Source organism: Zingiber officinale, chromosome 4A (assembly GCF_018446385.1).
Source record: "Zingiber officinale cultivar Zhangliang chromosome 4A, Zo_v1.1, whole genome shotgun sequence".
Lineage (NCBI taxonomy): Eukaryota > Viridiplantae > Streptophyta > Magnoliopsida > Zingiberales > Zingiberaceae > Zingiber > Zingiber officinale.
In genome coordinates this window covers 146,444,429-146,516,517 of record NC_055992.1, presented here as the reverse complement: position 1 = coordinate 146,516,517, position 72,089 = coordinate 146,444,429, and the positions used below count along the sequence as shown (strand labels likewise).

The following is a 72,089-nucleotide window of genomic DNA, read 5'->3' as shown; positions in this document are numbered from 1 at the left end:
CATTATATGATGAAGGAAATGCAGAGCGGCGATTGACTGAGCTGAAACTCATCAGTGAAACCCGAGAGAAGACAGCAGCCAGACTGGAGGCCTACAGACAAAGAATGAGACAAAATTATAACAAAAGAGTAATTCCTCGATTCTTTAGGGAAGGAGATCTGGTCTGAAAGCAGGTTAAGCCTGTGGGAGACGTGGCTAAGTTAGCACCACAGTGGGATGAGCCTTACAAAGTCATCAAGAAATTGTCATCCGGAGCTTATTATTTACAGGATAACCAGGGCAAGAAGTTAGATCGGCCTTGGAGTGCTAACTACCTGCGACCTTACCGAGTTTAGAGAATCATATAAAGAAGAAGAGGTCGGGCGGTCACGTGTTTGACAGACCGGGGTAACAGGCCGGGGCTGAAAGTAGACCAGAGTGCAGTAAGAGGATATGTTAGAGCAGAAATTGTATATCATAATATTTCTTTTGACAGACTAAGAAATTTTAGCAAAGCAAACCTCAAAGTGCAAATGGATGTGTAACAAGAAAAGTAATAAAGTACTTCACAGGAAATCGTTAAGTCACATTATGTACAGACAATCAGGGATGATCATTTGAAAGGAGCAAAGATATCATCCGGAATCTCTTTAAGGATCCGGTCATGATCTAAAAACTCAGCAGGAGGAGCTGATTTTAGTAGCCCTGTTCATAAAGTTGTCGCAGAGCCCCAACCACACCATAGATGACAGATGTGGAGAAACGTTGTCCTGCTTGTGTATAAAACTCTGGAGAACACAGGTACAGGTCGCGGCTCTGTTTGCAGCGATCATTCTCACCTTCCTTATAAACAGTCAAGGTTGTGGATACTCCTTCTGCAGTAGCCCGGGCCTGAGCCAGTTTAGTCTGGGCGGCCAGAAGTTCTGTCGCTTGAGATGCTAATTGGGTCGCCTGGGATTTTAATCTCTTGTCCTGCTCTTGTGCAAGGGTTTCTACGAAATACAGTTTTTGGGTTAATTGGTCAATGGCTCGCTGATGCACCAAAGCTTGTTGCTCCGAGCGCTGCTGGTGTATAATGTCAATCTGGCTTTTTTCTTCTTGAAGGCCTTTGAGCTTGTGGTTAGTCTACGCCAGGGATACTTCCAGATGGGTCTTCCTTCTGGTCAGGTCCTTTATTTCAGCTCTCAGGGCATAACTAGCCTGCGCAGGATCATTTAACTGCAGCTCCAATTCTGCTACCATGTCTCGCAACACCTTGCTCTGGTAATGAGTGGCATGAAAGGATTGATTTATTATCAGGGACTCTACACAAGCCTGGGACATAAAGGAAATATCTGATAAGAGCGAGGAGGATAATAGTTGCTGGGATCATCGAAGCTTACCTTGATATACAGCTCTGAGAATCTATCCATTTGGGCAGGTGGCGACAAGAGTTCCATCTGCTGCATACTTTCTTCCCATAAAGTGGCCAAACGACCTTTCATCGTGAGGAAGTTGGTGGGAACATCTTGCCGTGACCGTAACCCAGCCTCAGAAGGGGCAGTGGTCCGGTAATGGTGATGAGTAGGTGGTGGTGGCTGTGAAGGTCCAGCAGCTGAGCCGAAAGGAAGTGAAGGGGGCACATGAGAAGGCTCTGGAGGTGAGGTAGCTGGTGAAGGGCGATGTGAGGGGCCAGCTTCCGTACTCGGATGCTGTCGCGAGGTGGAAGGTTGAGCTAGCGGAGGCTCGGTCGGAGCCTTGGGCGGATCCGGAGGAGCATCCGCCTGGCTCGGGATAGGAGTAGTGGTTGCAACAGGAGGCGGAGGACGGGTTGCAACCGGAGGCGAAGGAGGAGAAACAGCGGAAGAGCCCGAGTCTTGGCTAGGATGGGGGGCCCTGCGGCGAAGTCTCTGAGCCAAAGGCTGGTCATCCGAATCAGAATCTTCGGAAGGCAATCGAACCCTGTGCCGAGAAGTAGAGGGGGCATCACGACTCGAGCGGTCATTGGCAGAACGTGCCAGATGAGCCGCCTGAGAGGCTTCTCTGAAGGCAGGGCTGACATAGGTTACATTGGTTGATCTACGACCGCGGCCACAACCAGAGCCAGAAGTCGGTCGGGAAGGATTAGTGGGTTGAAGAGGCGTCGAGGCGGATGGTCGGGCTGTAGGTGAGGGTCGTGGATGAACAGGAGCGCCAGGCCGGGATGTAGACGAAATCCTGGGACGAGTAAAGGAGGGAGATCGGGCAGTAGACGAGGCTCTGCGGGGAAGACGAGGTCGGGGATTTGCAGTGGTAGCCATACCGGCATGGGTCGAAGTCGAGTAGGGGAGCGATCTCCTTTCTAAAATAACTTGACCTCGCCACATTATTTCCATATTACTTATAGGAAGAGGCTGAACCTCTGAGGCACGGGTCAAAACATCAGCTGTACAAGACAGAGTGTGGGGTCAGCTATAGTAGGTAAAACAAAATGCATAAAGTCATACAAGAACCAAAAGAGAAGCTTACCCAGGGAGTGAGGCGTTTCAATAGTAAGGTAGCTCAGATGAAAATAGGACAACAAATCCTTAGACAATAAGCGCGTTAAGTTCAGTTGTCATCTTGCTAAGCGAGATGAAGCTTCTATATAGGAGGTATCAAGATGAAAATCTCCTAGTTGCGGGGTCGGGGGAAGCGACGATTGCCATTGCAGGGGTCATTCTACCTCATGGGGAAATCGAATGAAGAAGAACTTGCTCCTCCAGTTCATTACAGAAGGCTGTAGGGGTGAGAAAAAACAATCCGAAGGCGTGGATGGAAGCGGAACGAGCCTTCTTCCTGTTGCCGAAGGGTGAAGAAGCAGTGGAACAAATGGGCAGACCAGGATAGCTCGCATACGTCGCAAAGTACTACAAATCCACAGAGGAGCCTTATAGAATTTGGCGTTAGTTGTCCCAGGGGAATTTTGAAGTGACGGCACACGTCAAAAAAGAAGGGGTGAAGAGGAAGACGAAGGTCGGCTATAAACTGTCCTTTAAAGAAGGTGCAATATCCATTGGGAGGAGCAAAAAATTGGTGCACTCCGGTGGGGATGATCACATGTGTGTTATCCGCAACTCCGTAAGTATATCACAGATCATCCCGGTCTAGTTCGTCGAAAGTGGACGAGCCAGGAAAATACGTCGCCGCCAGAGAGGACAGAAGAGAGGAGGATGTCATGTGAAAAGAAACAAAAGGAGAAGAAATCAAGCAAGACGCTACCGAACCAAAATAGAGGTTTAAGCGCAGCGATGGATTAAGGAGGGAAAAAGAAGAAGTCGAGGAAAAGGTGGCAGGTAGAAGTGAGGGGGAAGTATTTATAGCCGCTGGGCAGAGGGACAATTTAGTTAGTTATCATCTACCGATCTACAACAATTGGCAGGAGCAAAGAGGGCCGATGGATCTTCTTTGAAAATAACGCCCAAGGGTATATTTGGAAAAGTGTCGACACAAAGTACGAGGAGATAGGTTTCGGGAAAAGATGTGACAGTTATAAGTGTCTTATGAACTCTTAACCCTCGCTTTCCCGCTCTAGTCTTAACTCTCGCTCTCTCGCTCTGCTATTATCCTGTACTGGATTAAGTTGGAAAAAGCAGACCGGGGTGTGTGGCTAAGTCTGGCCGGTCAGCAGGGAAAGGAGAGTGAAATAGGTCAGGGTAAGGAAGTGAGCCCCGACCGGGGTCATTTAACACTTGAACCAGAAGGTTGAAGTACACCTCCATATCGCCACGGTCTATACCGGTTGGGAAACATACAAGGTCGCTACGGTCCATATCGGTCGGCAAACATACAAGGTAATAAGAAACTAACTAGCTAAGGGGAGTTCAAAAACTAGCAGTCACGTCATAGCATATCATAAAAGAGTTAAGGGGTCTTATATAATAACTAGTTCTGACATACGAGAATCATAGACAATATTTTAGTTACATAGACACATCAAAATTCAGCATACATTGCCACATCAGAGTTCATCATCAGTAGGAGATGAGGGGAGGAGAAAAAGGTTGTCGTCATCATTAAAGGAAGGATATGACCCGGCCGGAAGCTCATTCATCAGGCGAGCAGTGTCCAAGAAGTTTTCTGAAGGGGTGGAGCGAAGCAGATCCTGCTCAAACATTCGACGAGCCTCGCCGGTCGCGCCGCAGCATAGCATAAGGTTCATCAAACCTCCTATCTTCCTCAAAAAGAAAGGAGATGAGACGTAGGATAACCTATACGCTCTCAGACGATCAGCTTCTCCTGCCTGATAATTTGCCATCTCTGCCCGGGCCTTCTCAACATCGGCTTGGGCCAAAGCCAAATCTTTTTGACTCTGGGAAGCATTCTCCTGAGCCTTCAAAAGATCGGTCTGTAGTGATTTGATTGTAGTTTGGCTGGCCTCCCAGCGACTTTGGATGACCTTCTCCCGGTCGGCACTGGAAGCTAGCTGACCCTGAACATCTATTAAACTTTTCTGAAGAGTCTCTTGGGTTTCTTGCAGACTCTTCAGATCGGAGGATAGGGTGGTCAACCGGGCGTCATTCTCATCCAATTCAACCACTAGCGATCGACGTCGCTCCCCCTCAGAAGCTAGTTTGGACTCGTTGGTCTTCAGAGATGCCTCCAAGGTCCTTATCTTCTCAAAAGTCGTGTGGGAGATGTTCCGGGCAGACTCTGCAGACTCCCCAATTAACCGAAGATACCCTGCCAGATCACCGGGCGTGGGGTTGAGTGGATCGCGGGGAGTAAGCGGCAGTTCCAATTCCTGAAGACGAGCCTTCAACACTTCATTCTCCCTCTGCAAGTTGGCAGCGTATTGAATTGCACTGAGGCTGGCAGAACAAGCCTGCATTAAACACAGAAGGAAGGATTATAAGAGATTTCAGAAGAGGAGCCCTGATAAAAGAAAACTCATAGAAACTATCTGGCGAGAAGCTTGGTCCATCCCTTCCATCGGCAGATTGTTCCAAAATTTTCGGTTGCCTAACCGCCAGGACGCGGCTAACTCGCCCTGCAGCTGAACCAGGCCAACAGTGGGAGGAACCTCTTCTGCAGCTTCTTCGGCGGCATCGGGCTCGGTGGAGGAAGGCAGGCGCCAAGAGGTGGTGAAGGCATACTTTTTGGGGGTTCTCCCCTGGGATCGAGAAATGGAGGCCGAAGCAGCTATTGGAAGCGAGGCGGATAAAGTTGCATAACTTCCGGATTGGTCAATTACAGGAAAAGGGATCTGCTTGGGAGAGAAGCCCTGGGAAGTAAGAGAGGCATGCTCGAGAGATAGATCCCGACCGGGTGTCGGTGCGGATATTCGGGGCGACGGGATGGGAACCTCTAGTCCCAGAGCAATCTCCCGGTCAGGAGTAACAGCCTTGGCCTCTGGAGATTGAGAGGCTGCGGATGAACGATGTCCAGAAGGAAGAGGTGGAGGAGATGCCTGAACCGCAGGAATAACCCTCTTCCTTTTGCGCTGAAGCCGTAGTCGTTTAGCGGGAGGGGGAGAAGCAGCTCGCTCTTCCTCGGCCTGCTCTAATGTGGCCAGGTCTTCCATTGAGGCATCATCTAAAGGAAGAGGTTGGGCGGCTTCCGCCCAGGTTGACGCCGGTGGGGCAGACTGGGAGGCAGAAGGGGCAGACTGTGAGCCAGAAGGGGCAGATTGTGAGGAAGCAGCCAAGCCCTGTTTAAGCTCCAAGCTCAGAGCTTTCAAAACGGCGAGAGATTGTTATTTTATATTTGAAGAATAGGCCCAGAGCATAGCAACCTCTGCAAAGTAAAAGAAAGATACCTCAGTTAGCGAAGAATTGCAAGGAGGAAAACAGGGTCTTACCTAACGGAGCCCCTATCTCTGCCTGAACTGGGCTGAGCCCGAAAGAATACAAAAAGCCTTCCAACAGTAATATAGACAAGCGAACGCTCACGCCTTGAAGTTTTTCTGAAGCGACGTCGCAGGAAGACTGATGTTGGTGCACAGGAAGATTGGAAGTTATGTCAGAGCGCCATTGGGTCGGCTCGACCAAGGGGTCAGGTAATCTGATAAAGAAGAAACGAGATTTTCACCCTTTGTTGGAAGAGGACATGTTAGAAAAGAACTTATAACTAGGCCTAGCCTGTACCATGAATACCCCTGGTTCAGAGCGTTTGAAGGAATAAAAATGATGAAATAACTGAACGGTCAAGGGGATTTGATATATGCGACATAGAATGACGGTGCCACATACAACTCTGAAGAAGTTGGGAGCAAATTGAGAGGAGCAGATACCAAAGTATTGGCTCAGGGAGGAGATGAACGGATGTATAGAAAAACGAAGGCCTCCTAAAAGTTGGTCTTTGAAAACAGTCATGAAGCCTTCAGGAGGGGTTGCGAGATATTCGCTGGGTGTGGGGACTCGAAGTTCGTAATCCTCGCTAAGTCTCAGGTTAGATCGGATCATGGACAGGTCATGATCATCTATATCAGAACTGTAACAAGAATACCAAAAGGAAGCCTTACCATCTGTCATTATCGAAGTAAGGAAGGTTGAAGAAGAAGTCAGTCGAAAGGGGAAAGAGCACCAGGCGGGAAGAGTCGAGAAGGGGAAAGGTTAAGGCACCAGGGATAGCAAAACAGCCAGGCAACGAAGGCAGTTGAAATGCTCAAGGCGACGACGGTGGACTGCCTTTAGGGCTTATAAAGTGGGGTTTCCTATGAAATATTGAAAGATGAGTCGAGTATATTTTTGGGTAAATCGCCCAATGCCGTCCGATCATGGAACGACATACTCTTGTGGGGAGTCGTGTACAAAAAGGAGTTAAATCGACGGCATCATACGGCGTAAGCAATAAAGGCGTGGGACAGGTATCACCCTCCTAGGAAGCGTATTAATGATAGACGTGATAAGGAAATCATGAGAGAAAGCGGGCGTACGGAAGCATCTGACATGCGATTTTCTCTGGAAGCGGCGAAGAAAATTGGAGGGAAATAAATTTAAATGTTGCAAGGGTACACGACGTCATTTTCCTGAGGGAAGAGTAAGATTTTAATATTTTTTTATCTTAAAATACGTCTGATACTGTATATCTCTTGACTGCAGACAGGGTCAAAGCGACCCCTTTAAGCAATCCCTGGTCGGGAACTCACCCTTGGTCGGGAACTTACCCCCGGTTGGGAACTCACCTCCAGGTCGACAACATCTGTTCCCGAACGGGCTTTCCTAAAAAGTCCCGGCCGGTTGTCCCATACTCTCGCCCCAATGCGAGTTATAAATGAGCATGACTCTCACGCCCAACGACCTTCCCAGTCGGTTGTCCCAGACTCTCGCCCCAGTGCGAGTTATAAGTGAGCATGACTCTCACGCCCAACGACTTTCTTGGTCGGTTGTTCCAGACTCTCTCCCCAGTGCGAGTTATAAGTGAGCATGGTTCTCATGCCCAACGACCTTCTCGGTCGATTGTCCCAGACTCTCGCCCCAGTGCGAGTTATAAGTGAGCATGTCTCTCACACCCAACGACTTTCCCGGTCGATTGTCCCAGACTCTCGCCCCAGTGCGAGTTATAAGTGAGCATGACTCTCACGCCCAACGACCTTCCCGGTCGGTTGTCCCAGACTCTTGCCCCAGTGCGAGTTATAAGTGAGCATGACTCTCACGCCCAACAACCTTCCCGATCGGTTGTCCCAGACTCTCGCCCTAGTGCGAGTTATAAGTGAGCATGACTCTCATGCCCAACGACCTTCTCGGTCGGTTGTCCCAGACTCTCGCCCCAGTGCGAGTTATAAGTGAGCATGACTCTCACACCCAACGACCTTCCCGATCAGTTTGTCCCAGACTCTCGCCCCAGTGGGAGTTATAAGTGAGCATGACTCTCATGCCCAACGACTTTCCTAGTCAATTGTCCCAGACTCTCGCCCCGGTGCGAGTTATAAGTGTGCATGACTCTCACGCCCAACGACCTGCCCTGTCGGTTGTCCCAGACTCTCGCCTCAGTTCGAGTTATAAGTGAGCATGTCTCTCACGCCCAACGACCTTCCCGGTCGGTTGTCCCAGACTCTCGCCCCAGTGCGAGTTATAAGTGAGCATGACTCTCACGCCCAACAACCTTCCCGGTCGATTGTCCCATACTCTCGCTCCAGTGCGAGTTATAAGTGAGCATGACTCTCACGCCCAACAATCTTCCCGGTCGGTAGTCCCAGACTCTCGCCCCAGTGTGAGTTATTAGTGAGCATGACTCTCACGCCCAATAACCTTCCCGGTCGGTAGTCCCAGACTCTCACCCCAGTGCGGGTTATAAGTGAGCATGACTCTCACGCCCAACGACCTTCCCGGTCGGTTGCCCCAGACTCTCGTCCCAGTGCGAGTTATAAATGAGTATGACTCTCACGCCCAACGACCTTCTCGGTCGGTTGTCCCAGACTCTCGCCCCAGTGCGAGTTATAAGTGAGCATGACTCTCACGCCCAACGACCTTCCCGGTCGCTTGTCCCAGACTCTCGCCCCAGTGCGAGTTATAAGTGAGCATGACTCTCACGCCCAACGACTTTCCCGATCGGTTGTCCCAGATTCTCGTCGGAGTGCGAGTTATAAGTGAGCATGACTCTCACGCCCAACGACCTTCCCGGTCGGTTGTCCCAGATTCTCGCCCCAGTGCGAGTTATAAGTGAGCATGACTCTCACGCCCAACGACCTTCCCGGTCGGTTGTCCCAGATTCTCGCCCCGATGCGACTTATAAGTGAGCATGACTCTCACACCCAACGACCTTCCTGGTCGGTTGCCCCAGACTCTCGCCCTAGTGCGAGTTATAAGTGAGCATGACTCTCACGCCCAACGAGCTTCCCGGTCGGTGCAGTGATTTTCTCGATCAGCACTCCTTATATTCGCCGAAGCAAAATACAACAAGTCAAGTTCTCGTGCCTGACTGGTTAGTAAGCCATATTTCCAGGGATTCTGCTAAATATGAAATTTCGCAGGCACATTCTCAAGCGTCTCAGTTGCTCCCGCCGGGGGATCATATGTTATGAGGTAAGAGGAAGGTGGGGTAAGCAAGTAATCTTTATTATTTTTATTAGAAATATCAAGAAAAATGCAGGTGCTTTATAGAAATATATCAACACCAGAACCAAAGGACAGGGGGCTATATCCTGAACGAAATCCAAGAAGCATGTTTTATTTCACTAACAAGAGGAATATTTTTAAGGATTTACATTGCTACCAGATCCAGAGGCTTGATCCTTCCTGGCCAGATGAGCTTGAGCTCTAGTTAGATCTTCCTTGATAAGATCGATAGCGCGCTTCAGTCGCTCAATAGTCTCATCTTTGATCCGTCCTTCCTCTTTCAAGAGAGCCACCTCGTCCTCATGTTTCATCTTCAAATAAATAATATAGTGAACTTGACTCTGAAAGTGCGATTGAGCTTTCAGCTTGAGAGCAATTTCGGCCCGGGTTCTGGATTTGGAGGCCAGCCAGAGGTTTTCCATTTCATGAGCAAGGGGCGCTTGAAGATCTTTGCTCGCTGTCATCTCCAGCAAGGCTTCCTCTTTCTGAGCTAATAGTTCCGTCAGATGGGCGATTTGCCGAAGCAAAGAAGCAGGTTCGCTAGATTCTGTTGCAGGTTTCATGGAGGCTCAATGCTCTATTGACAAGGGAATAACTTGAGGAAAAGACGGGAAAGGTATATTTAGACCTTTTATAAGGAAGGAGAAGGTGAAGGGATTTCCTCGGAACTTGAGTTGACGCTTGGAAACCAGTACAGCATTTATAGGAGAAGTATAGGATAAGAGTAGGCTCGGAAATTGAAGAATCAATATACACACAGAATAATCCCGTTTATCTCCTAGGACGGCGAGAAAGTCTGAAGAAGATAGACGGGAAACAGGCCGGCAGAGGACACGAGAACCAGGTCAGGTAACAAAGGGACTTGGGTCTAGTCAGTCGAACTAGAGCCTCCTTCAACTAGACTTGAGGGGGAGACTTGTGATACGGTGCATGATGGTGGGGTCAGTAAGATGATGTGGTTAGGGGTCAAGACCACAGAAAAGTCAGAAGTCAAGCTCACATGGAGGTCAGAAGTCTAGCCCCGGTGGAGGTCAGAAATCAAGCTTACGTGGAGGTCAGAAGTCTAGCCTCTGTGGAGGTCAAAAGTCAAGCTTGCATATCTACGGTCAAAGTCTCAACTTACGGGGCAGTCGAAGGAGAGGATTGCAAGTTAAACCAGATCCAGCTTCGATAGCAATCAAGAACTGGGCTCACAGGCCAGGTATAGTGGATAACTGGGCTCACAGGCCAGGTATGGCTAAGGACTGAGCCCACAGGCCAGGCAAAGGCTAGGAAAGGAAGGCCTCTGGCGCAGAACAGGTCTGGCGTACAGGTCGGGACGTACAAGCCATGAATAACAGTAAACATATGCAGATCGGAATACAGACCTGGAGTGCAGGTCGGAACGTACAAGTCATGGATAATAGTGGACAGAAGCAGGTCGGGATACATGCCTAGCGTACAGGTCGTAACGTGCAAGCCATGGATAACGGAGGACAGCGGGTTGGAATATAGACCTGATGTGCAGGTCGGGATGTGTTAGTCATGGATAATAGTAAACAGATGCGGGTCGGAATACAGACCTGACGTGCAGGTCGGGACGTACAAGTCATGGATAACAGTAAACAGATGCGGATCGGAATACAGACCTGGCGTGCAGGTCGAGACGTACAAGCCATGGATAACAGTAAATAGATGCAAGTCCGAATACAGACCTGACGTGCAAGTCGGGACGTACAAGCCATGGATAACAGTAAACAGATGCGGATCTGAATACAGACCTGGCGTGCAGGTCGGGACGTACAAGCCATGGATAACAGTAAATAGATGCAGGTCGGAATACAGACCTGGTATGCAGGTCGGGACGTACAAGTCATGGATAATAGTAAACAGATGCGGGTCGGAATACAGACCTAGCGTGCAGGTCGGGACGTACAAGCCATGGATAACAGGAAACAGATGCGGGTCAGAATACAGACCTGACGTGCAAGTTGGGACGTACAAGCCATGGATAACAGTAAACAGATGCGGATCGAAATACAGACCTGGCGTGCAGGTCTGGACGTAGAAGTCGTGGATAACAGTAAACAGATATGGGTCGGAATACAGACCTGGCGTGCAGGTCGGAACGTACAAGCCATTGATAACAATAGACAGAAGCAGGTCAGGATACAGGCCTGACGTACAGGTCGGGACATACGAACCATGGATAACAACATATAGAAGTAGGTCGAAGTACAACCCGCGGAATGCAGACCTAGCGTCCAGGCACTACAGGACAAACAAGCCAGGGAATCGTAACCGTCTGTCAGAGAATGTCAGAGAATAATTAGTGTGTCAGGGAATATGCTAACAGTCGGGGCTCATTACCCCTTTGGTTCTACCGCCGACTTATGAGGAGGTGCCGCGTGTCATTCATCGCCCGACAAAGCCTGACAGCCGACATTCCCTGACACCCGCCATACTCCAGAAACATTCAGTGCAGTATAAAAAGAAATGCTTTGTCTCTTATGCAGGTACGCTCACTCGTCATTTCTCACTAGTCTTTACTTTTCGTCCTTTCTCTGTGTTTTCTGTGGAAAAAGTACCTGACTTGAGCGTAGGAGGGTCTGACCTGGGGACTTTTCCCCTGGTTTCTGGTCTCTAACGATTCGTGGGCTCGTTTGAGTGTGCGCAGAGCCCTAGCGTCATCGTCCTGGTCATCATCCTTCGTCATCCGCCCGTGTGAGCCCTTCCGGAGGGTGCCAGGTAGATCGGACGTCGTAGCGACTTTCCGTCAACTTCTAGTACATCAAGGCCCGCCTTCATCCGACTCAGCTTCCGGACATGATCAACTATATTATTATAACAACTACAATTTTTTAGTTGATATCATAGTTATAACAGCTATAATTCTATAACTGCTATAATACAGATTTATTTTGTTCAATAACATTTATGTTATAACCGTTATGAAACTATAACTATTATAGCTACTTTAGCAGTTCAGAAATTGTAGCTTCTAGAACATTGTAGTTACAACACAGACTTATTCTATTCATATAATTGTCCGATCGATTTAGGATTTAATACGCTTGGCATGAGATATTAATACTAAATAGTATATTAGAGGACAATTATATCAATTTATAGGTGGCTGATGAGAGCACTCTGCTTGATAAAAAAAAATGAAAACAACCACTCATGTGATGATTCAAACAAAAAAAAAAAAAAGGAGCCCTTGTTTCAATAGTCGATGCATAATATACTAAATTTAATTAAAAATCTTAAGTTTTTCTGTATCTATTCATAAGCTTCTCCTTTAGTATATTAATTTCACTACTACACGAAGGATTAATCTCTATAAGATGAGTTAATACATGAATTAACACAAACAATAATTATCATTAAAGAATTAAATCTTAATTAAGTGATATAATTGTATGAAGGAGATTTAAGATGTGGATTGCAATTCAATAACCCGTTCTATTAACATCAATGGACTATTAATGAATTATGAGCTTTGTCTGGATGGTTCTTGTAGGATGAGCCAGGTATAAAAAGGAGGAAATCAAAATCATTGGGCATGATCTTACTGATTTGTTGACTTTTTTCTTCCTTGGACTTTTCATCATTGACTGAGATCCAGTTGTTGCCCACTCCTTTAGAAGATCATTTTTCCGAGAATTCATCCAGTGACAAGGAATAACGACTCCAGCGTTAGATTCAGGTCAGTCCTTCATATATCGATATGTAATGTAGCCTTATAATGGATGATAACTAGATCCGACTAATGCATCCTTTAGTTTCACTTTGATGTATAGAAAAGCTTTCGCTACATTCTATGATCCTATCACTGTTAAAATACCACTACATTTGAGCTAAATCTGTATACTTAAAAGAAAAAAAAATCCTTGATGCACATTGATGTTTGAGAAACTACATGTTTGAATATATTTTTTTTCTCCCTTTCTGTATTTGTTTTTTTTCCAAATAAAAAATGATGAATCAGATAACATCGAAACTGAGATAACCGATTCGATTTTACATAAATTTTTCACTGATCATTTGAATAAATCGAGGAAGTGCACATGGAGGTTCATATTGACAACCAACAATCTACTATCCAAACTATAGAGTTTGGATATATATATATTTTTTGTTTAATCTCCCTTTGTGTATTTGTTTTCTTTTCCCAAATAAATCAGTCATTTGGTTGTGAATCATTAACTATTATTCAAATAATAATGCAAATTTTTTATAGTAAATTAATTAAATTGTGCATACACAGGTAACTCATTTTCAATGTGTTGGATTTGTTGTCGGACTCAAATTCAATCATTTGGTGTTTGATGGCATCGGCATTGGACAATTCTTAAAAGCCATCGGTGAGATTGCTTGCGGTTTGACTCATCCCTCTATCAATCCATGATCTGGTATAGTATAGAGGGACCATCTTGCTCAATCACTATTCCAAGAGAGATTTAATCGATTCACCACATTTGAGGTCGTGGCTGCAATTCTATGGAAATGTCGAGCACAAGCAATCAGTGCCATAGGAGATGTTTGTCTCACTTTTACAGCCAATATTCGTCATTTATTATGCCAATCGACAAAGGCTGGTTACTATGAAAATTGTTTAGGTGCCTTAACAATCAAAGCAATTAGTGAGCAAATCATGAAAGCATCACTTGAAGAATTAGTAGGGCTCATTAGAGAAGAAGGTTTATCGACAAAGTTTAAACAGTGGGCTTCGGGAAACTGAGGTCACAAAGGCTCCCAAACTACGTACAGTGCGCCACACTCTCCCCACTCATGCCGCCACCGGCTCCCAGAGTTTGGGGCTGCTCAACCTCACCGCTGGCCCCATCGATCGCCATCACCTTCGTCTCCTCTCGATTCACAGCCCATCCATCATAGCTAAGGCAAACAGAAATTAAATTATTTGACTGCTCTTCTCTAACGTCCACCAGAAAGCAAATCCCATTAAACTCCATGAAAGGCATTGGTGGTGGAGCTAAATTAAAGTGGCATCCTTTCTTCTTTCCAGACTGCAAGCGGCTGTTGTCACAATCTCCAAATCCTCCTTCCCTTCTACTTTGCTTATTCCCAACACAAGTTGACCAAAGCAAATGCAGAGAAAGGGAGGAGCCATGAATGCGAGATTAAATGGTCTCACGGAAGATGCAAGAGGGAAGAAGATGCATTTAAGCTGCTAACTGCCACCAAAAAATGTAGCACTTGCTGTTTGGCGCGAGAACTTATATTTATGATCTGCCTTCTACGGCCTTCGCAGTTGCACCGGCCAATTTGTCTCTGCCATTGTCACTAGATGGGGAAGCAGGGAGCACTGATCCTTCTAATGGTTTTGGCTTGTGTTGTTGGTGGAAGTGGGAGAAGGGAAGGGAAGAAGATGAGGACGCCGCCTCTGGACTATGTGATCGCTTCTGGCGGGAGGTCTAGTGTTGCGTTGGATGGTGGGCAGAGTAGTGATTGTGCTCGTAAAACCCGACGTGGCAGCCATGCCGTAGTTGGTCGAGGTAGTGGAGTTGGCCGAGGTGGAGGCGTTGGGGGAGGAGGTGGAGCTGGCGGTGGCATCGGTCGAGGAGTTGGAGGTGGCGGTGGAATTGGAGGAGGAGGTGGAGCTGGTGGTGGCGGAGTTGGCGGTGACATTGGAAAAGGAGCAGGCGGAGGCCTGGGAGGAGGAGGTGGTGGCATTGGAGGTGGCGGTGGCTTTGGAGGAGGAGGTGGAGGTATTGGAGGAGGAGTTGGCGGTGGCGGTGGCAATGGAGGAGGTGGTGGAGTTGGCGGCGGCATTGGAAAAGGAGCAGGCGGAGGCCTGGGAGGAGGTGGAGCAAGCGGTGGCATTGGAGGAGGCGGTGGCTTTGGAGGAGGAGGAGGTATTGGAGGAGGAGTTGGCGGTGGAGGAGTTGGGGGTGGCGGTGGCTTTGGAGGAGGAGGTGGCGGTGGAGGAGTTGGGGGTGGCGGTGGTTTTGGAGGTGGCGGTGGCATTGGAGGAGGAGGTGGAGGTATTGGAGGAGGGGTTGGCGGAGGAGTCGGGGGCGGAGGTGGTGGTGGTATTGGTGGAGGCATAGGTAGCCCCGGTGGAGTTGGCGGAGGCATGGGAGGTGGTGGGGGCATGGGAGGAGGCGGTGGAGTTGGCGGAGGCATGGGAGGAGGTGGAGGCATGGGAGGAGGCGGTGGAGTTGGCGGTGGCGTTGGCGGAGGCATGGGAGGAGGCGGTGGAGTTGGCGGTGGCGGTGGCGTTGGCGGAGGCATGGGAGGTGGTGGAGGGATGGGAGGAGGCGGAGGGATGGGAGGAGGCGGTGGAGTTGGCGGTGGCGTTGGCGGAGGCATGGGAGGTGGTGGAGGGATGGGAGGAGGCGGTGGCGTTGGCGTTGGCGGAGGCATGGGAGGTGGTGGAGGGATGGGAGGAGGCGGTGGAGTTGGAGATGGCATGGGAGGAGGCGGTGGATTCGGAGGAGGTGGTGGAGTTAACGGCGGTGGCATGGGTGGAGGTGGTGGATTTGGCGACAGTGGCATGGGAGGTGGCATGGGAGGAGGTGGTGGATTTGGCGGCAGTGGCATGGGAGGAGGTGGTGGATTTGGCGGTGGCGGATTCGGAGGTGGAGGTGGAATTGGCGGTGGAATTGGAGGAGGTGGCGGTGTTGGAGGTGGCGGAGGCATTGGAGGAGGTGGAATCGGTGGAGCTACCGGTGGCGCTGGATTCGGAACCGCAGGCGGTGCTGGCGGAGGACTCGGCGGGATTGGTGGAGGAGGTGGAGGCATTGGTGTCGGGATCGGAGTTGGCGTCGCAGGCGGCGGTTTCGGCATGAGTGGCGGAGGTGGGATCGGTGTCAGCGTCGGTGGCGTTGGTGTTGGAGGTGGCGGCGGCGGCGGCGGCGGCATTGGCGATGGGTCGGGCGGAGGAGGAGCTGGTGCCGAAAGCGGCTCAAGCGGTGGTTTCGGAGGAAGTGATGGTATAGGTGGAGACGCAAGAGGTGGACTCGGCAAGAGAAGTCATCACAAAATAGGTGATGGCCGGAAAGCGAAGGCAATCGGTGGTAGTGGAGGCGGCAGAAATAACGAGGATTCCCCTTCTCCGCATCTGAACAACGGCCCATGATCGACCAAACAGTGTGCAATTATTAATGCAATGGATTAGATTAGGCTGGCTAACAATAAGATCAGTAATATCTCTCTCTCTCTCTATCTGCACTGCGAGAGTTAGATAATCTCATAATCCCACTATATATCCGTATAAAGGATAACTAAAGGACAAAATATTGATTTATCTTTCTCGGCCGGTGATACTGATAGCTTGGATTTGCTCCAATTAGATAATCCAACTATATATCTGTTATTGGTGGGTTAGCGCTTCTTAATTCCCACTTAATTGCTATGTTTTCTATTGATCTCTCGTTTAAATCAACTTGTAATGCATGAAGCATGCAGCAACCTAGTTTTGTGGTTGAATATAATCAGCGGACTGCTATTCTGAATTAGTATTTGAATTCACTTGTTGCAAATACGTTTCTGGAACTAGCAATCAATCACAGGTTCATCTTATGAATTTTAGCTCTCCATTGCCATCAAGCTTAGAGTTGTTGCTTCCACAATTCACTGTCTCAACACAAGTTAATTTCATTAATTTTATATCTTCTAATGTCTTATCTTAAAAAAAAAATTTACAAAGTTTATCTCGGATCACTCCATTGAATACAATCTTATCCTAGATTATAAGAAATTATTTTTGAAATTAGAATATGTAACCACATGTCTTATTTTAAACTTTTTTAAAATCATAAAATTCTCTTTTGAAAATTTTTACAATTTGTGCAATTGACATCTAGTTAAGGTTAACTAAGTTTGAGTTGACTCAAGTTAACTTTTGATATTTGATCAATATATTAGTTGGATAGAGTGGCGCATCAAGTAGGTCAAAATTGACCAAATACTTGATGATAAATAATCAAAGTGGATCAATGGTAGACCAGTGCGAGCTATAAAGGGATAAATAACTTCGATCGCTTCCATGATATATGCAGCATAAAACTTGAAGTGAAGCCACCGAACTAAAATGCAACACTAACACACTTGGTTTTACTTGATTTACCTTCTCCTAAGACTATATCCAAGGCCTAGTCCTAACGACTGTCACTACTAACTTTCTCATTCTTGAAGATCTTCTAGAGGTAAAGAAGCCTCTTATAATATTTTTACAATAAATATAAGCAATACAAAGATACAAATACAAATGAAAGTGAAAATAACTTTACAAGTGAAATCTTTACTTTAGATGGTTTCTCATTGTTTCGGTTTGCCTTTTGATAGTGGGAAATACAACATCACTTCATCTCCAAACCCTCAAGAACTGACAACTTCGATTTGCCTCAACCCCCTCTTTTATAAGCTGTTGTTCGAACTAAATTTTGCCTAGCAATTGATTGCTAGCCTTCATCAATCGATTGTTTCACTATAGTTCAATCGTTGGCACCTGCAACAACTCTTTCCAAGTAGTTTTTTGATTGCTAGCCACCAGTCAAACTAGCCAATTGATTTGGGAGTGTTCAGTTTGTTTGAACTGATTTAAAGAATCTTTTTCGTACCCCAGATGTATCTTCTTTGTCGTCTAGCACATTTACAGAAGTTTCTAGAAGTCGTTTCCCGCCAGGTTGTCATATGATTGTATATTATTCATACATCACCTATATTTGGTCGTAATACACCTTACTGGCTATGTTCATAAGATTTAATGAATGTGAGTGTCTTTATACCCGGCCAAATTTTGCCAGGTCAATTTTATACTAATGGCCTCATAAAGGTGTGTGTTGGTATACCCACCCGAGATTACACTATCGAGCGAGTTATGTGTATGCACGTCCGGGCTTATTATATTGACTATGTTAAGTCGGGTCCCTTCTGACAAACTTGGTTTGTATGCCTGCTCGATCGCCTGAGATTATACTACCGAGCGAGTTATGTGTATGTTCGTCCGGGCTTCTTCTACCGACCGGGTTAAGCCGGGTCCCTTCTGACAACCTTGGTTCATATGCCTGCTCGATCGCCCGAGATTACACTGCCGAGTGAGTTATGTGTATGCTCGTCCGGGCTTCTTCTACCGGCCGTGTTAAGTCGGGTCCCTTCTGACAACCTTGGTTCGTATGCCTGCTCGATCGCCCAAGATTACACTACCGAGTGAGTTATGTGTATGCTCGTCCGGGCTTCTTCTATCGATCGTGTTAAGTCGGGTCCCTTCTGACAATCTTGATTCGTATGCCTGTTCAATCGTCCAAAATTATACTATCGAGTGAGTTATGTATACGCTTGACCGAGATTCTACTACCGGGCGAAATATGTTTATATTGTGTTGATGCTCGCGCGGGTTTCGCCTATCGAGTCATGTTGGGCCTTATGACAGGCAATCAGTCTTTGCTAGACCGACTACAGAGATTGCTTAGGGATGTACGCCTTTAAACTCAGCGGAGCTTTTGCTTGCTAAGTGCTCCTAGGTTTATTGACTCTCTGTTATTTTAACTTGGTAGGTATTTTATGTTCGATCGTCCTTATACCACCGAGCGTATCAACAAGCACTAAGCCTTCGTTTGTTATAATTCGATCTGGCTTATACCCTCGACAAGACTTACATTCTCGGTCGATATTTCCTGCTCGATCAAGACTTCCTCGTTGGGCGTAGGCGTGCTTGCTAGTACTTCACCCATTTGGGTTTGTCCAATCTCATATACCTATTTATATCATGTGCTCTGTTATTTTTATCTTGACCTGTCTTAAGTGGATGATCAAGATTTGCTTACCGAGCGCATTTGTCTGGACTGAACCTCCTTACTTCCTCTTTCTTCTCCTTATATCCCCTTTCACATTATTACACGGACTTCACTCCTTATAACCCATACCACTAGCCCCTCCACTTCAAGTCTAGTCGAAGGAGGTGTGTCCGACTAACTAGACTTGAGTGTGGCAATGATCTCATGACCCCTGCTACAATGATCCCGTGACTTCTTATATCATAATCCCGTGACTCCTGCTACAATGGTCTCGTGATACTTCTAGCTATTTAAATAAGTGTGTGATCCTTCCTTCTACAACATCCAGTTTCGCTTTCTCTTGTTCTACTTTCTTTCTAAAGATCTAATTGGAAGTCATGGCTTCAGATCCTCCTCCTTGGGATCAATTGCTACGCGAGAAGAAAAAAAATCTTTAAACGAGGTCGTGTGAGCCCTAGATCTACATCGTTCACCCTAATAGGAACTAGAGGTGCGTCTACTGTCAGCTCGATCACAGGTCCAGTCAGAAGTGGCTTTGAGGAATAAAGCCTATTCGGAGTTGAAGCAAAAAACTGAGGAGCTGGATAATCTAAGAGCCCAGCATACTTCAGAGGTAGCCACTCTAAATAGAAAATCTCATGCAGATGGTTTACTAATATCTCAACAGTAATAAGCTTTGGATTAGCAGAAGGTTAAGGTGGATCTTCTGCAAGCCGAGTTGGCTCAAATTAGGTCAGAGATGATCTTTCAGTCACTTGTTTGTGAGGGGGAACCCTACAAGTGCCAGAGGACAGGACGAGCCTCTTCCTTCTGTTCGAGCTGTCACTCTACTACCCACCCCCACTTAGGAGGGGAAGAGTAATCAGGTGGTTCTCATTAGATTCTGTTGGGTGACAAATTTTTGTATCGGTAATAATACCGAGTAAAATTTTCATCTAGAGTCCTCGAGTCTAGGATTTTGTCCAAAGTCCTCAACCTACTAAGACTTCATCATTCTCCTGAACCAGGATTTCATTGCATAACTGAAACTAGGACTTTCCACTTGCTTAACCGTAGCTAGGACTTTCCTTTGCCTAAGATCACTTAGAACTTTTCTGTATACTTAGTTCAACTTATTAGACATCAAGATAACTTAACTTTGAATCTCTTTGCCATTATCAAAACACAGGTTCGATCGTCTAGTGCTCCCTATACCAATAAGATCACGGTGCACTCGTTCCCCCGGCTATGTATTGCAATTGTTTATATTTGTGACTCAACTGAGCCAACCTCTAGCACATAGTCAAGTCATCCTCCCAAAACTGTTAAAATAGAGGAGGTCAAGTGGAGCTGACCGGGAAACATAAATGTTTAAAAACTAAATATGCGTACCCCAGTAGAATTTTGGCTAAAATGATCAGCAAGCTCATCAGGTGAGCTTGTCACCACTCGGGCTCTGGTGCCCACCCAGGTTTGAGCCAAGGGACCTTGGATTCTAATCTTATGCTTAGGGGAGCGTTGTTGGAAGATCGGTGGCCGGCTAGAAGGGGGGTTGAATGGACGGCGCCCCCAATAACTCGCTTCCTACGTATTCGTTAGTGCGCAAGCGGAAATACAAATACTAATTACGAATATGAAAGCTAAAGACAAAGAAAAGAACAAGCAAACCAATACACGTCGATGTAACGTGGTTCGGAGATGATGCTCCTACTCCACGGCTGTCCGTAAGGTGGACGATCCCTATCCGTCGGTGGATTAGCCCCCGGCAACCTCTGACTATCTCAAGTCGCTCCTTGTGGGTGGAGAAACCTCACCACAAACACACCAAGACCTCTTGGATTACACAAGCACTTGAGAACTCTTGTGACTACTAATTAGGCTTTAACCAAGTCTAATTTCGTCGCCTTGGCCGGCCATACCAAGCTCTTTCTTATAGAGCTTGGAACAAATCAGAACCTGATTTGCCCGTTACCAGTCGACTAGTCCTTGCACCAGTTGACTGATGCCAGCCCAACGGCTATCTCAACGGCTCTCTGCTACAGTGCATCAGTCGACTGGTACATACACCAGTCGACTGTTACAGTACGCTACAGTAACTGCTACAGTGCGCTACAGTAACTGCTACAGTACCGCTGCGGTAAAACCCTAAGAATAGAATTTTACTCCGAGTACAATCTCTCATGCACTCGTACCCTCACGACTCATTTGACTCTTCTTTGCAGCCTTGACCTCTTGCCTTCAAGCCTACTTCCTTTGGCTCTCGTCCCTCGGATGCATCCAAGCCCGCGGCTCGTCCCCAATGTCATCCTTCGCGTATGCCTCGAAGTCGCTTCCCTCGGCCCTTGTCCTTGCTGCCTTGTCCACGGTCCCTCGGATGCTCCATCCTTCACCAGACCCGAAGCCGTCAACCTAAGTCACATGTGTCACCTGCAGTCCTGCACAACTCAAGTACACATATCAAATAACGAAGGTAAATCTAACTTAAACCCTTTGCCCAAACACCAAAACACATGGTCCCACGAACCATTGGGATTGCTCCAACAAGCGTCACTCATTGGGGTCCATATAACATCATTCGTTTGTAGGCAACTTAAGTACGACCATGATTCGCCTATGTGTACTCAAGCCAATGGGCTCTGAGTTAGACTTGCTCTTGGATTTGGACAAAGGAGTGGAACGTATGGTGGCAAGAGGGGAGTCAGGTTGGTTGGCGGAGGCATCAAATAAAATATCGATTGCACAAAAATAGCGCCAGTCGACAACTCGGATAAGGAAGGAGTCCAATAGGAGGAAGTTGGAGTTGGTCGATCGGCTGCTCTCTCATGATCGGTAGACGTAGAACTTTCTCCCCACTCGAAAAGTAGTCACACGGTAGACGCTGCAATAGAGCTTGGCTAAGCGGATGTCACCGATCAACTAGAGGCTTCCATTTGGAGACTTTTACGGCGCTGACGCTCCTGTAATGGCTTGGCAAAAGTTGTGGACTCCGAAGGAACCGCTATGGGCACCAGAGAATGGCACTCTGGAGGCAACTCCTCACTATTAGCGTCGGCATCACTCCCCACCACTCAACTTCCTCCTTCTTTGTCGATCTTCCCTTCAAAGGGTTCGACCGGTAGGAGCCCATGGCTCTCTAGCTCAGTTGCTCCGTGGACCTCGAGCTTCTCATCAGTTAACTTTGTGGAGTCACTTAGCAAAGCCTTCCATATCACTTTAGCTATAAAAAATAAAATGAAATCATTTAGATCTAAAAATAATAAAGGAAAGAATTTCTGACCGAATGAGACAAGTAGCCTAGCACGAATGAGACTCAGCTCAACAACATGCCTTCAAGCAGTAACTTATGTATATGATATTTTAGCCCGGTCAACTGAGCAGCGGCTTCAAGGTAGACAGGCTCCCGTTTATATTTGCCCAGTTCAGGAGGGTTGAGTAGCTCCATTTGCCAATCGGTCGAGAAAGTTGCCCGGTCGAGGAGTCAGGGATAGAAGTAATGAGACTTTCAGCCCTTATTGGACGAAGACATTTTATTAAAGTACACAACACCCACTGGGTTTGAAAGAGAAAGACCCCCGGCTCAGATTGTTTCGGGTAATAAAAATAATGAAAAACGCATATGGGTAAAAGGATTATGTATAAGCAAAATAGCAATACAATCTCACACAACAACCTAATGGAGTTAGGTACTAGTTGTTGTAAGGGATTGTGAAAATATCTATAAACTTCAGAGGGGTGTGTCAAAAAATAGAGGCTGCCATAGAGTTGATCCTTTAAAAAAGTAAGAAAGTCACCCAGAAGTGTGTGAGGACAGGCATAGGCCAAGGGTATAACAATCTGATGATCGGAGGGAATGTGGTACATAAGTTTCATCTGGTCCACTTCATCGCCATTGAAATCAGATGAAGTGGAGGTGTACCACAAGCCAAGAACGGTCGAGGCAAGAGAAGGTGAGGAGGTCATGAGGAAAAGAAAAGGAAGATCAAAAGTTGAGGAAAGTAAGCTAAAACTTACTAGGCATGGATTGTCGGCAGTAGTAAGCAGAGAACGAAAAAAAAGAAGGTGAAGGAAAAATAAAAAATGATACAGTGTAAAGAAAAACGAAGGCCTTAAAAATTCTATCATTGGTCATTTGTGGTCATCCGATCAAGGACATAGAAAGGTGAGATTTAATCTAGGTCGTCAAATTTGAAAAGGTAGTTGTCACATTAAATCCCAATAGTCGCTTGTTACTTTGAATATTCGGCGGCTTGAGAGTATGATGCGTGGCGGTAAATCATAGGGTGCATTTATGAGGAATGGAAGCAATCAACAGTCTGATGATGAAAAAACATACTTAGCATGCTTTGCATTAATGATAGGGGATTTGGTCGATTTTTGAGAAATTAGAATGACATCAGCCTTAATAAAGGGCACTGTGGAGAATTAGAGTCCGCTCGGAAAAAAGAAGCATAGGGTGATAACAACTAAGTGTTGGAACCGATGTGCCCGCTAGAGAGGGGTGAATAACGTTTCGTCGCGCTTGCGCCGTCTTGATGATATGCAGCGCAAAGAAAGACACAACAAACCAAAACGCTAACACCTAGGATTTACTTGGTATCCACCTCAAGAAGAGGTGACTAATCCAAGGATCCACACACGACACGCTATCTCCACTAAGAACAACTCCTTGGTCGCAGCCGGAGGCGGAGAAGCCTCGTACAAATCCACACACAACAACACAACTCACACAAGAAGAAAATACAAGATATAACTACAATACACCCTTCTTCTTGCTTACTTGTTGCTTGTTGTTGCCTCTTAAAGCTTGGGAATGCACCCCAAGCGTCTTCAAGAACTGGCGGTGAATGTTGGAGACTGTCGCTGAAAATCGTAAAGAAATCGCAGAAGAAGATCGTAAAAATCTAGCGAAGAAAACACTCCGCCCAGGCTATATATAGTGCCTCCAATCGATTGAAATCAACCCCAATCGATTGCCACGTCAACACCGCTCCATCGCAGTCGTCCATCACCTGCATCCTGCGCAACGATCACTTCCCAATCGATCGACCGATCGATTGGGACTGCCTGAATCGATCGCTCGATTGATTCAACGCCTTTCTGTGCTCTCGCGTCCGCGTGAGAGCTTCTGCTGCCCAATCGATCGACCGATCGATTGGGAAAGTCTCTGTGCTCGCGATTTCATATCCCAATCGATCTGCCAATCGATTGGGCCTTTCCACAATTACAACACAGTCCAAATCGATCGATCGATTGATTTGGACCCTGTTCAATCGATCGCGATTGAACACTTTGAATTTGACTCAAACTCAAGTCCAAAGTCCCAAACCCAACTTTCGGTCAACCGTGACCTGTTGGGTCTCCATGCCTAGCATTTGGCCACACCCGAATAACCTCGAACTAGCCTTCTAGCCTCCTCTATCAGCCTTGCGTCCCTCGAATATCTCCTCATCCTTAATGCCTTGCCTTCAGGAGCTTCCTTCGGCCTCATCCTAGTTGTCGGGTCTTCCTTCCTAAGTCATACCAAGACTTACCTTGCCAAGACCACATGCTTGGACTTTCCAATTGTCTGTCTCTTCACCAGGACTTTCTCCTACCTAGCTCCTCACTAGGACTTTCCCGTTGTCTGGCTTCTCACCAGGACTTTCTTCTTTGCCAAGATCATACTTGGACTTTCCAACTGCCTGACTCCTCACTAGGACTTTCTCCTGCCTAGCTCCTCACTAGGACTTTCTCATTGCCTGACTCCTCACCAGGACTTTTCAAATGCCTAACATCCAGTTAGGACTTTCCCAGTCAAGTCTCCTGTCAATCTTGACCTACTTGACTTGTCTTCTCATCAATCTGGTCAACCCTTTGACCATCTCCATAACCGAAAAATTGCTCCAGCAATCACCTTATATTGTCAAACATCAAAACTCAAATCCCGACTCAAACTTGACTCAACTCAAGCTTAGTCAAATTGGTCAAACTTGACATAGGGAACTTGCCCCAACACTAAGTACCGCTAGCATTCGAGCTAAGCGGCATCATACTATGAATCTCCCAGTCACGGAATAAAGAATTCACGAAGCAACTATAGATATAGACAATGGTTGTTCAAGCCAAATGACATCCAAGAAAGCGAAATGTCAGGCTGTTAATGAGGATTGCAAATAATACTAAACATTCAGTCAATCTGACTTGCGGCTTCCTTCGACTAGACTTGAAAGGGAGGCCTGTGAAAAGGTAATAAGGGTGGGCCCTCCAAAAAGCAGGTCAAGGCAGGGAAGACTGACTGGCGTGGTAGTCAAAATCAAGAAGTGGTCAATATCACCAAGAGGAGCAGGGATGCGCTTGAACAACCCATGTGGTCTATCAAGCCTTGAACTGCTAGTCGAATTTGCATGGCCGACCGCCCATAAACTATCGGTTGGGCGTGAGTTGTCGCCCAGGCTTTGAAAGTCAAGCGCAGATCCTCTTACATGAAGGCATAGTGCACAAACTAGAGAGAACATGGTCGGTCAGGCCTTCCGATCGACCGAATTTCGTGCCTCAACCCAGGACAAGCGGATAAACCTCATTGCTAAGTATTAAGTAACTCGACCAACTTCTCTATCGATCGGGGTTGTGGGCTGATTAGACATAGCGTTCCTTTGAAACTACTGGATAGGTCAAATGCAGACCTGGTCATTGCCCATATTCTTTAAGGTTGAGCTGTCAGCCCTCTTGAATGGTGGTCGGTCGGCCCATTGTGGGTCTTAAGACCAACGACTTCACACTCTTTTTTGGAAGTTTGTGTCATGAAGGACAGATAATATCTTGCAAAAAAATTAAGTTTTCGAAGCTTTCAACCTATCAAATCACAGATATTTGTAGGCTTATTTAAGGAAATGTGTTAGGACCACTTTATGGCATGCCCTTTCTTAGGAGTGCTTTGGAAAGCATGTAAATGCTTTGAGTTGAGTACATAGAGATAACAGTGACACTATAAAAAGGAGTCTCCATCTAAAGAAGGAGGTATGCGATACTATATTATTCTACATGCACATTGTTATAGTTTTTCCACCATTTTCTTCTCATAACTTGATCACTGACTTGAGCATCGGAGGACTAATGTCGATGACCCCTTCCCTGGCCCGACACTAACGCTTTGTATGTTACGCAGGACTGCATGGAGTCTTCGTTTAGTCAACATTAAAACTGTGTTCCCAGCCAGTCACCTTCATCGCTTTTGAACAAGATCACTATCTCTATCCACTAACTCCATGATATTATATCTTTATTCTTAACTCTATAATATTTTATCTCTATCAATACAATTAAGTTTAATTTCTAACTGATATATTATATCTTTATCCATTTAACTCTATAATATTTTATCTCTATCCATTTTATTAAGTTTAATTTCCAACCGATATCACGTTAGAAAAAATAATTGGAAAATAAACTTCTTGATGGATGATACATCCATAAACAATACAATTTATAGATGTATTTATATCACTTGGTCAATTGACATATTAATAAAGAAAAGATTTATTCTTAGAATTATGTGCTAATGCTAGTTTGATTATTCGGTCTTATTGAATAGTTCTCTTTTATGTTGAGTTTCTCCTCTTTTTCCTTTTCTCTTATATCTTTCCTTTCCTCCTCTCTCTCTTATTATCCCTAAGGTGTAGCATTGATGAGAGACGTATAATATTTTTGGCATAATGTCCGGGAATAAATTTTCAAAAACTAACGACCTCACCATATACATAATATCTATATGTACTTATCTGTGTCTATATTTATATGACAAAAGGTGATTCGCTCACTCCCTGTATCTCCGACGGATCACCAGTACCTCCGCCAACCCGTCTCTAGGCCAATACGGAGGAGGTAAATCACGGGTGGCTGCTAGTCATTAGTACAAATGGCCAAGATATGGATGAGGTTATGCTCGGTCACGTCGAATTTCGACGCCAAGACCTCATGTGACAACACCTCATGTCTTAATCATCGCACCGCCCCGAGAGGACATCTCCGTCTATATTCATGAACCAATACTAAGAGGCCCCACGGGGTTATCCGGAGTGGTTAGTGCGTAGAAGATTGCCCAATGAGATCGTGGGTTCGAATCGCGGGGTAGTCAGGGCGTAACTCCCTGGTCCTCGTGTCCCTCTTCCCACTGCGCACTAATTTCTCCGGTTATCGTGATTAACCTCCTTCATGATTACCTTGAGCGAGGTCCACGAGGACACTGGGGGCGAACGTTATCGCCTTGTTACCCAATGAACCAATACTAAGAGGAAGTAGCGGATTTATTTATTTATTTTAAACATATTAAACATTTGTTCAATTACTCTTAAAGGATATGCATTAATAAAGGGGTAGATTGCCATGTTATGCCATCATTTACTAGACGTGAAAAATTACACAACGGTTAGCATATCAATGCTATTCGCTGACAAGCTCGCTACTCTCGCCTGGCGCCCCTTCTACGCCCTTCCTTTCTCTCATGAACCTACCGTCCATTGCAAGCCCATGGGCCACCTGTGACCTTGCGGCTTATCTATAAGCCCATCGGTCACCATGTACTTGCCGCTTGTCCACGAGCTAGCTCATTGTTCAAGGGGACGACGACTATGAGCCCATCGACTGCATGCCCATTGTTTGCCGACAAGCTCGCGTTGGGAGCCTATGAGTTTGTTGTCTACCTGTGAACAGCTTGTCAGTTGCCCACGAGCTAATTCACTGTCCGACCACAATTCGGACATCGACCGTGATCCTGGACCTACCGACAGCGAGGGGCAACATTGCATAATAATTAATAGAGAGAGTAAATATTGAGAAATATATATATATATAAATATTGAGATATATATATAAATAAATATATATATATATATATATATATATATATATATATATATATATATATATACTAATCTTAACGATCGACCCTCCCTCTGGTTTGTTCATCGGATGAATCCTGAAATGCTTGTAGTAGTGTGTCGGCAACCGACCTCTGCAATCTTCATAAAGTCGTGTCAATGCTGAACTGAGTGCTTTGCCTCTAAAGGCAAACTCCCCGCCGAAACACAGGGCTTCCACCATATTCGATGTCAGCGCATGCATGCCGAGCAGAGGATCGATGCTCTAGTGAAATCTCTTCTACTATATATTACTTTATAAATTTAAAACTTTAAATAATTTAATTTAATGATGAAGTGTGATTATTTTTTTATTCGAGACAAGGAACAAAATTAAGTTCTTCTGGATAATATTATTAGAGAAGATTAATAAAAGAATTTTTTATTTTCACTGAGAAATTCGATACGGAACGACTTCACCTGAGGTTTGTTCCTCACCCAATGCGGCAAAAAAACAACAAAACAACATGATCTTCGATTACATTGCCACCTTCCTGCCGGTGAACCGCTCTGACGCGGCCTTCCTCACCGCAGCGCCGACGCAGTCAATCTCCGGCGAGGACGACGCCACCGATTCCAAGTCGCAGGTCGCCTCTGGAATCGGCTCCAACCTGCCGGACCGCGAGAACGCGCCTCCACCGATGGGTGCACGGTCCTGCCACTGGACTCGCACGCCGAACATGGACCAGTTCCGCCGGAGCAGGGACCGGACCAGCTTCCGGACCGATCTGACGAACCTGCACGGCTTCCTGCGGGAAGTGGCGGTTGCAGCAGTGGAGTGTTGGCCTAGAATAGGATACGATAGCACACAACACCCAAGAACAAAACAAGAAGAATAGGACAAAATAGAAACTTCACTAATGAAAGGAAACCTTACAATGAGATAAGATACTACATGCCTCTCGACCCTTTATATAGCATCACAAATGCTATGAGCACGAACCATGAGATCCACAAAAATAGGATCTAGATGAGATCCACAAAAATAGGAAGACTAATTCTAGACTTTATCCCTTAAAGTTAGGAAAGTTTATCACTGCTAATGTAAAGAAAGAAAAAATACGTAGCTAAATAACATGTCTGGATTATACTCACATTACCCCTCCTAATCCTGACATGGTTCTAAGTCACGGACGCCGAGTAGTTGTCGCATGGCGGTTTCACTTCTGACAATGCTTTAGTTATTACATCGGCTCGCTGTTCTCCGGTATTAACGAACTCAACCACAATATGTCCATCTTTGGCACCACGGGCAGTCCATTTGTCCGTACCACGAACAAGTCCATCTGTCTGCGTTATCCATGGCTCTGTTTCTTTGGCTCTGCGCCAAAGTCTGCTTGCACACCAAGTGCTCGGCCCATGGCTCGATCTCTTCGGCACCACGAACAAGTCTCGTCTGTTCGTTCTCTTTGTGACACGGGCAAGTCCGTCTGCCCGCACATTCGTTGCCACAAACAAGTCTCGTCTGTCTGCTCCTTCGGCAACACAAGCAAGTCCATCTGCTCGCACAACGGACAAGTCCATCTGTCCGCCTTTGCTGCTTGGCATATGTTGCATACCTGCCACACCCGCTTTGCTGCCAAGTCTGCCTCCTGCAAACTTGGGCTTGGAACGTGCCCAGCGCATTGCCAATCCTCTGCTTGGTATAGCTTGCGCCCATGCCACACTTGTTGGTTTGCCAAGTCTTCCTCCTGTAAGACTTGGGCTTGGGCAGCCCTGCACTGCCGCTCTGCTTAGCATGCCTTGTGCGCATGCCCGACTTGGATGTATGCCAAGTCTGCCTCTTGCAGACTTGCACATGGACAGTGCCCCGCGCACTACCGGTTCGCGGCTTTGCATGTGTCCTAGCCAGGTTGGGTCTTCTTGTCTTGCTAGGAGACACGCTTGCTTGAATATCTTCAAGGTTATCTTGTACAAGCGATTTTGTGTTCTCTTTATCAGCATCAAGAGCTTCCCGTTCCTATCAATCACCTTCATGGTATCTCCTTTCATATGCACTTCATTCTCAGCTTCTGTCAATTGACCAAGACTTATGATATTACTACAAAGTTTCGGAATGTAGTATACCTCGTGGAGAGCCTTCTGGTCGCCGTTCTTGCATTCGAACACAACCGTCCCCTTGCCCATGATCTCAATGGTTGATCCATCGCCAAACCTCACCCTCCCAGTGATGGTTTCATCTAGTTCTTGAAACTTCTCACGATGGCCAGTCATGTGGTTGCTGGCACCATTGTCAAGGTACCAAACGTCTTTGTCTTCACCTTTCTTGACGCCCCGGTACACCTCCGGTAGCAACCTCTCTTCACTGAGCAGAATGGTATCCTGCCGCTGAGATTCTTCGTGGAACATGGTCATCATTAGTGCTGGCTCTTCATCCGTGGCGCAAGTGAGGTGAGCCTCATCTCCACGACGCTTGCTGTAGCATTCAGACGCATAATGCCCCATTTTCTCACAATTGAAGCATTTTATGTGTCTCTTGCCACGAGTGTCTCTGCCGTTGCTGCTAGTGCCTCCTGCACTGTCTTGGCTTGGCGTACCACGACCACGACTGCGCCATTTGCCACGACTAGGGCTACTAGATCCACGCCCCTTTCCTCCTGACGAAGTGTTCACGTTGCTCCCCTTCTGTCGCATTTGCCATTCGGCATGAGTTAGTAGGAGCTCACCTTCAGTGTCGTTGGTGTTGCTGCATAGTCGTAGCGTTCGTTCTTCGTACGCCTTCAGTCGCCCTATAGCCTCCTCAAATGGTATAGACTCAAGGTCGTAGAATTGCTCAATACCGGCAACAATAGGAAAGAATTTATCAGGGACAGAATCGAGCAATTTTTTTACCAACGAGGAATCTTCAAGCGTGTCACCAAGGGTGGAGAATTTGCTGCTTAGGGCGCTGAGTTTGCCAGCAAACTCATCAATCGTTTCGGTCTCTTTCATCCGGAGAGCGTCGAACTCGCTCTTCAATGTTTGTACACGTGCCTTCTTCACCCGATCACTACCAAGGTATCTCGTCTTGAGGCTGTCCCAGACTTCCTTCGCCGTCTTCTTTGTTGCGATCTGAAGAAGGATGTCTTCGGGGACACACTGCAGGATGTATGCACGTGCCTTTTTGTCCTTCTTTGCATCCACCTGGGCTCCTTCCGCTGGCTCCACCGCCTCCCAGACTCCCTGGGCATCAAGGATCGCCTCTGTCTTTATTGCCCACACAGTATAATTGTGAGGACTTAGCATCGGATAGGGAAATGACACTCCGCCGTTCTCCTTTACTGGGATGCTCGACATTTTATGTGGAATCGTGGATTCTTGGGTGTTCTATACTGACAAGGCTCTGATACCAAATGTTGGCCTAGAATAGGATACGATAGCACACAACACCCAAGAACAAAACAAGAAGAATAGGACAAAATAGAAACTTCACTAATGAAAGGAAACCTTACAATGAGATAAGATACTACATGTCTCTCGACCCTTTATATAGCATCACAAATGCTATGAGCACGAACCATGAGATCCACAAAAATAGGATCTAGATGAGATCCACAAAAATAGGAAGACTAATTCTAGACTTTATCCCTTAAAGTTAGGAAAGTTTATCACTGCTAATGTAAAGAAAGAAAAAATACGTAGCTAAATAACATGTCTGGATTATACTCACATGGAGCAGTGCGGCATGGAGATGCAGCGGCCGGCGATGGCGGAGTCGAGCTGGAGCATGAAGGATCTGAGCTCGAAGGAGTCGTAGAGGGAGCTGCCGCAGTCGTCCCATGCTCCCCACTTCACCTCATGCTCGACCTCCATCTCCATGGGAATCGGATGGATAAGAAAGGGAGAAGAATCGTGTCTGTTTTATACGAGGAGAAGAGACGAAGGTAACGCGTCTCGACGTACGTGACGACCATTAAGTAAACACGAGGGATGCACATGCACATGCACATGCACATGCACATGAAGGTGCCTTCAATGAGACTGCGTCCCTTCCATTTGCTCTCTCGTAGTAAACTACTGTTAATGCGACTCGTCGACGGTGGAATTGAGACGGCATGGCCTCTTTAATTTTTTTTCCCCCAAAAAAAAGAAAAAAATAGTAAAATAAAACAAAATTTACGCCATTGAGCATTTTTCTCTCTCAGAATCTATTGCCATGTTCAATCTTCACTCTAAATTTTACCGCAGGCTGATTTGAATGCAGCCTTCAATGACTTTGAAATGTTGATTTATGAACCAATTTACATGGAATTATAATCTTTCCCTCATATTTAACTTTTAGACGGTCTTTTATTTTTATTTGTTTATTATAATTTAGCAATTTAAATTTCACTCCATTCGGTCTTTGCCTGATTCGAGTAAATCTGAAACGTAATTTATATACACTTATCGACTTCTAAAATATTTGTATTAAATCTTGATCCTCTTATTTATTTACTTTTAAATGGCCTTTGAGTCTTATCATTTGCGGATCATTTAGTGTGAAAAATGATTGATTTAATTATTTTAAATCGAGTTTTCAGGCAGTCCAAGTTGAACATTTCAAGCTTCCGCTATTTAAAAATTTTTTTTTTTAATTCCTACATATTTACCGAAGTTGATTTGCAACTCATCTTGCAACACCTTTGTCATTTTGTGCCGTCGTTAATGCGTACAAATTTATCATTGTGTCATTAAAAAGGAAATGCATAACTTATGAGATAATTGAGTGTTTAATGCTTAGTTTCTTTCTTTATATCAATTTTCTATTATATATTTAATATTTTTAATGAATGACGGCGATATAAAATAAAGAGTCCCATTAAAGGTAGCTCAAGCCATGAGAGGAAACTTATTTTAATGCTTATTGGTATTCATAACTTAAATAGACAGCTAAACACAAAAAAAAAAAAAAAAGAGAAAAATTAAGGAAATAATCTTTCCCTTTGGGCTTAAGTATGTTGTTCCCGTCTGAAAATTGATGAGATATATATTGGGGATATAGTGTTTCTGTTGACCTCCTGTGGACTTCGCTTCAACCTGTAACACAAGTGGCGTCAGTGCCGAATCAGGGAATGGGTCCCGGCGATGGCCCTCCGACTCTCAAGTCAGTCTCCGGTGAAGAAGCAAAGAGTGAAGTAATAAGAAAACTGTAGCGCAACAATAAGACATCGCATACCTCCGCTAATACTTGGAACCCTCCCCCTTTATATAGAGCTTCGGTAGCACGCGTGCATGCTTCCCAAGGCGAGCACGCATCTCAAAGCTTTCCCTGAAAAGACTTGTCAGTAAAGTGCCCCTGACACAGTACCTTAACAGGCCGAGCATATCTCTGAAGTGACAGTGGAAGCTTCCGTCGTACGATCCTCTGTCTGACCATGCCGCCAGTCAGCGGCACTAGTTCCCAAAAGGATGTCGAAAGATAGTCTGCTGTGTCTGTTGCTTGGCCAAGCGGAATAGCCGCTCGGCTAGAATTCCATTGTTCACTTGCTGTCCGTTGTCGGGCTAAGCGGGATAGTCGCTCGACCGAAAGTCCATTGTCCGCATGCTTTATTGTTGGACCGAGTGGGATAGTCGTTCGGCCGGAACTCCACTGTCCGTGTGCTCCGTTGCTGGGTCGAGCGGGATAGCTGCTCGACCTGAAATCCACTGTCTGCATGCTCTGTTGCTGGACCGAGCGGGATAGCCACTCGATCAGAAGTCCACTGTCTGCGTGCTCAGCTGGTGTCGAGTCCGCTGCTAGGCCGAGCGAAGGAGCCGCTAGGCAGAAGTCGAACCCTGTCGATGCCATACTTTGCTATCTGACCGAGCGGGGTAGCCACTCGGTCGAAGTTGAACTCTTGATGCCATGCCCTGCTGTCTTGCTAAGCGAGATAGCCGCTCGGCTCGGCTTCTATGCGCCGTCTCCCTTGAGCGTCGGTGGGTTGGAGCCTAATCCCCAGTCGAAGTATGATTCGCCCGACCGGTCGATGTCGTCCACTCGTTGACCGTCTTGACTCTAACCTCCTTTGACCTCCACCGTGGCAGTAGGGTGAGGTTCTTCATCATCACCACATCACAAACTTCTCCCTCAAGTCAAGTCGAAGGAGGCTGCAAGTCCAACTGACTGAATAAAGTTGTCTGAAGATCTATCGCCCGCTCGGCTTTGACACTCCCTATCCTCCGATCGGACAGGCGTGGCCTGGTGGTCCGCTGTGTGGCCGCTCCTAACCCGTCGATCTTTTGAAGATTGCCGATCGGCCGTAGGTTTGGATCCTTAAGTCGCTTGGCATAACGGGCATTCGTACTTGGAAAACTTTTCTTGGACTTCTCTGAGCACAATCCTGGCAGACATCACCCAGATTTCTAGGAAATCGTGTAAATCTCCACATTAAGGCTGAGCACCCCCCATGCTTGTTAATTTCTCTCATTAAATGTTGACCTGTGGCAAAGCGCCACGTGTTACGCCCGCTGTCGCCGCACGCCTGATGTGTCAGGGCATTGATGTCACGTTTGGTAATTTGAATTCAACGGCCCGATCTTCACCTAGGTTTTCCCGACCTAGATCAGACGGCTCCGGTCGGTCGAGCCCGAGGCTTATAAGCTTGCTGCGTAGTCTCTCTACACTTCTTCCTCGAATGCTCCCGACGACCATTTCTCTGTTTCTATGCGATCCACATTCTCCGGCGATCCTCCGCGCTTCTTCTCTGACGACCTCTCTCCAGTAAACTTTCTTCCAACCGTGCCTGTCTTTGAGCTTTTCGGCGTTTCTTCTCGTGTTTCGGTGATACTCTCGTAACTTTTTCCTCTTTCAGTCACCTTTCTTCCTCTCAACATCCCTTTTTCGTCTGTTTTTGCTATGGCAAGTTCTTCCCAATCGTTTGCCTCTGCCCCTAGACTCTGGTACACATCCATGGAGTGTAGGTTCGATGGAGGCGACGCTGAGAGCTTGAGAGATGTATTTGAAATTCCTTCCGATCATCAGATCGTTCTGCCTTCTCCCTCCTATCGGCCCAACTCACCGCCGATCGGTTGTATCTATTTCTTCCGGGATCAATTTACTACCGGTCTGTGGTTTCCACTCCACCCCTTTATTCCAGTCGATTGTAAGTATTTTCGCATTTCCCTTCCTCAATTAGTGCCAAACTCCTTTAGGGTGTTGTGCGGAGTCATTCTCATATTCTGTCTGCACGGCATTCCTCTTACCCTCGGATTTTTCATTATTTTTATTATCCAAAATTGTCCAATCTGGGGGCTTTCCTCTTCCAGTCTTGAGTCGATTTAGTATTCTTCGACAAGATGTCGACCTCCAATAAGAACTGGAAAGAATATTTTTTTCTTCATGCGGCTTCCCGAGTGGTCAGACTTCCCAACCCACTGGCAGCTCAAAGTGGCACCTCAACCTCCCTTGAAGAGCTACAAGATTCGATCGGACTACCTGAATGCAACCTCCATGCTGTCCGATCAGAAATACGACATCCATAAGTTGCTGTTGGAAGGCGTCCTTTATATCTTCGGCTTAAGTCTGATATGCACCCGACTGCCGACCAGCCTAGGTATGAAGCTTCTTTAACTCTTCCTTTGAAGCTAACTGATTTCTCTTTCTCTTTTGCAGCCGAAGTCATGTTGCACACGCGTCTGTCCGGCAAGGCCAAGCTCAAAGACGTCGCGATTAATGCAACTGCTGCTGAAGAACTGGCGAGTCGCGGCCTGCAGCCAGTCGGTTCACACGAGGAGCCCCACGATGAGAGCGATGTGGCGTCCATCTTGGTGAGCGAAGGCGAGGCCAGCCATGCGCCGAGCGGAGGAGCCGCCATAGGATCACAACCTCCATCTAAGCGGCGTCTGATCATCCCGATTGAGGAGCCCTCGGTCTTGGCCTCCTCCGATGTACCACTGAACAGGCGCCAAGTAGAGCCTTCATCGTGCTCCGCTACTTCGGGGGCGCGCTCTGTTGAGCGGGTCGAAGCTTCGACCTCGACTCCGATTCAAGCAATGGACGCTTCCGTGTCGTCCGATCGGACGCCCTCCTTGGCTGATCTGCCGCAGGGGACTCTCGTCACGCCACCAGTGGCCTTCATGCCACCACCTTTGAAGTCTTCGAAGGTTCGCAAATCAGGCATCCGTCCAACATCCAAGTCTCGCCCCTCGAGTCGGGCGACCTCGACGCAATCGACCCCGAGCGGCCAACGCCACATAACGACAATCCTACATCTGCCCACCGAAGAATATAACGAGCCGAGCTCCGGGTCTTGAGGCCCTGAGCACCAGATCATCATCCAGGGGTTGCTCGCTAAGATTTGGGAGGGCACACGAGCTCGTGCGGCGATGATGCCTCCGGGCGTGCTCGCGAACAGCCACACCCAGATGTCTACTAGGGTAAGTGTCCCCTTTATTGTACCTTCTTATATTACCTCCGATCGGTGGTGACGTTCTCTTGCTCGTCTGTAGTACTGGGTGAAGAGACTGGCCATGTACCACAGACTCGCGTTTTTGGAAGAGGAGGTGAAGCAATTAAAGCCGTCGAGCGGCCAATCCTCCGTCGTTCAGGAAAAAACAGACGCCGAGGTGGCCAAGTTGCGGACCGTGTTGAAGAAGAGCGACAAACTGCTTGAGGCCGAACGAGCTAAGAGTGTCGGGCAGGCCACGATGCTGGAGCGGCTCAATAAACAGGTCACTGCCTTTGACAATAAGATTGAGTCGGTGAACGCGTGAAAGAACCGGGACATCGCGGTCCTCGCTAAGAAGAATAAGGAGGTCTGGGCCCTCGCCCAAAAGCTCAAGGAAGCTGAGGACTTCTTAGTTGCCGAGCGGCACAGCCGATCGGTCCAAGAAATGGCGCTTCGGGGCTAGCTATCCACCAAAGACGATGAGCTAAAAACCGCGAAGGATGAGTTGGAGGCCTCCCAAGCGGCCCTGAAGACCTATCAAGAGGCCGAGTCGAGTAGGTTTGAGGTCAGGAAGTAAGCCTACATCCGCTCGGACACTTGTAATGATAGAGTCGTCGACCGAGCCCTCCTCCTATTCGACCTAGCCATTGATGGGACGATCGACCAACTCCGTGTGGGAGGCCATCTGCCGGCCGATCTGACTAGTAATGTCATAAGCCACGACAAGCTCACTGTCGCGCTGTCTGACGATGTCCTGGACTATCTTGAGTGAGGCTGAGAGCTCATGAGTGAGGCCAAGCATTCCTGTAAGATGTAAAATTTTTGAAGTTTAAATGCTTGCTCGTCCATTCGGACGAGCTTTACCTCCTTGTATGTTTTTCAACTCCTTCTAATTATTGCAAGAGCACGTGGTCTCATTCTTGATTATTCTATCAGCCGACCGACCCCTCTGGTATTCAGAGTCCATGATTCCGTGATCTCCCTCTCGGCCCTGGGATTGTTTTAAAGAATAGCATCGAACGATCGCTATATTATGAAGACTTCAAACTTTTGAGTAGTCCGAGATCACGGTCAGCTATTCATCGACGCTTGCTCGCTCACTGAACTTTCGAAGACTGCTCGACCCCGAATGGGGGAGACAAGGATTTTGGTATGCTGGTCCGAGATCAGGGAAGATCACTTGACTTCTAGAGCTCATGGCTCCAATATAACCCAAAACCCGACTGATCGACTCGGAAGTCTTTGACTCAAGGGGTTTATAGTCACCGCTCGACTGTTGATGAGGACTCGGATTTTAGGTCGTCGTTCGACCGTTGTTGAAGAATATGCGAGACTAGAGTTTAAGGTCGTCGCTCGACCGTTGATGGAGACACGCGTTTAAGGTCGCCGCTCGACCATCGATGGGGATAAGGGTTTAAGGTCGCGGCTCGACGCTGATGACGACTCGCGTTTAAGGTCGCCGCTCGACCGTCGATGGAGACAAGAGTTTAACGTCACCGCTCGACGGTTGATGCAGACACGCATTTAAGGTCGCCGCTCGACTGTTGATGATGCCTCATGTTTAAGGTCGCCGCTCGACCATCGATGGAGAAAAGGGTTTAAGGCCGCCGCTAGACCATCGATGGAGACAAGGGTTTAAGGTCGTCGTTCGACCGTCGGTGGAAACAAGGGTTTAAGTTCACCGTTCGACATTTGATGAAGACACATGTTTAAGGTCGCCGCTCGACCGTCGATGGAGACACACATTTAAGGTCATCGCTCAACCGTCGATGGAGATAAGGGTTTAACGTCGCCGCTCGACGATTTGATGTGTCGTTCGACTCAAAGTGTGGAAACCTTGTTTTTATTTTTATCTTGTATTCAAAGAGGACGCATAAGTACATTACTATTCACTCAGCACCTCTCATCCGGTCCTGTAGGGATGGAGATGACTCGCGTTATACATCCGCTCTGCCTTCTGCTTATGTTCCCAATCGACCATAATTAGCATAGTGGCCTCCATCCGGCTTTGATGATTCTGGACAGGTTCTTCGTGGACCAACCCCTGAAGCTTTTTGGTGACGGCGTTCACATCCAAGCGCAGATTCTTCCGAGCACTTCTTACTTCAGTCTTGACCATCTCGACGTAGCATCCCCAAGCTGCCAGCTGATCTCCTCTGACTTCACCCATACGGTTGTCCACCAGGAACTTGATCTTTTGACAGTAGGTAGACACCACCGCCCGAAATTTATTGAGGGACGGTCGACCTAGAATGACGTTATAGGTCGACTGTGCGTCAACCACAATGAGGTCTGTAGTCCTGGTTCTCCTTAATGTCTCTTCTCTAAGCGAGACGACCAGTCGGGCTTGTCCGAGCGGCAATAGCTCGTTGCCCGTGAAGTCGTAAAGTGGGGTTGTCATGGACAGCAGTTCACTCCGATCGAACCCCTTCTTGAAATGATGTTCACCAAACTCCCTGTATCAACAAAAGTTAGGTGAATAGTATAATTAGCAATTACCGCTCAGATGATCAACGCGTTGTCGTGAGAGATCTCTACTCCCTCCAAGTTGCTTGGGCCGAAACTGATCTCGGGCCCTTCGGCCTTCTCCTTGTTGCTCCCCACTGCGTGGATCTTCAACAGCCGAACATACGACTTCCTGGCTCGGTTGGATTCGCCGCCGGCCGGCCCTCCGACAATCAATCCTATTTCTCCTCGGGACGCGTTGCTTCTATTTTCTTCTTCCCTAGCGGATGGTCATTTCACTCGGACGAGACTCGGGAGGGATCGACGTTATCCCTCCCTTGGTGCCAGTCGGACCGCTCGGGTGTTCCTCTTTCATACTCTCGTTGCCTAGCAACCCGTTGCCTCTGTTGCCGATCGGGGATTGGAGACTGACGGCGGTATCCTCTTGGGGTCGGTCGGCTGACGACTGGTGTCAAACCGCAACAATCCCGCGTGTTGTGAGTCGGGGATTGGTGAAAGATGCAAAATATAGGCGTTCATACCTTGCCTCTTGTCGTTTTAAGCCGACCAAATGCCACATGCTGCACGGCATGTGTCCTAGCCTCCTAGTATGGTCGCTCTCCCTCCGCTCTTGGCCCCTTGGGCGGGTGGTGGCTGCTTGTAGATCGTCGCTCGGGCGCCGGAGCCGAGTGTTCGGTCGGCGCATTTTTTCTTCTAGCCGTTTTACCTTCATCCACATTTATATACTCGTTGTCCTTCTTGAGCATGTGTTCGAAGTCCCTGGGCGGCTTCCTGATGAACGATCGGAATAAATCTCCCTCGGCGAGCCCCTGGGTTAAGGCGTTCATCATTATCTCGTACAAGACCGAGGGGATGCCCATGACGACTTGGTTGAAGCGCTGGATGTACGCTCGGAGCGCTTCCTCGGGCCTTTGCTTCAGGATAAAGAGGCTGGCGCTCGTCTTCTGGTAGCGTCGGCTGCTGGCGAAATGGCATAGGAAAGTGGCTCGGAAGTCTTTGAAGCTCCGTATTGAGCCGTCTTACAGTCTTCTGAACCAGCGTTGCGTAGATCCGAAAAGAGTCATGAGGAAGACTTGGCACTTCACTCCGTCTGTATATTGGTGTTGCGTGGCTTCGTTATCGAACCGATCCAGATGATCATCTGGGTCGGTCGACCCGTTGTACGTCTCAATCGCCAACGGGGTGTAGTGCCGGGGCAGAGGGTCTTGTAAGATCTCCTATAAGAACTATCGGTTGATCCGTTCAGGAGACATGTTGCTACAGGGCACTTTGTCTTTCCATGCATCCCGAACGGGAGCATCATCTGAAGATAATCCCTGCTCTTGGTTCATCTAGGCTATCTCTAAGGGGGTTTAGAACAAGGCTCGATGAAAGGGGATAGGCGCGGGCGGCGCTTCCCCTAGCGTGCTAGTTGGTCTTCTATTATGTCCCCATACAGAGAGTTGTTTCATTCGGTCTTCATGCCCCGCTCGTCCTGCTACCGATGTCGCGAGCTGTGGCACTAGTCGATCAGCTAGCACTTGTTGTTGTTGTTGCTTGATTATTTTTGCTGCTCGGGCCTAAATGAGCATCTCAATCTCCTCCTGAGTGAGCGTCACGGTGGTCAGTCATCCAGCGTCCTCCATCTTTTCGGCTCGGATGCAGGCTACGTTCCCATAGACGGCGTCAAATATGATCCTATCCGAAAGTCGATGAGATAGATGCTGGGGATGTGGCGCTCTCGTTGATCTCCTGTGGACTTCACTACGACCTGCAACACAAGTGGCATCAGCGCCGAGCCGGGGAAGGGGTCCCCGGCGATGGCCCTCCGACACTCAAGTCAGTCTTCGGTGAAGAAAAGCAAAGAGCGGAACAACAAGAAGACTAAAGCGCAACAGATTGTTGGTGCAAGTTGCACCAGAATCAAACCTGAGTTTTGATGTTGTCAAAGGTTCCAAGTTAAGTCTTGTTGTGATCTAACAAGTTGATTGAGTGTGCAGGATGTCTACTCAATTGGAAAAGTCCTAGCTGGAAGCTAGGCAGAAAAGTCTTAGCAGATCGTGGAACCCAGGTGCAAGTCTAAGCAGGTTAAGGGGACCCAATGCTTGGCGGTGTGATCGAGAAGTCTGGAGGACTGAAGATCAAAAGAAAAGTCCTGGGGAGCCGATCAAGGCTGAGTGAAAAGTCCAAACTGGATCTGGAGGATCAAAGTTTGGCAGGTAGGTTGAGGTAAGCAAACTGGAGGAGCGACAGTGAGGTCGGGTTCCCAGAGGGAACAACCTTAGGTCGCTGATCCAACTGAAAAACCGGGAAGGTTTCAAAGTTAAGATCAAGACAGTTCTATTGTCTTTTATATTACTCATGCATTATAATATTATTGTGCTAACCTTTATGTTGCAGGATGTTTTTGTTCTAACACTATTTTGCAGGTCAGGCTTGATTGGTCGACCGAACCAGAGGATCGGTCGACCGAAATAGAAGTTATCAAAGCAGTGTTTCTGATCAGACCAAAACAGACTGAGGTCGATCAAAGCTTGATCGGTCGACCAAACAATAAGATCGGTCGACCGAACCTTGGTGACTCAGCACAGCCAGTGCATCAGACACGATCAGCAAGCAAAGGAAAGAAGGGCTGATTGGTCGACCGAACAAGAGGATCGGTCGACCGATCCAATCAACATTAAACGCGCATTAATTCAAGATTCTGGCAGACTTCGACGAACAAGGTAAAAGCTTGTTCGGTCGACCGATAAAAGGGTTCGGTCGACCGAACCATTGAAGGCCAGTTAATGCAAAATTTACGAGCCAGCGTCAGACTCCAGCTGTGGGTGATCGGAGCTGGTTCGGTCGACCTAACAGAGAGATCGGTCGACCGAACCTCAGTGCACCTATAAATTAAGGCTCGAGGTCAGAAGCCAAAAACAATTTTTACTGATCAAAAAAATTGTTGTTCTGCAAGCTGCTCGAAGCAACAAGTCTCAATCAATCTCTGCATTCGCGCCGACCACAAGCTTCGACTTTCAAATTCATTTGTCGGTAAATTTATTATTGTTGCACTTAAATTAAATAAGATAGTAAAGCTGTTACTATCTTATATCTCTTGTACTTGTACGATTTGCTTCTCTCCGAGGAGTTCGGAGAGAAGAATTTTAGTGCTTTGCCCATCTGTGCGGTCAAAGACTGCGGGCCTTCGAGTAGGAGTTGAGTTAGGCTCCGAACGAAGTAAAATACCTTGTCTCTCTTTATTTTCCGCTGCACGACTTCGGTTTCAAAAGAAAAGAATAGTTTTAAAGCGCGCGATATTCACCCCCCCTCTATCGCTTCAAACGATCCATCAAGTATGATATCGCATACCTCCGCTGATACTTGGACTCCCTTTATATAGAGTTTCGGTAGTGTGCGTGCACGCTTCCCAAGATGAGCACGCATCTCAAACCTTTTCCTGAAAAGATTTGTCAGTAAAGTGTCTCTGAAACAGTACCTTAACATGTAGAGCATATATCTGAAGTGATGGTGGAAGCTTTTGCCGTACGATCCTTTGTCTGGTCATGTCATCTGTCAGCGACACTAGCTCTCAAAAGAATGTCGAAAGATAGCCTACTGTGTCTGTTGCTTGGCCAAGCGAAATATTCGTTCGGCCAGAATTCCATTGTCCACTTGCTGCCCGTTGTTGGGGCGAGCGGGATAGTCACTCGGCCAGAAGTCCACTGTCTGCATGCCCTATTCACATACTCTGTTGCTAGACCGAGCGGGATAGCCGCTCGACCGGAAGTCCACTGTCCGCATGCTCTGTTGTTGGGTCAAGCGGGATAGTCGCTCGGTCGAAAGTCCACTGTCTGCATGCTCTATCCGCATGCTCTATTGCTGGACCGAGCGAGATAGCCGCTCGGTCGGAAGTGCACTGTCCGCGTGCTCGACTGGTGTCGAGTCCACTGCTAGATCGAGCGAAGGAGTCGCTAGGCCGAGCGGAGGAGTCGCTAGGCCGAAATCGAACTCTGTCAATGTCATACTTTGATGTCTGACCGAGCGAGATATATAGCCGCTCGACCGAAGTTGAACTTTTGATGTCATGCATGTCTTGTTGTCTTGCCGAGCGAGATAGCCGCTCGACTCGATTTCTACACACCACTTCCCTTGAGGGTCGGTGGATTGGAGCATAATCCCCGGTCGGAACATGACTCGTCCGACCAACCGATGTTACTCACTCAATGATCGTAACTTTGACCTCCTTTGATCTCCACCGTAATAGCGAGATGGGACCCTTCAAAATCACCCCATCATATGCAATTTTAACATGCTGACAATATGATTTAATTTAAATGTTTTAGATTTTATATATGCATACAAGCAATCTTGTCAATTTGACTCAGAAATTGGCATAGAACTTGTAGAGAATAGTGAACAAACTTGATAGGATCTTAACCAACATGGGATATCAGTGAATCCATGTGTTCCTTGGATGCCTTGAGGGTCCTCGAGTGTGTTTAAACACAATGTGATCTTGGGTTTTGTTTTGGGACATGTAATGTAACAGTGTTGTGATTGCTTAGTAAAGAGTGAACTACTCGGGAGTTGGGACTTACTGATTTAAAGTCTCAAAGCCACTACGTTGGAGATTCACGAGTAATGTTGTGAATAATGAGCTTACAAGAATCATAAGTTGCCTATCAACTCTCACTGTTAGTCGAATCAATTGAAAACGCTATATCAGTTGGTGAGTTATTTGCCGAGCAAAGATATTTTTTATTTAGCTATAGTCGAGTAGAAAAGTTGTCGACTCATTCAATCTACTGGACTACATACATTGAATGATGACTACAAGAACACTGGTTGTTGGCAAGCCCTTCTTGCCTTACTGATGCATGATCCCTTCCAAAAACACAACTTTCACAAACTTGATCTTGTCAGCCAAGACTCAACATGCCTCTCGTGATTTTTGGTCTGGTTGGACAGGGTTAAGCCTAGATTTGTGACTTGATAGTGTCAACGAAGCAAAGCAAAGCTTGAGAGGAAGCATCTTTTTAAGAGTCACTTCACTCGCACCTGCAACGAAGTATGCTTGAGATGAGGAACTTAAAAAACATTAGAAACATGCCTTACCCCAAGATTAGAGACACCATATCCATGCTTTGTTTGTATCAATGTACCCTTGTAAAGACTGATTTCAACACCCCTTATAAAGACTGATTTCAACAAAAGTCTCATTTAAAAAAAAATCATAAAAAATAACTAATACAAGCACACAACATACTGTCTTTGTACGACCAGTTTGGTGTAACCTTATTAAAAGACATCAATCGAGAACAGAGCGCAAAAGAAACCGGCAACGGCAGCAGGCAGCATCGAGGACTGGGCGGCCATGCACGCCATGGTCACTTGGAACTCAGAGACAGCGCCCCCCAGCGGAGACGACGCATGGAACCATCCAGCCAATTCCAGAGCGAGATTGGGAAGAAAGAATCGCCGCCTTCCTGCACCTTAAGGCAATTATTTTAATCAAGTAGTGGCGGGCGTCGGGGAAGGAGCAGCGGAGTTCGGAACTTGTGCGAGGAACTAAAGCAGCGGGAGTTCAACAATGCTCCACTACTATCGACGAATCAAAAACCACAAGGAAAGATTAGGGTTAGGGTTGCATTTTTAACCTACTTATGGTCCACTTACAAATTACTGTTAACCAAGAATCAATCGACAGGACTACGTACATCTTGCAAATTAAGATTAATCAACTTGCACAGTGCAGTGCAGCGCAGGAGGATTGTGAAGACAAGGGAGCTCCCTTCAGTCCAAGCAAAGGCAGCATGAGAACCCATTTAGCTCCCGCATCATTCACTCATCTACCGAGCAAACTCCTTAAGGCATTCATTGCTCGGAACGTGGATGAATGAGTCAGCAGCTAATTTGATCCCATAGCCGGCCATGAGTGGACTAAAGGAAGCTCTCTTTGCAAAACCCCAACGGCGTGCGGCATTAGCAAAATACAAGCCAGAAGAAAGAAAAAAAAACCTTATTAATTCAACAACAAGCTCATATCTTGAAGCTAAGAATCAAAAGAAAGAAAGAAAGAAAGCACTGTAATTGTTAATGCCGAGGCTTTGAAAAAGAGAGCTGGCCTTGTCATCCATATTACCATGAAGGAGGGTCCTTAAATAGCTCAGGATTTCTCCGGCATCACATCAGCCAAGGAATATTTTATAACTTTGAAACACTAATTAATAGCTTATAGTTCCAATCTCTTTGCCTGTCTCTTTAGATATAAAAAGAGTTTAATTAACATCACGGCTCACTATTTGACATGTTAGATGATGTGTTTAAAAGTAGGTGATTATTTCTTGAGTGGTGCTTTTGGCTTGCTTGTTTCAAGCTCGCAACTAAAGTCCCACAGACAAATGTTTAAGCATAGACAGCCAAGAAAATGATCAGTCGTCTTGAAAGCATGCAGCTAAGCTGTTTGATTCCGGTTGTCTGCCACAGTTGTTTGTGAGAAATCCACATGCATAAATTTATACGTACCAGCTGTATTTGTTTACTCATCTTTGTGACCTTATGTCAGTATTCAGATAATTAAATATATATAGGGCAATAAAAGGCAAATCAAAAAGCTGCATTTGTTAATTTTTAATTAACAATAAACTGTTTTAGCTTCTTCATATTTCATATAGATCTGATTTAAACCTATTAACAATTTATATAGGTAAAAAAACACAGATATTCAGTGTTACAATATTTAAAAATACTTTATTTACTAAATTAAATTATTTTAAATTAATTAAATTATTTTTAAAATAATAGTAAAAATTTTTAGATAGGTTTTACAAGATTAAATCTTAAATTCAGTATATTAAGGCATTTCTACACATCTTAGCAGAGTAGCATTTGCGCATTATAATAATTACTTTGTAGTTTATATAGTTATAAATTTTAAACTATAAAGTTTAATTAAATTCATCTTAAACATATTATCCATAATTATTATACTAATATTCAATTAAAGGATATTTTTTAAATAAAACTATTGATGAGGTTCACTTATTTTTTTAAAGAAAGAAATATTTTTTATTTGTTTCGTATAGAGATATATATTTATATGAAAATAGTTGGATTGGACGTCTGAGTGAAAGGTCAACAGGAAGCTGGTAGCACAAAGTTGCTGTGATGATGATGGCCTCCATCCCCGGCACCATGCAGGCTTTTAGTTGAAATGACTCGTGGGCAGCTCATCTTGAGTCAGAAACAAGAATCCCCGTATGATCCAAAACGCCAACGCCATGAAACATGAAAGATGTATCACTGCACTGCTCCTCGTCTATCTATCTATCTTTCTTTCTTACTCTCTCTCTCTCTCTCCTGTATGTCTGATGTGATCTCCTCCAACGTCGTTTCTCCCCCAGAAAACTAGCTTCATTTGTCACTTGATCTAGTCTCCCTTAGCTTGCTCTTTTGAGCAAAGCACACAGTCAATCCCGGATCATGTCCCGTCCCTTATTTGTATAATGAGTGCGTTTACACATGGAAAACCAATTCACGTACAGTCTGTGAATGGAAATTGATAATGTCCTTGGGCGTTACACATGGAAAACCAATTCACGTACAGTTTGTGAATGGAAATTGATATTGTCCTGGGCGACAAAGACGAGTCATGGGTGATTGGACTGCACTCGATCGTAATCGTACAGTGCAGGATTCGCTGGCCGTCGAGGAGCAAGCAGCGTGGTCGTCGTCGAGAAGAGGCGGAGAGCTAGCTAGGGATTAGGGATTATTGTAGGTAGGTCAGCCTTAAGTGGTGCTTTTACTGTTCATGGAGATGAAAAGACTGAAGAGGTCGATCGAGAGTCTGTTCACCGGACAATAATTTTCGACTTTTTTTTGCTCAGCTTCTGTTGGTTGTCAATGTCACACGTCAAGTATATAGCTGGAGGGAAGGGAAAATACTAAAAGTTTATCTCTCTTCACTCGTTAGCACTGTGTGAAGAATATCTTGGGGGCGTTAATTGTAAGGAAGATGTTTTGGTGGAGTAAGAAGGACAGAATGATTGACATTGTTTGCATGAAATGTTTTAGGTAAAAATTAAAAAAGTACTTTTTTTTTCCCAAAATCACAGAAACACGCTTTTTTTTAAAAAAAATAATAATAATTAAAGAATATTTTCCTTTTTATAATCAGGTATATTCCATTCTTTCAAGAATCTGATTTAACAAAAGTAAAATACAGAGATATCCTAACAGTTTAACATTTTAAAATTTTCAAACGTCCTAAATATAATATTTTTTAAATTCATCCGGATGAAATTTAAATCCTCATTATTTATCTCTTTATATTTGAATCCTAATTAAAGAGTCCGTCCTCATCTCTCATTGTACTCATCTTTTATTATGATCATCATGTGATAAAAAAAATGATTTAGTTGTTTCTTCATCGATTCATTGAAGAAAATAAATCATAAATATAGCATAATCTCTAGAATGTCATTTATTATTATTATTATTATAGCATAATCTCTAGAATATTAAAAGAGTACTTTACTCCATCATATATATATATATATATATATATATATATATATATATATATATATATATATATATATATATATAATTATGTATATAATTATTTAATTACCTTATACTATTTTTTTATTATTATTTTCTACCGCTTATTAATTAGTTAGTTGTATAAATAATATAAGTTTGTATTATAATAATGATGAATACTAACTTCGTAACTATTATGATTTTATAATTACTATGATAATTATAATCTAAACTATATATTATAACATGGATTAAACTAGTTATATCTATATTATAATAATTATAAAATCATAACAACTATAATACAATAATAGTTCGGATTTTATGACCTTAGAATATGAATATTGTTTAACCGATGGTAAGATAATAATACCCAACATTAAAGAGTAATCTTATTCTTTTATAATAGAATTGGCAGTGTAGGATGTTTTTGATTAAAAATAATATTAAAAAATCCTGTGATAATTTTTTCGGGACGTACTTTTAATCGTTTGTCAAATTTTTATAATAATGTGGATGCACATGCTTAGATTAACAAGTAGTATTAAAACTTTTTCCCAACGCTTAAGAAAGGACTCGAGAAAAAAAATAATGGCCAGGAAAAGCCTTATCAGGCTTGTTTTACCATGAGTCTATAGAGACTCCTTATCCTATCTGAATATATGAAAGTAGATCCTTAGTCCATAGAAAGTAGATTAGTGGACATACCATTTATAATTATAGTTAGATCGGAGTCATGATTCGATTGGAGTCATGATTCGATCGTAATTAATTGTTATAGTTTAGGTTAGGATGAATGGTTGAAGGTTTGTCCGGAGGTCACTTGCCGGCTACCTAGCGGGGGTCTCCGATGGCTTCCGTCCATCCACTTCGACTCAAATTATAACCTAAGGGGACGATAAATCTAGGGAAGAATTGCAAACACTTGTGGTTTTATCGTGGCTAAGATCCGACCGTATATAAGTAATTCATTCTCTAATCTATTTTCTAAGAGATCTGAGCCCGAGATATATAGACATTGCTCACTCTCATTTTGATTGATTGGATTTAGAGTTTTAGAATTTATATATATATAATTTTAGGATTTATATTAAAAAAAATTGATAATTGATATTAAAAAACTTGTATAAACCTTTAAAGTCTAAATTTTAAATCTTAAAACTGTAAACTCTAAATTTTAAACTCTAAAAAATTGATCATGATCAAAGATTGGGAGGAGGCATCGAAGGAACGACCCTTCCTTAGGAGACCAAACAACTGGAATGTTAAAGGAAGGGAATGCTTAATAAGAGCGGAGATGGTGAAGGAGAGTAAATGGAGAGAAAATTGAAATTGTTTAGCTCTAAGGACTAGAGAGAAAAGTAGTAAAATGATATTTCATTTATAGCTAGACTAAGGTTTAAGGATGTCTGTGATTTTTTTCACATAATTTAAGAACGAACTATAAAAATATCTAAAATAAATATAATCATTTTTTACTATAAAAATGACTAATTATATCACAGAGTAATTGACTAACACAGTATTAGTTGTATCCACTATTGAATCTCCATAACAGACAGCTTTCAAAGCTATCGGATTTTTATGAAAACTTTAAATATTAATTTATTTTTATATGGACGAATTACAAAATAAGTCATATATTATTTGAAAGTCACATATGTCTAATTTTTAATTAAAAATGATGCTAAAAATAATATATCTACGGAAATTAAGTTATAATTATTTTACTAAAATCTTATTAAAGAATTTAAAAGATCAATCAACTTTTGGTATTCTTGATGATTTTCTTAATACTTAAAAAAATAAAGTCTTTAATGTCTTGCATCTGTTTTCCAATGTTAAATTCACTTTACATTCTCTATATCTTAGAAATACCAAAACTCTTAATGCATTGGATTCATGTTGGAGGATTATTCCAAGTTTTGCCGATACGACCATCTTTTATATTGTCGGAGACGATATATTTTTGAGGAAATCATATGATGACTTCTTAAGTTTATTAGAAGATTTATTTTTTTTAGTGGATTCCCTAGAGCGGTGACGATTAAATTTGTCAGTTCCGATGCAGCATCAAAAGGAGATAAATTGTCTATGAAAATTAAACATTTCATGATTTTTAGATTTGATTAGTTATGCACCATATAATTAATTGAATAAAATAAAAATATATAAAATTAATATTTTTTAAGAGAATAGTAACAAATCTAGATTTACTCGGTTACAATTTTGATATTTATTAATCCAAAACATTGAAAAATTTTCATTAGAAATCTCCTTTGTTGAATGCGGAGTAGCATCTTACAGACGTTGACAGCTTAGAAAAAAAAATTAAGAAGTGATTACAAAAGTTGTAGTTGAGTTGTTATTAATTTTCTAGTTACAGGGATTTTTTTATAACCTCTGAAAAAAACCTATCCGTGATTTGGAGGGGCCTTCAAGTAGGCCCAACGCGCCTCCAATATATTAAGTTTTATCCGCTAAAGATAAAATTTTATCTTTGGCTAATGTGTATTAAAGGCACATTCAACAGGCTTGAAAGCACATTCTATGAGGCTTTGAGAGCGCCTCCAAGTTCGTTGAAGTTCCATAAGGTAGATTAGTCTCCAGCTGGTCTTCTTCACATGGGTGATGCTCCGGTTACTGGAGTTGAGCTCACCTAAACTCAACTCCGACTTTCTCCTCGAGCAGGCTTCCTCTTTGACTTCTCGTCCCTCGGATACGATGTGCATCTCCTTCTCGTCCACCGGTGTATTCTTCCGCAGCTTCTCGTCTTTCGGATGCATCGAGCCCGTCGACTCGATTCCCGTGTTATCTTTCTCGCTAACTGAGTCTTTCGTTTGACTTCTTGTATTCCTAAGCTTTTGTACACTTAGTCACAAGAATCAAATACAAACAGGATCTAATTTAACTCGGTTGACCACATCAAATTACCACGAGGTACTATAATCTCCTCCTTTTGTATGTGCATCAATCCGAGTTAAATTTAAGGTCAAAACAAAATGCAATATAATAAGCAAGTGAATGAAAATTACAATGACACTAATTATTTACAAATAAGTAGAGGAATAAAATTTTTAATTATCCCACCTTCCTCTTAACTTATACCTACTCCCCCTCCTTTGGATCATATCAAAAAAAATATAAACAAATAAAATAAGAAGTTAGAAAAAATTTGAAAGAATATTTTTAAGGGTACAAAACAAGAATTACCAGAATGCTAATATTTTTTAGAAATAATTTTAAAAAAATTTCTATTTTTTACTAATTAATCTTATGCTTTGATAAAAATAATTTAAAAATTATTTTTTCTATTTCAAAAAATCCTAAAAATTTTTGTCGAACTTAAACCGTATAAGTTATATCAACATCAAATTTTCTAAAAAGAATATTATTTAATCTAACAGAAATGATTTATTTCAATAGAGTAACTTGATTTTCGAAAATAAATCTTTAAAATATATTTTTAACTCTAAAAATTCTTTAAATTTCCCTAAGTAGAAACACGATTGAGCTATTAGTCTAAAAATTTTGAATAGAAAATTAAAATAGAAGATAAAATAAATATTTTTCTAAGTCAAAACAATTTTTACCCTAACAATAAAAATTGATAATTTAATTTAGAAAGGATTTCAGAACCCAATATTGGTTCTTACCCACTGGATTCTCTAGAAATTTGTGTAGTACATAATTCCTAGGGATTTTCTTTATTTGTCTCTTATGATTTATAATGTATCAGTTTACTCTACCATAATATCTAAACCTTGATTTAAAAATATTTGAACATGTATTGTTATTTTTCAATTTCTCTATTTATACTTTTAGTTTTTCATTTTTAAATTATCATACATTACTAAAGGGGATGAATTTTTTAAGTTTAATTTAAGTTTAGCATTTATATTTTCTAATTTTAGCATATTTTTAGAAAGTATTTTAATAAATTTAAAGGATTGTTCAAGTGGTAGGGAACGTACCTCACTTATCTCGTGATCTAACGCTCCCCTTCGCCACTGCTTTCTTCCGAAGATCCTCCCCCTTCATCGTTGCTCATTTATGAGGAACTTTCTTCATTTCTTTGGTGGTCTGCCATCAGTGCTAATTCGGCATATTCTTCTAACTCTGATTCTGATGACAATGATTCATTTCTTGTCGCCTTTAGGGTCTTGTGCTTCGGTCTTGTTGGTCTTTTACCCTTGTCTTTCTCCTTTCTTTTTAATTTTAGACAGTCGTTCTTGATGTACCCTTGTTCTTAGTAGTTGTAGCATCGAATGTTCCTCTTGCTCCGAAGGTGCTTCTTCGCCTGTTACTTATTAAATTTATTAGCTTTAAGAAATTTACTAAAATTTCTTACCATTAAGGTTGTCTCGTCTTCGTCGATGGATGCTTCGAAATCTTGATTGTATGTTCTTACCTTCAAGGCAATTATTTGACTTGACTCTTTTTTTTTTTTAAATTTTGTACATTTAGATTCGTAAAGTTCTAAAGTAGAAAATAAACTTTTTTAATATACTTACCTCTAGATCTTTAGAAATATAGTAGGAGTCGATTATTGAGGACCATTCGGGTGTCCTCAGAAAAGCATTCAATACATACCTTAGAGAATTTCGGTTTGTTATCTTTTCTCTGAGATTCATAAGTCCGATGATCAGCTCCTTTAGTTTGCCATGTAATTGCACTACTGACTCTCCTTCTTTCAACCGAAGGTTCATCAGTTGGTTCCGGAGAAGGTCTTGTCTCGCAAGCTTTGCTTCTGACGTTCATGTAGCTCCAGAAACTTTTCTCAAAGTTTCTTTGTTGATTCGTAGACGCCAATCCTTTTAATTTCTTAAGGTAGCATCAGGCTTAGTAGGTAGAATTCGGCTCGTTCATTCGTCATAAAGTCCGCTTACTCTTTCTTTGTCCAAAGGTATTCTTTTTTTCTTCTTCTTTCTTAGAACTACAAAACTGTATTTGATTATTAATAAAACTTCAAAGTCAATTTAAAAAAATACTTTCATTCGTTTTTTCCATAGGGCAAACTTTCCCTCGAATTTCGACAAATAGATACTCGATCCGACTATCATCTTATTTGCTTCAAACGACAATTAGTCATTCTGAAACGGTCGGGCTTTGATACTAATTGTTGGCCCCGGTACGACTAGCAAGAGAGGAATGAATTACCTACAAAAATTAAACAAGTCCTTTCATGATCTTTGGATTTAATTAGTTATGTACAATTAATTGAACAAAATAAGAATGCATAAAATTAACAACACCTAAGAGAATACAACCAAAGTGGTTGTTAATCCAAGAGAAGCTCCACTAGAAATCCTTTATTGAAGGCAAAGTAGCCTCTTACAGACGTTGACAGCTTAGAAAAAAGATTAAGAAGTGATTACAGAAGTTGTAGTTGAGTTGTTATTAATTTCCTAACTCTAGGGTTCTTTTTTATAACTCCTAGAAAAACCTATCCACGGCTCGGAGGGGCCTTCAAGTACGTCCAAGGTGCCTTCAATAAATTAAGTTTTATCCGCCGAAGATAAAACTTTATTTTTGACTAACGGGTATTGAAGGCACTTTCAATAGGTTTCAAGGCGTCTTCCATGAGGCTTTAAGGGTGCCTCCAAGCTCATTGGAGGTACCTTCCACAAGTCAGATCAACCTCTATCTAGTCTTCTTCGCGTGGGTGATGCTCCGGTTATCTAGAGTTAAGCTCACCCGAACTTAACTCCGACCTTCTCCTCGAGCAAGCTTCCTTTCTAACTTCTCGTCCATCACATACATCATGTGTATCCTTCTTGTCTACTAATGTACTCTTTCGTATCTTCTCGTCTCTCAGATGCACCAAGCTCGTCGACTTAATTCTCGTGCCATCCTTCTCGTATCATCATATTTTTGTAATTAAATATTTGTATCTTAGCCTAACAATTGATATCAAAATAAGATGTTTTTATATTATTATATATTTTGAATTGATTTATGGATGTGTTAATTAAAAGCGCTGTTAAGAATGTGTGAACAATTTATGGTCGTAGAATTTTTCTTGTGTAATCAATAATTCATTTCAAGTTTGTAACTAAGTGGCTGGATTACAACTCATAATTTTCCTTCGTTGATCTTAAATTCTTTTTGGAAAGCATTTGTACATTTACAATTTGTATGTAAATGAAAATTTTCTTCTAAATAGAGAGTGTAATTAAAAGATACTGAGCTTCTGAACTGTCTTCCATGTATACCATTTAATTTATATTGATGACCGATAGAAAATTTTTATGAGATTAAAATGGTCATCCTCAGGAATAGTCAATAAAACTAACTAATTAAGATTATTATTATTATTATTATTATTATTATTTTATATGTAAATGAAATTGGAAGATCAAAGTGGATCCTTTTCCATTCATGAGCCATTGGTAGTGATGTTTGGAGATTCTCCCCACATGTTTGATCAAAAGTGACATAGGAGAAAGCAGATGGTTATGATCACACTGAAGAGACAAAAGCCTATAGATCTGGATAATTACAAATGAAGATTGAAAAAACTGTGCCGATTTTTGACTCAACTAAGAGGGTGTTTGGCTAAACTTATTAAAAATAGCTTATAAGCTTGTACAATTTATAAGTTGTTTTAGGAGCTTATAAGTTGTTAGATCTTATTTTAAGAATAAGTTGTTAAAGTATTTGGGTGAACTTATTACAATCAACTTAAAGGTATTGATGCGTTTGGTATTATAAGATTTTTTTATTAATAAAATTACCAAAAAGGGTATAATGCTATTAATAGAGGGTTTTGAGATTTTTATTAATAGAGGATTTTGGACGAATTTTTGCACCGAGTGAGAGAAAATTAGAAAGAGGCATTGGCCGAGAAGATGACACAACGTTGGAAGAAAAGTCAGCGGAGATAAAAAGATATTAAACTTATAAAAATTTATGGAGGAAAAGATGAGGATTTATGAAATTATATAAGGATATTTTAGAGAAAAAAATTATTAAAATAAGATCTTTTTAAAAAAAGTAGGGTCTTCCATACTTTTTTAAAAACAACTTATAAGTTCTAAAACAGCTTATTTTGACAGCTTATAAGCTGTTCGAAAAAATTTTTACCAAACAAATTTGAAGAGCTTATAAGCTCCAAAACAACTTATAAGCTATTTTAGAGAGCTTATAAGCTCAGTCAAACACCCTCTAAATCTTTTTGTAATTTTCCAGATAGGATTGGCCATAAATTTATTTTTATTTTAATTATCGTCTTTTAGTGATTTAACTAGATTGTGACCATATAATTGCATACTTCTCTAGTTTCTATTGTCATGCGTATTTTTAATATTTATCTTCTTTTCTAATTTTAATTAGATTAGAAAATAAATATTATAATTAACAGTTAACTATTTTAAGAGTTAAAATAGCTATAAAATTATTAATTACTCAAAAATTAATTAATCAAAATATTACGTGAGAGAGGTATATGTTTTAAGTTAGTTGATGACCTCCTCTTTAGCTAATTAGTAATGTTATGTACAAAGAATATTTATATATTTTTATAATGATATGATATTGTTCATTTTAAGTCTAACTCTATTATTTTACTTTTATGCTCTCTCCAAAAGACCTTATGTCAATGGAGATATCATGTTTCCAGACCTCCCTGCAAGTATTTGATCATCTGGACCTACCTCGAGCTTCCCCGCGAGAATCCGGTCACTCTGACCTATTCCGGACCCACCCTCAACTTCATTCAAGACTACCCCACATGACATCTGATCTAGACTATGACTCTGATACCATTTGTTGTGCCCAAAGGATGTCTGTATATCTCCACAATGATATGATATTATTCACTTTGGGATTAAGTTCTTATGACTTTGTTATTGAACTCTCTCTAAAAGGTCTCATGTCAATGAAGATATCATATATCTTTTTAAATTTATGATTTTTTTATATTTTTTCAATGTGAAATTTTGAACCTAACGAGTAAGCATATGTATATGTCTCGTACCAATTTAATTGGTCTCCCTACTGCATTGTTTCGGTTACTAGAATAAGCCCATAATCAGGGGCGGAGCCATGAATTGACTAAAGGAGTGGCTAAAATTTTTAACTATTACTATAACAACAAAAAAGTCTTACCCCAATAGGTGGGTCAATTTTATGGATCCTTCTATGTTATTAGACTCTATCCCATGCTACATCAACATCCAAACTTAAATAAATTTTATCTTATTTTATTGTTATTAACTATTTTTTTAATTTAGAAATATCCATCATTATCGAGCTATGTTAGCTTTATGCCTCAAACTACTTCGATGAGTATTCGAGTATTGTTCTTGCTGGTTGGGCAGCAAGGAACCATCAAGTAATTTTGAAATGATTTGGTCCAATCTACCCACTCTTATATCGACTAATTAATACCGCTTAGAATTTTTCATATTTTTTCTGTATAATACTACTCAAATACCAAAATACATATCAAATTACCATTCTAATACTAAACAAAATCAAAAAAACAAACAAGAAATAGGATATGGAAAACCTAAAATTCTATCATAGGTGCTTCATTGAAACTATAAATAAGGAGCATTGAAATAAGGAAACTAAAAAGCCTATAAAGAATGTCATAGAACTCGTTAATGCCCACTGATATAACATTAACAAATTCAAAATTAAAATGCATTGTAATTCCCTTTTGGTTGCTTGCTGGAAAGTGGAAACTGTACAATTCTCTAGTACGGTTTGGTCCGTTTGGAAACTACATGTCTACAACCATCTAACACCGATAGTTCCCTAATTCAGTTGATACATTAGAAGTTAGAACTGAGCGACAAGTTGCGAGGGAAAAGAGGAGATCGAAGGGGGAAAAAACTCAAAGAGGATGATTGAAGGGGGAAAAGAGGAGATCTTATGTATAGCCGGTATACCTCCTCGAGACCTCAACTTCGCCTTCGTGAAGCTCGGTGTTGCCTGCATGAAGCTAGGCATTGCCTGCGTGAAGCTCGGCGTCACCTGCAGGCTGCGGCGGATGAAAGGGGTGCAAGTAGGTTAAGTAACGAAGCATAATTTTTTTTCTTATTATGCTATATTGCTATTTAATAGAGAATGAGCCAAATCCATGCCTGGGCTACAGCCCAGGCCTGCCACCCCTTACATCCGCCCCTGCCCATAATAGTGATAAATTTCTTGTGATCACCATATAGATAACATAATTAATTAGATGCTTAAAATATATATCAATATAGGGGTCATGCACTTAAATCAAAGATATTTTGAGGACTTCCTACAGAGTATACGAGTAATATTAATGATGGTCAAAATAAAGCGAAGCTAAATCAATATATTGATTGTAAATACAACTTAATGATTGTTCTCACTATCGAAAAGTATAAATTTGTGTTAATTGAATCCTGTCCCAACATGCCTACGGTGGATTCCACGACCAAATAAAAGGAGGCTTATGACAAGTGGATCCATTCTAATGAAATGGTTTGTTTCTATATTTTGGGATCTATCTCAAATGTATTGCAACAAAATATATCATAATATCAAAAATATCACTGAAATCATGGAAAGCCTTCAACAAATATTTGAGCATCAAGGGCGTCAACCACGTCAGGCAGTCCGTAGGTCAATCATGAACATGCACATGAAATCTGATATGCCCATGAAAGATCACATGCTTGCATTGATTGCTCAGCTTAATGTGGCTAAGGTTTTAGGGGTTGTAATTGAATCCAGGTTGACATGGCTTTAGAGACTCTCCCTAAGATGTTCTCACAATTCAAAGTTAGTTATAATATGAAGAAGTTGAATATGTCCCTGACCGAATTGATGAAGGACCTCCAGAATGTTAAGAATGTTCTTAAAGTATGAGTGGTGATGTATTTGTTGTTACTTCTATTGGACCATCCTCTTCCGAGTTGAAAGGCAAAGGAAGTAATAAGAGAAAGAAGTCCAACAAGAAGGCCCACAACAAAAGGCAAAGAAGATCAAGATAGATGACGAGTCCAAGGGGAAATGCTTTCACTACAAACAAAAAGATCATTGGAAGAGAAATTGCTCGGAATACCTAGCGTTGAAAAAGCAAGGTAACCATGAATTCATTGAGTCTTACTTAGTAGTTGATTCTATTGACACTTGAATAGTATATTCTAGAGCAACTAATCATATTTACAATATGTTGCTGGAGTTCCAAGTAACCAGGGAACTCAATGAAGAAGAACATATTCAAGAGCAGTCTTATCTACAAGAGCTATTAGAAATGTTTATTTCTATTTTTCAAATAAGAAATATTTGATTTTAAGAGTGTTATTATGTCATAGATATTGATAGAAATTTGATTTATATTGCTTTATTATTTAAATTAGAGTATTATGTCCATTTTCAGAAATGACAGTTGATATTACCTTCAATAAAGTCACTATACGTGAAGGGCATGTGAGTAATGATTTATATATCTTAAAGCTACTGCAACTATTGCATCACACTGCATCTAACAAATGCATAAAGTTGTCTCCCACAAATGAGACTTGTTTACGGACGATGTGTGTCTATCACAAGCGTACGGTATCATCAACTAATAAAAGAATATCATCCACTAGAATTGTGTTATTGAGTACCAAAATACTCACAAAAGTGGTTATCCAGAAGATCGAGAAAAGGTGTGTGATGCAAATCAACCCAACATAATCCTTTAAACTTTAAACAATCATAATTTTTAACTTAAGATTTAAAATTAATTAAGCTCTACCAAATCTCACGCGTACAAAATTTAAAAATCTATATTTATTATGAGAGTACTCATAACCGTCAACTTTCGACTCCAAATTTTATCATTTAGATTCTCAACCAAGCATTTGGAGATATTATTATTATTTTTAGTTATTTTTATTTTTATGGTATTTAGGATTTTTTTTTTAATATTATTGGTAATTATGGGTCATAGATAGTTCATAATAACATCCTATTTTATTAATTTTATTTTTTGTCAAGAGATTTTATTTTCTAGATAAATCTCTTTTTTCTACAAAATTGAAATTGAAGTCCATATATTAGATTTTTTTTTTCCTTTCTTGGTTATAGAGTCTAGTCTAGTTTATATAAACACATATATAGAATTAATTCCTCTATTATTAATAAAGTTTCTATTTCTCGTAAATCCGATGAGTTTTTTTTTTTTACGTTCTCTCTTCTTGAATTCTTCTCCAATCTCCTCTCTCGTTAGCCCGCAAGATAATCACTATCTTATCCAGCGTCAGTGTGTGCCGAGCGCGATCGATGAAAATGGGGATAAAGTTAATTCATAAAATTATTCTAGGGTTTCAATTTCACTATGATGAATGTCGACGAATGCAAGTCCTCTTATCTCAACATATGATTATAAAGGGATTTGTCCTAGGGTAATCGATGTGTCTATGAGATAAAGAAAAGAACGAAGACACTGATGTGTCCACCCTAACCGCAACTCATAAAATGGATTAGAGTAGACCCTTTAAGCTCTGTACAAACCGTAAAAGCTTGAGAGAGAATCACTTTTGAGATAATCGTGCTAGAGATCGTTTTCAGGAAATACTTCTGTCACTAGAGCTCTACAAACTTGTAGACACTACCCTACTTTGTGATATTAAATATACCTTTGTAGGTGTATTGACCTCCTTCTGTCACTTTGAAACTCTGAGCTTGATCCTGTCTATCACATGGGATGCTACTTACTACTCATAGAAGAGCTCTTAAGTTGGTTTTAGAGGTCTAAGATTAGGGTTCATTGATATGTACGACTCCCTCTCTCTATTGATCTGATCATGTGTTTATATACAATGATAATGGTTTGGGTTCACCTCTTGATCTTTCCCGGTGAGGCTATTATTTAGTCGAATCTAGCAATAAATGATGGATGGAGTGAAACAAATTAAAACCAAGCGATAAACATATGTGTCATAGACAAAATGCGGATCGATGCATTAAACTTGTCCAACAAATCATTAAGTTACTCCCTATCCCTATAATAAGAAAACTACTTAGAGATATCAGAAATCAGCGTCGTGGCTCCTTATCTTTGAAGTGGCCTCCTCCTTGATCCCCTATCACGGGATTACTCAATCCTTTGTGTCTCTTTTGAGAACCCCTTGATGTTTTTTTCTCTTGAGGCCTTGGGTTCCTTTTATAGCTTTTGAGAGTGATTCAGTCTTCAACAAAATATGAATTTTTATGAAAAAAATGAGTTGGTGCACCATGGTTGTGTTGGAGAACATAGTCTAACCATGTTGGCTCTTAAATCCTAACTCTGGTAAGGCAGTGGCTAGCATGACCGTGCTAAGTGACATGGCATGCCATGTCAACCCCTGGACACTCTAATTTTGTTTCATTTGCACATCGTGCCTCCAAGTATGGTGCATGGCCATGCTATGGACCACGGGTAACCCATCCTAGATATTAGACCGAGGCTTTTCATTTACATCCAAAAGTCAAGATATTCGTGTCCTATCTAGGGCTGCAAATGAGCCGAGCCGAGCTCGAGCTTGGGTCGGCTCAAGCTTGAGCTCGAGAAAATTAAAGAGGCTCGGCTCTAGCTCGAGCGAGTTTCTGCATTTGAGATCGAGCTTGGCTTAACCATTTAATCATGGGCTTGAGCTCGGCTCGAAAACAATGAATTTAAATGTAAAAATAAGTGCACACAAGCTGGGATTCAAACCTTCAACCTCTAACAATCTTATAAAACACTCTAGCCACAAACACCTCCTCAACTTATTACTTAACTTTAAAGTAGTAATTATTTTAAATATTAAATTAGTCGAGCTCGAACAGGCTCGACGAGCCTTCGAGTCAATATTAAATGGGCTCGAGATCGGCTCGAATATTAAACGAGTCGACTCGAACTCGTTCAACTCCGAGCTCGAGTCGTGCTTTGACCGAGCCGCTCACGAGCGGCTTGACTCATTTACACCTCTAGCCCTATTAATAATAAACACAAAAAATAGTTTCCCAAACAAAAGTGAAAAAAATGCACTAAAATGATAGGAGTATATGCAAATATACTCATGAAATGTCTAAAATAATGCAAAACAAGCATGGAAATATAGGTTTGAAGCACACACATGATATTTAAGAATTGGTTATATCAACCTCGATAGGATTCAAAGATTGGTAAGAGATGGTCCTTTAAGTGATTTAAAGGTAGAATTCTTACCTGTATATGTGATAAAAGGTGATTCGCTTGTCTTCAGTGCCTCCTCCAACCCGTTCTTAGGCTAACATAGAGAAGGTAAATCACGAGTGACTAATAGTCATTAGTGTAGTGGCCAAGACATGAGAGAAGGCATGCTCGGATGCGTCGAGTTTCAACCCCATGACCTAATGTAGCAATACCCCATGTCTTAACTGTTGGGACCTTGATACCCGCTAGAGAGGGGAGGTGTGAATAGAGTCTTACCCAAAACGTCGCTTCCTACAATGGTTAGTACACACAGCGGAATACAAAACAAATACTAATAAAAGAAGGCAAACCTAACACGTTAATTTAATGTGGTTCGGAGATGAAGCTCCTACTCCACGGTTATCCGTAACATGGACAATCCCGATCCGTCGGTGGATGACTCCCCGGAAAACCTCCGGCTAGCTCGGGTAGCTCCTTGTGGGTGGAGAAACCTCGTCACAAACTTGCACAAGCTCTTGATCACTCAAGAAGACTTTGGAGACTTTAATAGGGGTTAAGCACCTCTATTTTTGTCAACCTTAACCAAGCTTCCAATGCTTGGTTATATAGGCCACGAGTTGGAAAACTCTGCCTACCAGTTGACTGCCAAAACCATCAATCGACTGCCCTTTGTGGAGATTTAATCGTTACAACCCAACGGCTCGATACCAGTTGACTGATACTTCCATCAGTCGACTGCTCTACACTAACCGAATGAACAAAAGTATTCTGTTTGCTCCTAGTCGACTGCCCGGTCAACCACACCAGTCGACTGATGAAAACATCAGTTGACTGCTATAGTACTACTATAGTAACACTGCAGTACTGCTACAATAACGCTACAGTAAAACCCTAATCTTAGGATTTAACTCTCGTATATTCACTCAGCACTCGTCCTCGCCCAACCAACCTAGACTTAGCCTTCTAGCCTCATTCATCAGCCTTGCGTCCCTCGAATGCCTCCCCATCCTTCACGTCTTGTCTTCTGGAGCTTTCATCAACCTTGTCATTATTGTTGGGTCTTCCTTTGCCAAGAGGTTGCGCCTCCGGGACTTCATCCATTGCCAAGTCACACTTGGACTTATGTTGCCAAGACTGCATGCTTGGACTTACACCGCCAAGACTCATCCTTAGACTTTCCTCCTTTGCCAAGATCACCCTTGGACTTTCCTTTTTTGTACCTACATCCTGCACGCTTACAATGCATATCAAATACAATAATATGTAGGACCGTTGGGCCGGCTAGAAGGGTTGGTAAATAACCTGTCAATTAAAACAGACAACCGTTCCTCGAACGATTAAGCTAACACTTGTAAAATGAATTAAGCAGATAAATAAAAGCATAAAAGAAAAGACGAGGCACCAGATGTTTACTTGGTTACAACCGATGTGGTTGTTAATCCAAGGAAGATTAAGCTCAAAAACTCCTTCAGGCGGAGAAGCCTCTTACAGCGTTTAGGCACAGAAAACAGAAGTTTAACTACAACTAAAGCATACAAGTGTTTGGAAATAGAATGATCGTGATTGTTGAAAAGCTTCTGGACCAAGGCTATATTTATAGTCTTGGTCGGGGCGCCTGGAAGGGTTCCGGGCGCCCTGGGGGGATAAAATTTATCCCCCAACGGTTGGATCGAGTCAAAGCTCGATCCTGTGAAAAAGTCACTTCCGGGCGCCCCGGACAGCTCCGGGCGCCCCGGACAGTTCCGGGCGCCCTGGAGCCAAAAGTCAACCCAGTTGACTTTTGGTCCGTGCTCTCTTCTCCGGTTCAGCTCGCCTCTGGTCCGGGTCTTTCTGCTCCGGCTCCGCTTGCTTGGGTGATCTCTGACATCCGAAATAGGGCTCACCCGAACTCATCTTCCAGTCTTCTCGAGCGTGCTTCCCTCCGGCTTCTCGTCCCTCGGAATTACCGCGTGTCCCTTCTCGTCCACCATCGTACTCATCCGCATACTTCGTCCCTCGGTCGCACCCCGTGCCGACCTTCGCGCTAGCTACGTCTCTTGCTCCCCGAGCAATCTTCCGCTCCGGCTTTCGTACCTCGGAACCACCGCGCGCACTTCCTTCTCGTCCGCCGGTGTACTCTTCCGCAGCACCTCGTCCCTCGGACGCACTGCGTGCCATCCTTCTCGCTAGCTGCGTCTTCCGCTCGAGTACCTGTGCTCCTAAGCTCCTGCACACTTAGACACAAGGTTAAAACAACGCAGGACCTAACTTGACTTGTTGATCACACCAAAACAACCTTGAGGTTCCAACATAATAAACCTAACTTAAACCTTTGCCCAAATATCAAAACCTAGGGTACCCAGATTACTCTAACAATCTCTCCCTTTTTGATGTTTGACAGTCCGTTTAAGTTAGAGAAACAGTATAGCAATACATATACAAATAAATAAGCAAATAAACTCATGCATAAATAATGGAACCTAAATCCCTAGGCTCCCCCTTTACCTAAGTCCCTCTTGAGCTAGGATTTCTTGCAAAGGTAAACTTCTTGGCCTTTGCTAATAAATGAGCAATCGTTCCCCCTTCACCTAAGCTCCCCCTTGAGCTAGGATTTCTTGCAAAGGTGTGTAAATTTATCACTTAAACCTAAACTTCTCCCCCTTTACCATACATCAGAAAGAGCTCCAACAATATCCTAATTATTGGACTCTTTGATCTCTAATGACCATAAACATCATGTATTAATCCTCCATAAGATTACATACATGTTCACTACTCTTTTGGTCGTTTTATAATACAGAAAAATATTTTCAGACCATATCAGTCGACTGTCATAAGTCACAGTCGACTGCCATCGTCAAAATAAGCTTACAGAGACATTCTGTGCTCAAAATTATTATTACCAGTCGACTGGTAACTGTACCAGTCGACTAGTACTCTATTTCTATAAAAATCAACCTTTCTGACCCAACTTCATAAATGCGCAAAAAATTCCACATACTTTTAAAAAAATCCCAAATTTTATGGAGAGATCTATTTTATCTTTGTCTAATTGAGAAAAATATATATAAAAAAATATTTATCACAGATCCCAAGATTGATATAAAATTCAAAACTAGCTAAATGGTTCAATTAAACCTTGACCTAAAGTCCTAGTTTTGACTTCCTCTTGATGTATCTGTCTATACTAAACCATAATACATCTCTTGCATTATTTTATATGACATCTATACATCAAAAACTAATTTTCATGCAATATGAACTCAATTCATATTTTTATGCATGAAACTTAATCCAATTGTGCCAACCAACTACAATAGAGACTCAAATCCATCTCTAATCCCTTTGGCATATATTAGTTCACTTGAGATCATTTATCATATGTCCCAAATGCTCTTTGAGCTCCCCCTTGAGCTCTTAATCTTATCCACCTCCCTAGGTGACTCATTTACTATGGCTAGGCCACTTCAATGCACCTCGGGTGACACTTGGCCTACAAAACACACCTTCTTAACCTTAGACACCTTGTCTTTGGTTAGTTTCTTCTTGTCCTTCACCTTGGACATCTCATCATTGCCATAATTATATGTTGTTGGTGCAGGAAGCATCCGACGATTGAACCTATGTTTTGATTATGCCAAAGGGTTCAAGTTAAGTCGTTGTTATCTAATGTGCTTGAATGAGCTTTGCAGGAAAGTCCTAAGTATTCTTAGGCAAAAGTCCTAGCTGCGGTTAGGCAGGTGAAAACCCCTAGGGGGTGGTAACCTTAGGTCTTAGGAGGTGGTAACCCTAGGTGGTAGAAAACCCTAAGGGGCAGTAACCTTAGGTCCTAGGGGGTGGCAACCCTAGGTGAAAGAAATCCTAGGGGGGGGGGTAACCTTAGGTCCTAGGGGTGGTAACCCTAGGTCTTAGGGGGTGGTAACCCTAGGCGAAAAGTCCAGTCAGTTTGGAGAACCGGACTGACATCAGGTATGCTCTCTTTAGTGGAGTAGGTGAGGGTGCGTTTCCCGGAAGAGGGAACAGTAGGCGTCGGTTCGACCTAGGATTTTCGATCGAAAATCCGATGTCAGAACCGGACAGTCTGTGACTGTCAAACTTTCACATTATTATGTTTATTGTGTGTGCTAACTTTATTTTGCAGAATATGTAGTTGGGTTGTGGACTAACATGTTTTGTAGGGACAAAGGAGCAAGATTAGCCTCGGATGAACAGTACCCGAGGAACCCTCATGGAGCTTGAGGCGCCTCGGGTGCAAGGCAGATGCAGCGCACGCAGCAGAGCTGGAGACGCCTCGGACGGAGCTGGAGACACCTCAAACAGACTTGGAGGCGCCTTCAACCAGATAAGCTGCGACCATTTCAGCGTCTATCCGCGCGGCTGACTCGGCTCATTGGAGGCGCCCTCAAGGGTCTTTGAGGCGCCTCCAACAGTCTTTATATGGGGTATTCAACCAACACCTCAGTACAACAACTCTCAAGTGATCAATCTTTTTCGTGCTGCTCAATAGACGATCCAGAAAAGCTGTTGTAAGTCCCCGACGACCAGGAGCCTCAGGCTTAGTGTTTTTGCTGTCAGTATAAGTTTTATTACAACTTTTAATTGTACTTAATTTGTAATCCTTTTTTGAAATTATAGTTGTTGCCTAACGTAAACGCTCAATGAGCATGGACCTTGGAGTAGGAGTCGTCCAAGGCTCTGAACCAAGTAAATCTTGGTGTCTTTGTGTATTGTCTTAATTTCTTATTCCGCTCCGCTGCTTTACTCATCGAGTTTTTCGAATCCGAAACGCGTGAAAGCCACGAGCGTTATTCACCCCCCTCTGGCGCTTCTCAATTCAACATATGTCACCCTTATATATTCCTTCTTATTGGTCTTGGATGACTCTCTCTTGTCCTTAGTAACACCTCCCTTACCAATATCATGTGCTACCTTAGCGCTTGACCTCCTTTTGGTCTTGGAGGGACCTAATTTGATATTTTTGGGTCTTTGACCACCCAAATACATGTCAAGTCCTTTAGGTCCAATAATGAACCTCTCTAGGACTTTCTCCATTTCCTCAAGCTCTGCCTTCAAGGCTTGATTTTCCAACTCTAGGGTTCTAACCATATGATGTGGATAGAGATAAGGCTTGATCCAAATATTTCTTCATCTAGATATGACTTTATCTAGATATGCTTTATCCATATATGACTTCATCCAGATAAGAGTTGATCTAGATAAGGATTTGATCTAACTCTATAAAAGGAGATAAAGACTCTACATTCAAGACATCTATTTTTTGACTACTCATACTCTGTGCACTCAAAAGGAAAGCTACGATGTGAAGCTCTATAACTGGAGAAGCTCTAGGAAGGTTGCGCTGCGCTCAAGACTTCTAAATCGACTCAGCAAAGTGTTTGTTTGTATTTTTATTACAAGCTGTATTTTTTTATTAATCTTTTATTCTTATACTTGATAAACTTTAAGACGGGTTTCTCCATCTCAGAAAGCTTTCAGAAAGGAGACCACTAGTAGACTCATGCTTGAGTACATAGGCCTTAAACATACTGACCCTGGTGGGTTGAGAAGCAAGTAAACCCCACGAGTATTCTTTTTCCCCTACTTTATTTTATATTCCGCTGCTACTAATGACTTTGATAGAAAGAACGAATGAAATCGAAAAGAAAGTGACAACTTGATATTCACCCCTCCCCCTCTCTCTATCGCACATATCCTACATCTACTACTCATATATGAGATGTGAAACCGCAAGTGCACAGTTTATCGTCAAGTAATAAAAATATCAATCCACATGGATTATTGATTAGGTACTAGTTAATTTTATATAGTGAGTTATCTAGACAATCGGAAGGTTGGTTGAACATTTGTGAGTAAGAGAGAGAGGAGAGAGAGAGCAATAGTCAAGAGGGAGAGAGGAAAGCAAGAGGTCTTAGGAAGAAGATGGATTGGGGGAATGATTATAGCATTTTGATTTTACTATAATGCTAGTTAATGTCTCTGTGCATTGTTCATCGCCTTACCTCCATGCTTACACTCTTGTAGGGCTTCTAACTAAAGTCCGGAATTGTATGACCCTTGGCGGTCGGATAGAGAGGGGGTGAATAGTCCTACAAAGGAAAACAACCTTCCTCGAACTTTATAGCTTAATAATTATCAACACTTGCATAAAATAATTAAAAGACTAAAAAAGACGAGGCACAAAGAAATTACTTGGTTACAACCGGAGAGGTTGTTAATCCAAGGAAGATGTAAAGCTCACTAAAATTCTCCTCTGGGCGGAGAAACCTCTTACAGTAGTTAAATCTCACAACTAGAAAACTAAACTAAAACTGAATCAATTACAAGTGTTGTTTCTCTCTTTTTCTTGTTGTTGTTAGCTTCTAGGAGCAGGGCTACTTTTATAGCTCTGCTCGGGCACCTGGAAGGGCTCCAGGTAGATAAAAGTTTATCCCTAATGCAGCGGGACATGCCACATCGCAAATGGCTAAAAGTTCTATTTCGGGTGCTTGGAGGGGTTTCGGGTGCCCGAACTAAGTCAACTTGCCAGATGACTTTTCAGCCCATGCCTTTCGCACTAGTTTTTCAGCTCCGGTTCCGCTCGCTTGAGTAATTTCGGTCATCTGGAATAGGGCTCACCCGAACCCAACTTCCGACCTTCTCAAGCAAGCTTCCGCTCCGACTTTAGAAACGCTTCGTGCCTCCTTCTCGTCCATCCACGTACTCTTCATCATCAGCTCGCCCCTCAAATGCACCGAGCCCGTCGGATCTCTCCCGTGTCGTTCTTCTCGCTGGCTGCGTCTTTTGCTCAACTTCGTATGCTCCTAAGTTCCTGCACACTTAGACACGGGGGTTAAAAATCAACATGACCTAACCTAACTTAGTGGATCACATCAAAACTATCTTAGGGTACTAATAATCTCTCCCTTTTTTATGCGATCAAACCCAAGTTAAGTTAGGGTAAACCATAAACAAATAGTTATAATTTTTTACAAAAAAAATTTACAAGTTTAGAAATTAAGTAAAAAAAAAAAAGATTAAAATTGTACTACCCTCCCCTAGACTTCTTTACTACTCCCCCTTTTGATCATATTAAAAATGGGGTACATTAAACATATTACTTGGAAGGTCTAAAGAGTCTAAGAAAAAAAAACAAAATTATGAAAAATTAAGTTTCAAAAACTTTGATTTTAAAAAAAACTCCTTTAATAATAAAAACTTTAGCAAGGGTTGAACAGAAAAAAAATTTCACAGAAAGTTGAATTTTGGCAAAATTAAAAAAAAATACATTTTGATCACTAGTTCATAAAAATTTCTAACGAAAAAAATTTCAAAGATTGTTTAGATTAACTTAAACAAATTTTAATGATTATATATTTTTAAATAAATTTTCTAGTAAAAATTTGAAGCATTAGTTGAATGCTTTACAGTAAGTCAATTAAATATTCAATTCAGTAATTGGCTTCTAGACTGGGGCGAGGTACTAGGCTTTCTTGGTTATTGTAGCATCAACCACTTCTAGACAAAGCCTCTTAAAGAATTTAAATATTTAACTTTCTTTCTGAAAGTCCTAAGAAAGTAATTAATCTAAATATGATTTTAGAACCAAAAATAGGTTCTTTCCTACAGGATTAATCAGAAATTTCTTAAGAATGTATTTTTATGATATTTTTCTAATTTGACCCTTATGGTATTTAAAATCCCAGTTTAAATTACTATATCTCCTAATATTTTGATTATTTCAGCATGCATGATTTTTCAAATATTCTATTTCTATTTTCAATCTATCATTTTCTATTTTTAAATTATCAAACAAATCTAAGGAGCATGCATTGGCTAATTGTCTTTTCCAGTCTATATTTTTTTTTCTAATTTTACTAAATCCTTGGAAAGAATCTTAATAAATTGAAATGACTTTTCAGGAGATAAGGCACGTACTTGACTTACCTCATATTCTGATGCTCACTCTTCATCATAGCTTTCCTCTGATGATCCTCCCCCTTCATCGATGCTCATCTCTAAGCTGCTTTCATCCTCTTTTTGATGGTCTGCTATTAGGGTTAGTTCAGCGTAGGCTTCGATTTCGAATTTGGATGATGTGTCATCCCACGTCACTTTTAGATTATGCTTGGGCTAGGCTGACTTCTTGTTCTTCTCCTTATCCTTGTTCTTCAATTTTGGACAGTCATCCTTGATGTGCCCTTCTTCATTGCAGTTGTAACATCGGACCTTCCTTTTATTCCGATAATACTTTCTTGTCTACGATTTAAATTTATTAGATTTAATAAGTTTATTAAATTTTCTTACTAATAGCGCCGCTTCATCTTCGTCGATTTACGCTTCTGAGTCTGGATTATCCGTTCTTACCTTCAGGGCAATGTTCTGACTAGGTTCCCTTTTCATCTATGCATATCTAGATTCGTGAAGTTCAGAGGTGGAAAAAAGATTTGCTAATGAACTAACTTCTAGGTTTTTAGATTTATAAAATGAGTCGACTATAGAGGTCCACTCAGGTGTCCTAAGGAATGCATTTAAAGTATACTTTAATAAATCTCAGTTCGCTACCTTTTTCTGAGATTCGTTAGTCTGGTGATGAGCTCTTTGATCCTCGAGTGTAGATGTGCAACTGTTTCGCTTTCTTTCTTCCGGAGGTTCATTTGTTGGTTCCAGAGCAGATCCCGTCTCGCGAGCTTTGCTTCAAAAGTTCCTTCGTATAGTTCTAGGAACTTCTCCCAGAGTTCCTTTACTGATTCATAATTTCTGATCTGATTTACTTCCTGGGGCGGAAGTACGCTGAGTAGGTGAAACTTGGTTTCCCATTCTCTACGAAGTCTGCTTGCTCCTTCTTGCTTCATTGGTATTCTTCCTTTTCATTTCCTTGTTGGTTTTTGGGAGCTACAAAATCATATTTAATTATCAAAAGAATTTCAAAATTAGTTTAAAAAAATACCGCCATGCATTTTTTCCATAACGCAAATTCTCCCTGGAACTTTGGCGGGCAAATGCTCGATTGGCCATCGTCTTGGTGCTTCAGTTGACAATTAGTCCTTCTGAGGTGTTCTGGGTCTGATACCACTTGTAGGACCTTTGGCAGCCGATTAGAAGGGGGTGAATAACCCTGCAAAGAAAATAACCTTCCTCGAACTTTATAGCTTAATAATTATCAACACTTGCATAAAATAATTAAAAGACTAAAAAAGACTAGGCACAAAGAAATTACTTGGTTACAACCGGGGAGGTTGTTAATCCAAAGAAGATGTAAAGCTCACTAAAATTCTTCTCTGAGCGGAGAAGCCTCTTACGGCAACTAAATCTCACAATTAGAAAGTTAAACTGAATCAATTACAAGTGTTGTTTCTCTTTTTTTTGTTTCTTGTTGTTGTTAGCTTCTGGGAGTAGGGCTACTTTTATAGCCCTACTCGAGGTTCCTGAAATGGGATAAAAGTTTATTCCCAACGCAGCGGGACATGCCACGTTGCACATGGCTAAAACTTCTGTTCTGGGAACTCGGACCATCTGGGCGCCTGGACTCAGTCCAGGCGCTCGGACCAAGTCAACTCACCAATTGACTTTTCGGTCCAGGCCTTCCGCTCTAGTTCTTCTACTCTGGCTCCGCTCACTTGGGTGATTTCGACCATCCGAAATAGGGCTCATCCGAACCTAACTTCTGACCTTCTCGAGCAAGCTTTCGCTCCGGCTTCAGAAATACCGCGTTCCTCCTTCTCATCCGCCCGCGTACTCTTCCGCAGCACCTCATCCCTAAGACGCATCGAGCCTGTTGACTCTCTCTCGTATCGTCCTTCTCGCTAGCTGGGTCTTTTGTTCGACTTCTTGTGCTTCTAAGTTCCTGCACACTTAGACGCATAGGTTAAAAACTAACAGGACCTAACCTGACTTGGTTGATCATATCAAAACTACCTTAGGGTACTAACCGGAACAACCCCGTGATGATCACACCAGAGAGTTTTTCTAAGTTCTAACGTCATTGAGTAAAGATATAACTCTAGAAAGTTTGGTTAAAGTGATTCCCTAGGGCCCCCGGCCATACAATCTCTAGAGTTATTTAATTTATTTCCTAATGATAGATTAATGTAATTAAGTAGAAGAAGTAACCTACAAAGCCCGGTTAAAGGGTTACTCTTTGTCACAAGATCCCCCGATCATACAATTTATAAATCATACAAGTTACTTCCTAACATTAATTTAGGAAAAATTCTCTAAACTCTAATTAGATATTCCTTTGTAGAGAATCAATCTCCTTATAAGAGGATCATTCTAGAAAGTCTACTTAAAGGGATACCCTTTGTAATAGGGCCCTATAGTTATACCATCTAGCACTTCTCCTCTACAAGGTGATTGATCCACCACAATTCACATGCATGCCACACACAGACATTTTATCAATATGTACAAGGCACAATACAAATAGAACAAGTCATAAACATATTATTAAACAAGAAAATAATTAAATACATAGTTCATACACCAACATCACATTATAACTACTCCCTATATTCTAAGAATCAAAGAATCTACTCTGTAAAGAAGGAATAACAAATCAAAGATATGAATATAATATTCTTACAACCCAGATGCAAGAAATAAGGAGAAGAGATGCTTAATGTTGTGTTATCGATGTTTTCGGAGTGTTTCTTTACTCTGAAGGAGGATGGGTTGTTGAAGGTTTGAAGATGGAGGCTCTAGAGTTTCCCCTAAAGGGGAAACTCTTCCCAAAGGAAGGGGCGGAGCCCCCAAACCATGGATGTAACTTAAGGGGAGAAAATCCCCTTAAATAGGGGAGGGCACAGACCCTACTTGCTTCGCCACATGGTTGTGTCTGCTAAACACAACATGATCATGTATTTCTCTAGAAATGGGGGCATGGCCATGCCACTGGGTATGACACGGCCGTGTAACTCTTTGGATTTTGGGACACGGTCGTGCTATTGGGTTACGACACAGCCATGTAACTTTATGGGAATTCCTAGAGACACGGTACAACTGTGTCTTTCAAACATGGGTCGTGCTAGCTACACAAGGGTTATGTAAACCCCTGTTTGGCTCTGTTTGGTTGCTCTCTTTACTCCGAAGTCTCTCTAACATATTTCTTTACCGTTTAAGCTTTATTTTCGCTCCAATTTACATCCTGTCAATAAAATAAGCAAAGAGCATATCTCCAAACAAATAGAATGAAAAAAAAGACATAACAATGAAATAGGATACACTAAACATAAATTATACTCATGAAATATAAGTAAATGTATATCAAAGAATGCATAAAGATATATAATCTATGCACTTCAACGGGATGTCTACCTATTAGTCGTAGATGAGCTCTCAAGTTGGTTTTAGAGGTCTGAGATTAGGGTTCACCGATATGTATGACCCCTCTCTCTATTGATCTAATCATGTGTTTATATACAATGATAATGATTTAGGCTTGATACGTGTGAAGTATATAAGGGTTTCATCATATTTTTACGTTATATTCGACTCACTTTTGCATGCATAATTTGAGGTAACTTGATTCTATGTTTCGTTTTTATATTTTATTATTCCTAAATATTGCTCTCATTTATTGTGGATATCAGGAGCAAATATTGGAGCGATACAGGGAGCAAAAAGACTAAGGCAAGGACCCCTACCTTGTCACGGGTGGCAGTGGCTAGTGCCATGGCCCGTGCAAGCTCTGCCACCACACCACGGGTGGCCATGGCAAATGCCACAACCCATGGCAAGCTCGGCCGCCACACCATGGGCGATCGTGACCAGCACCACAACCCATGGCAGACTCTGCTGCCATGCCACAGGTACCCGTGGCCAGCACCACAGATCATGGCCACAGGATCTAAAGGCACAATGCCTCGCCATAGGCGGTCGTGTCCAGCGGCATGACCCGTGGCAAGCAACGTGGCTATAAATGGTGATTCATTCATCAAAACTAGGGAGCTCAATTTTTTTTTTTTTTTGAGCCAAGGCAGCAGAGAAGGAGTCTTTGAAGTCATTCCGGATTTATCCATACACCAAGGAGCTATCAGAGCATCTAGGAGGAGAATTTTTCAAGCAATCTGAGTATTTTCTTTCTCTTTTCTGCT

The 72,089-nt window shown here is 42.9% G+C and overlaps 2 protein-coding genes and 1 long non-coding RNA gene across 3 annotated transcripts; all 3 read right to left on the bottom strand.

Moving 5' to 3' along the window:
* Positions 1-1,104: 1,104 nt before the first annotated feature.
* Positions 1,105-2,258, bottom strand: LOC121972902 (vegetative cell wall protein gp1-like). The gene is made up of 2 exons (XM_042524519.1): positions 1,362-2,258; positions 1,105-1,293 (listed from the first exon to the last, which is right to left on the bottom strand). Exons 1-2 carry the CDS (start codon positions 2,256-2,258, stop codon positions 1,105-1,107), a joined length of 1,086 nt encoding a protein of 361 aa, XP_042380453.1.
* An 11,446-nt stretch (positions 2,259-13,704) lies between these two features.
* Positions 13,705-16,044, bottom strand: LOC121973758 (basic proline-rich protein-like). Its single transcript, XM_042525118.1, has one exon. The coding sequence runs from the start codon at positions 15,840-15,842 to the stop codon at positions 14,367-14,369; it is 1,476 nt and encodes a 491-aa protein (XP_042381052.1). The 5' UTR covers positions 15,843-16,044; the 3' UTR covers positions 13,705-14,366.
* Positions 16,045-43,074: 27,030 nt separating this feature from the next.
* On the bottom strand, positions 43,075-44,492 carry LOC121973757. Its single transcript, XR_006109749.1, has 2 exons — positions 43,464-44,492; positions 43,075-43,406 (listed from the first exon to the last, which is right to left on the bottom strand). It is a non-coding gene; the product is annotated as an uncharacterized LOC121973757 (long non-coding RNA).
* Positions 44,493-72,089: the final 27,597 nt, after the last annotated feature.

Bases quoted from the DNA above. Each gene is read 5' to 3' on its own strand.
- LOC121973758 (XM_042525118.1), bottom strand. From the start codon at position 15,842: ATGCCGCCGCCGCCGCCGCCGCCACCTCCAACACCAACGCCACCGACG.
- LOC121972902 (XM_042524519.1), bottom strand. From the start codon at position 2,258: ATGGCTACCACTGCAAATCCCCGACCTCGTCTTCCCCGCAGAGCCTCG. The intron at 1,294-1,361 runs GTAAGCTTCGAT...TTTATGTCCCAG, and splicing joins TCTCAGAGCTGTATATCAAG to GCTTGTGTAGAGTCCCTGAT.